General features: G+C 44.0%; 2 protein-coding genes, 1 long non-coding RNA gene and 1 pseudogene across 5 annotated transcripts; 2 read left to right on the top strand and 2 right to left on the bottom strand.

The window, feature by feature from the left end:
• Positions 1-9,420: 9,420 nt before the first annotated feature.
• Positions 9,421-9,883, bottom strand: LOC109940999 (uncharacterized). Its single transcript, XR_002263831.1, has 2 exons — positions 9,736-9,883; positions 9,421-9,513 (listed from the first exon to the last, which is right to left on the bottom strand). It is a non-coding gene; the product is annotated as an uncharacterized lncRNA (long non-coding RNA).
• A 7,597-nt stretch (positions 9,884-17,480) lies between these two features.
• On the top strand, positions 17,481-18,769 carry LOC100276382 (uncharacterized). 3 transcript variants are annotated; one of them, XM_035960462.1, is made up of 3 exons: positions 17,481-17,662; positions 17,795-18,250; positions 18,342-18,769. In XM_035960462.1, the coding sequence occupies exons 1-3, from the start codon at positions 17,580-17,582 to the stop codon at positions 18,553-18,555; spliced, it is 753 nt and encodes a 250-aa protein (XP_035816355.1). In that variant the 5' UTR covers positions 17,481-17,579; the 3' UTR covers positions 18,556-18,769. The 3 variants fall into 3 exon arrangements, with proteins under 3 accessions (XP_035816355.1, XP_008651206.1, NP_001143659.2); XM_008652984.4 differs by having other exon boundaries at positions 17,483-17,599; positions 17,697-18,250; NM_001150187.2 differs by having other exon boundaries at positions 17,568-18,250; positions 18,342-18,762.
• Positions 18,770-20,574: 1,805 nt separating this feature from the next.
• On the bottom strand, positions 20,575-22,632 carry LOC103632073 (40S ribosomal protein S23-like; annotated as a pseudogene).
• Positions 22,633-37,548: 14,916 nt separating this feature from the next.
• LOC100276381 (uncharacterized) lies at positions 37,549-39,267 on the top strand. The gene is made up of 2 exons (NM_001150186.2): positions 37,549-38,170; positions 38,802-39,267. The coding sequence occupies exons 1-2, from the start codon at positions 37,675-37,677 to the stop codon at positions 39,020-39,022; spliced, it is 717 nt and encodes a 238-aa protein (NP_001143658.1). The 5' UTR covers positions 37,549-37,674; the 3' UTR covers positions 39,023-39,267.
• Positions 39,268-72,089: the final 32,822 nt, after the last annotated feature.

Raw genomic sequence — 72,089 nt, forward strand, 5'->3', positions numbered from 1 at the left:
CTTGTCTGACCGCCATCGCAGCAAAATCAACCCAAGGACCTCCCTACACTGACCACTCCCCTACTGCCCTTGCCCCTTTCGGGTAAGGTAGCCCTCCACTAGCTTTCCTAGTTAATCAGCCAAGGGCGTCCCATTAAACCCTTGTGGTAGCACTGTTTTCCCGGGTGGTTCTCCATGTTCCCATTAACATAATGATCTTATCATGAACATAAAATAATGAACAGATAATAACAAGTGTAAAAATGAGTGATGAATATCTCTATACCCAAATCCACATAAAGCAATAGCATGTACTACCCAAAAGTTTAGTAGTGAAACCAGTGGTGAAACAAGGTATAAAGATAGTCAAATCTAGGGTATCCTATTGGGTCCCAGCAAAATTATCCTATGCAGATCATTATGAATAATAAGAACATGAATGGGTAAAAGAAGTGATCAAGGGCACAACTTGCCTTCCACGAGCTCCTGCTCAGCTACTTCAACTTGTTGAACCTCAGGTTCCACAGTGGTTTGCTCGTCTACTCGTATCAACACAATACATACATAGCATAGCATAAATTAACATCACATCAAACATGCAAATAGAATATACAGTAATAAACTAGACATTAAAATATGATCACAGGAACTGGAATCATTAAATTTGGAGTTATAGATTTTAAGATATGAATTTCTGAAGATTTTATGTGCTTAATATAAGATTAAGTGCTAGATAAATTTTAAATCCACTTTCATGTTAAAACAGAGACACTAATGGTTAGACAATAGTATTATAAAAATTTAGGAACTGGAATGGACCAATTTGGAGTTCATATGAATTTTCTACAAATTAAACAAGTTATAGGATTTATTTTCACACTAAAAATCCTTTTTCTAATAAGTTTTCTCTGGTGTTATAATTCTCTGTACTGGGCCTCAATTACAGGAAACTGCAGGGGCTACGGTGTAAGAATTCCACAGACTCAGGGAGTAGTGCCCCCAGGACGGCGGGTTTATATTGAAATTCGCCAGGGCTTCTTTAGCAAAAGCATGAGGCGAAGGGGTACGGTGAGATCTCGACCGCTAGATTCAGAACCGAGGGCCCGGATTAGATCTAGAGATCAAACGAATCGCTATGCGCCCTAGCCACCGGATCAAGATCGCGCGGTCGAGATTACGTTCAACCGAACCGGTACAGGGAGGCCAATCAGAGTCGTCCAATAGGGATCTAATGGCCAGGATCCGACCCACCAAAGGATTACGCGTTGATCTAATCCACACCGTCCGTAAGCGATCCAACGGTGCGGCGACCTTCTACTACCTCCAGGCACGCGCTACGGTGGCGCAGGGCCAACCGCGGTGGTCCATCGCCGGTGTAGACCACCCGGCGCCCTGGAATCCTATGCATCGGCACAGCCTACACAAGTTTTCACGAAGGGTACGGTGTATGCAATAGGGAGTATTTTTACCAGAGACGAGGAATTCCACCCACAGATGCGTCCGCGCCGCGGCAAATTCCAGCTCTGACGAGCAATGTCGGCCACCGCGCACTGCCGCAAACCCACGGTGGTTCGCGCGCGGTTCTCCCCCTTCCCCGACGATCACCCGGCCCCTTGCTTGAAGTCGCAGCGCCGCCAGAACCCGCGACAGCCGTGGTTCTCCCTCTCTCTCTCTCCGCTTTCTCTCTACTGCGGCCGTGTTTGCTGCTGCGGCCAGAGAACCTCCGGCGGCTAGGGTTTTGAAGCCTTTGGTCCCCCGCCGGCTACACCCCCGTTTTATACATGAATCGAGCCGCCAGGTGCGTGAATTTCTCGACTTCCGTTGAGCTCGCCCGCGAACCTCGCGGGGACGACGAGTCCGACCAGCCGACCCCACGCGGAAGCGTCCCAGTGGAAGAGCATCTGCCAGGTGGGCCGCCATGGTCAGCGCAGGGGGAAAATCGGTGATGGTGGGCTGGGCGTGGGGGTGTTAGGGCGAATGGGCTGAATTGGCTTCTCCTGACCCAATTAGCCAAAACCTCCTTTCCCATTTCTTTTATTCTCTTTTCTTTCTATTTTTTTTTGAATTCAAATTTTAATTCAAATCTCTGTTGTGAATTTGCACTTTAGATTGAATATTCAAACCAAAGATTCCAATATGAAATGGCACCTTTATTTACATATTTTCTTCATATTGTATATAGTATTTCCCTTATTGTTTATATCATTTTCAATTTCTAAAGGTAAGTTTGGGTCTTAAATTCCCCATTGGGGCACTAATATATTTTTATTAATATTATTATTATTATTATTTATAGATGCGCAAACACATAAACTCCAACATGATGCATAGATTATTTAGGTGTTCTTGGTTCTAATTGCCCACTTAACTAGTGTTGATCACATGCAATGAATAGTAGAGGCCACAAACAAATGAGTTTATCTCTATCCACTTTTATTACACTTTTGAGTATTACAAGGACTCTTTTTCAATTCCTTTTCTCCTGTTTCTAGCACTTAGACAATATATGTTAGTACTCAAAACAATGTATTAAGTCTAGAAACGTACCTTGTTACATGATTTGCACTTCTTCAATCTTTGGCACATTCAGAACTTAGAGAATGTGTGTTAGGCACTTAATCACCAAAACATTATAGAAATGGCCCAAGGGCACATTTCCCTTTCAATCTCCCCCTTTTTGGTGATTTATGCCAACACTTCACAAAGCAACCAAAATAAGTGCAATATCAATGCAAAAGAGAACCAAATTGTTTTTGACTCTAATTTGTCATATTTGGATCATTATTTGCCACCACTTGGTTTGTTTTTGCAAATCAAATTCATTTTTCTATCTCTAAGTCAAACTCACTTGTTTGGGCACAAAGAGAAATATTCCAATGGAAAAATTGATCGAGTGCCAAAAACTCCCCTTTTTCCCATAATCATAAATTCTCCCTCACAAGAGACAGAATTGTGCAATAAGCATTTTGGTCAAATCAAAATTCTAACTCTAATATTTTCAAAATTCTCAAGTGGTAGCTGATTCATTTGCGTTGGCCTTAATTTCTCCCCCTTTGGCATTAAGCACCAAAACGGGATCATTTTTGGCCCTTTAACCCCATTGCCTCACCAAAAATTGTCAATTAAGAGCAAAAGACAATAAGAGCATAAGAATGAACTTGGAGGTGAGTACACTAATACCGGAGTGCAGTGGAAGTCTTTGCATGGTCCAAGTTCACCTTTCCCTTTCAATGCACCTTTGAGACTACATCAAGTAACTCAAACACAAGGATTAGTCTCAAAGGGTCAAGTTGTAGCACTTCTCCCCCTAAATATGTGCATCATTCATACATGGACTTGTGAGGTCCGGGGATCCCTTGCACAACTTGAGCACCATCAATTAAGCAACAAATTGCATAAATGTATAAGATAACATGATCAAAAGCATAAAACACATGTATGCTATAGATCAATCCAAGTTACGCGAATCTAAGACATTTAGCTCACTACGCAACCTGCAAAACCTTTTCTCATCTAAAGGCTTGGTGAAGATATTGGCTAGCTGGTTCTCGGTGTTAATGTGGTACACCTCGATATCCCCCTTTTGCTGGTGGTCTCTCAGAAAGTGATGCCGGATGTCTATGTGCTTAGTGCGGCTGTGTTCAACAGGATTATCCGCCATGCGGATTGCACTCTCATTATCACATAGGAGTGGGACTTTGCTCAGATTGTAGCCAAAGTCCCGGAGGGTTTGCCTCATCCAAAGTAGTTGCACACAACACTGTCCCGCGGCAACATACTCGGCCTCAGCGGTGGATAGGGCAATGGATGTCTGTTTCTTTGAACTCCAAGACACCAGGGACCTTCCTAGGAATTGGCACGTCTCTGATGTACTCTTCCTATCAACCTTGCATCCAGCATAATCGGAGTCTGAATATCCAATTAAGTCAAAGGTAGACCCCTTTGGATACCAGATCCCGAAGCAAGGCGTAGCAACTAAATATCTAAGAATCCGCTTAACAGCCACAAGGTGACACTCCCTTGGGTCGGATTGAAATCTAGCACACATGCATACGCTAAGCATAATATTCGGTCTACTAGCACATAAATAAAGCAAGGAACCTATCATAGACCGGTATGTCTTTTGATCAACGGACTTACCTCCTTTGTTGAGGTCGACATGTCCGTCGGTTCCCATTGGTGTCTTCATGGGCTTGGTGTCCTTCATCCCAAACCGCTTGAGAAGGTCTTGAGTGTACTTCGTTTGGGAGATGAAGGTGCCGTCCTTGAGTTGCTTCACTTGGAACCCAAGGAAGTAGTTCAACTCGCCTATCGTCGACATCTCAAACTTTTGAGTCATCACCCTGCTAAACTCCTCACAAGACTTTTGATTAGTAGAACCAAATATTATGTCATCGACATAAATTTGGCACACAAAAAGGTCACCATCACAAGTATTAGTGAAAAGAGTGGGATCGGCTTTCCCAACCTTGAAAGCATTAGCAATTAAGAAATCTCTAAGGCATTCATACCATGCTCTTGGGGCTTGCTTAAGTCCATAGAGCGCCTTAGAGAGCTTAAAGACGTGGTCGGGATACCTTTCGTCCTCAAATCCAGGGGGTTGTTCCACGTATACCTCCTCCTTGATCGGCCCGTTGAGGAAAGCGCTCTTCACGTCCATTTGAAATAACCTAAAAGAATGGTGAGCGGCATAGGCTAACAATATTCGAATAGACTCTAGCCTAGCCATAGGAGCAAAAGTCTCCTCGAAATCCAAACCTGCGACTTGGGCATAACCTTTTGCCACAAGTCGAGCCTTGTTTCTTGTCACCACCCCGTGCTCGTCTTGCTTGTTGCGGAACACCCACTTGGTTCCCACAACATTTTGCTTGGGACGAGGCACCAAGCTCCAAACTTCATTCCTCTTGAAGTTGTTGAGCTCTTCCTGCATGGCCAACACCCAGTCCGGATCTTGCAAGGCCTCCTCTACTCTGAAAGGCTCAATAGAAGAGACAAACGAGTAATGCTCACAAAAGTTAGCTAATCTTGAGTGAGTAGTTACTCCCTTGCTTATGTCACCTAGAATCTGGTCAACGGGGTGATTCCATTGGATCGTTGCTCGGACTTGAGTTGGAGGGGCCCGCGGTGCTTCTTCCTCCATAGCCGGTTCTTCTTGTGCCCCCTTGATCACGCACCTCTTCTTGAGGAACCTGTTCATCATCTTGAGTTTTGGGATGCACCATCGTTGAGGAAGAAGGTTGATCTTGCTCTTGTTGTTCCTGTGGTCGCACATCTCCAATCGCCATGGTGCGTATTGCGGCCGTTGGAACGTCATCTTCATCTACATCATAAAGATCAACTTGCTCTCTTGGAGAGCCATTAGTCTCATCAAATACAACGTCGCTAGAGACTTCAACCAAACCCGTTGATTTGTTGAAGACTCTATACGCCCTTGTATTTGAGTCATACCCTAGTAAAAACCCTTCTACTGCCTTGGGAGCAAATTTAGAATTTCTACCTTTCTTCACTAGAATGTAACATTTGCTCCCAAATACACGAAAGTATGAGACGTTGGGTTTGTTACCGGTAAGAACTTCATACGAGGTCTTCTTGAGGAGGCGATGAAGGTAGAGCCGATTTATGGCGTGGCAAGCTGTGTTCACAGCTTCCGACCAAAACCGCTCAGGCGTCTTGAATTCACCAAGCATCGTCCTCGCCATGTCGATAAGCGTCCTGTTCTTCCTCTCTACCACACCATTTTGCTGTGGTGTGTAGGGAGCGGAGAATTCGTGCTTGATGCCTTCCTCCTCAAGATAGTCCTCCACTTGTAGATTCTTGAACTCAGACCCGTTGTCGCTTCTTATCTTTTTCACCTTGAGCTCAAATTCGTTTTGAGCCCTCCTTAGAAAGCGCTTTAGGGTCCCTTGGGTTTCTGATTTATCCTGCAAAAAGAACACCCAAGTGAAGCAGAAAAAATCATCAACAATTACTAGACCATACTTACTTCCCCCGATGCTAAGGTAGGCGACGGGTCCGAAGAGGTCCATATGTAGTAGCTCCAGTGGTCTTGATGTTGTCATCACATTCTTATTGTGATGAGTGCTTCCCACCTGTTTCCCTCCCTGGCAAGCTGCACAAGGTCTATCTTTCTCAAAACAAACATTTGTTAGTCCTAACACATGTTCTCCCTTTAGAAGTTTGTGAAGGTTCTTCATCCCAACATGTGCTAGACGGTATTGCCACAACCAACCCATACTAGTCTTAGCTATTAAGCATGCATCTAGATCGGCCTCCTCTTTTGAAAAATCAAATAAGTAGAGTTTACCGTCTAATACACCCTTAAACGCTAGTGAACCATCACTCCTTCTAAAGACAGACACATCTACATTGGTAAATAGACAATTATAACCCATGTGGCACAATTGACTTACAGACAGGAGATTATAGCCTAGCGACTCTACTAAAAATACATTGGAAATAGAGTGCTCGCTTGTGATGGCTATTTTTCCCAAACCTTTGACCTTGCCTTGATTCCCATCTCCAAATATGATTGTATCATGGGAATCCTTGTTCTTGACGTAGGAGGTGAACATCTTCTTCTCCCCCGTCATGTGGTTTGTGCATCCGCTGTCGATAATCCAACTTGAGCCCCCGGATACATAAACCTGCAAGGCGAATTCACTACAAGAAACTGGTTAAAGAACGTGGGTGAAAAACCGTCGAACTTAATGTAATAGGCCGTCGAACTTAACATAAGAACGTGGGTTTACCCACGAACATAGCCGACGGCGATTTTTGGACGAACTTAAAGAAGTAAGTTCGACGGCCCCCACGTTCTTAAGGTTAAGAACGTGGGTACCGTCGAACTTAAGGTTAAGAACGTGGGTACCGTCGAACTTAAGGTTAAGAACGTGGGTTTTTAAGTTCGACGGGGGCCGTCGAATTTTTCTTCCATAAGTTCGACGGCACCCACGTTCTTAACCTTAAGTTCGACGGTGCCTCGTGGCCGTCGAACTTATGGGTCGTGCCTAGGTCGGCGAGGGCTGCCCATTAAGTTCGACGGTACCCACGTTCTTAAACTTAAGAACGTGGGTACCCACGTTCTTAACTCTTTTCCAGAAAAAAATAAAAAATACCGAAATGAAAAATAGACACACATAATATCACATGCAACACAGAATATCAGATACAATACAGATTTCAAACACATTGATATATGTTCATATCACAAATTCACACAAGTCCAAATATATAAGTTCACAAATTCACATAAGTCCAAATACATAAGTTCACAAATTCACACAAGTTCACATCCATAGTTCACATTTTTAGTTCACAAGTTCAAACACACAAGTTCAAACATTAGCTCCATCGCTCTCGATCAGGACATCGGATTGTTGTTCGTAGCTCCACCACTAGAATTGAGACATCTGTCCGCAAATTCATCATGAGGGGGAGGAGTCACTTGATGAGAGCCAGAATCCTACAAAATAAACCAAAATTCTCATAAATATACAGCTCGCATTAAATCACATGTACACAAAGATATAGGAAAACATGATAAACACAAAATGTGGCTTCCATATTTGTGCATGAACATGTACATGAGAGTGAAAATAGACCGAAATTGCTATACCTTGTATGTACTTTGTGTAGTAGGACCTGTTTTGTATTTTACATTTGATAAAACATCACCAATAGAAAGAGACGAAAGGGCAGATAAAGGAAAAGACCTTGCACTTGACAGCTAGGAAAGATGGTTTCATGGAAGTTCCTCGTTCATTCACAAGTTCCTCTCCTAGTGGCCTCAGTGGGCTGTTATGGCATTGCTCTTCCTTTTCTATTTATTTTGTCACATTTGTGCAACTATAGATCTGTTGATATGTAGTTATAGTGTATAAACACTTATCACATTTGATCTACATTGAGACATCCTAGGTGCTAATAGATGGCTTAGCGCCTAGCTCCTTTTTGAACCTTTCTAGCAACCAAAGGAACTATCCTACAAATGCTATAAGTGAAGCCCCATCAGCAGTAGTAAGTAAAGCATGTTGGCAATATATAAGAACAAGGTTTTAAAGTAGACAAGTCAACTTGGTCAAAGTTAGAGAAGCTTTATATAACACAAACCTAAAGTTAATGAAATGATATGTCACAATTTCTACAGGATCCAGGTTGTATTGGTTCAAACAAAGTTCATGGTTAAAGTTCAGAATGTTTGACAAGCAACCGATACCAGAACTATAAAACGTGTTGTTAAACTTAGAAACAGTAGGAGTATAGTAGTGCATTCTGGAACACCGTACCTTCCAAAAGGATTCAAAGATCTTTGGAGGGTCGAAAAGAATCGCGGCTGCTATCAGCCCTGGGTAGTGTTTCTGAATGATGTTCATCGATTGACGTGACTGTGCCAACGGAGTACTTGACAGTGTCCATCCACGGAAGTCAGTTATCCAAACAACACTTTCTTGCCCGTTTTCTGAGCCTGCGGTACAGCTCTCCAAGGTGTAAACTAGTAGTTTCACCTGCTCCTTCGCTGAAATTTGGCTCTGCTCGAACATACTTTAAGATCAGCAAAATGCCAAAAATATATGTGATGGGCGGAGAGGTAAAAACTACTGTACTATTCATTACTGGACCTTGGTATGGTCACCGAAATGTCAATATTGGATCCAGGCACTGGAATACAGATCCCATAAGCAGCATTTTCCTGATGTTTGGGTCCAGTGGGAGAGTACATGCTGAAAGTGGATTGACCCATCTCATCCCTCATTGTCCCAGGAACCTAACACAACTATTTTCTCAATGGGTAGCTAACTGGCTCACCTCATATTAGCTGGTGGTCTGTCAAAAATTTCGCGTTGATTCACAGTTGGCATAGAACCATGCAAAGGAAGAACAAGAAATCTATTAGGACTACCAAGGAAATTATTCCCTTTAATCTTGTCCAGAAGCTTCAAAATTTCATCCCAGCCAATAAGGAACGCAAGGATTGCACCTTCTGCTTCATAGTGACAAATATACTCAATTGTACTTTCCACCTAAAATGTCAACATAGAGGTGTTAGCAGCAACTATTTTTCCTGGGTATGGTTAGCAGTGTATTAAGTTCAAATAATAGTTTTGGTGCACAAATGTGACAGCCATGCAGTTAACTAATGTAACAAGGATCAACATGAAATAAATAAAACTCAGAACAAAAAAATACTGTTTAGGTATTAGCACAAGACAGTATTTGGATGGAACTTATGGACATGGTGCTACGGTAGCACCATACTATAATGTATTATCTCAGAGCAAGACTGGATGAAATGACAAAACAGGAAATCAGAAATGTATCCTCCATGATGAAGAGAAGGGACGTCTATGGTTCTCTAATGAATCATTTACAAAAACATGACTTCCAGCTACTTGAGGAATTAATGTATGCATTTCAATTATACAAAAAATGCACAGTACTTACAAGGCTCAAATCTAGTTCAGCAGCAGACCAAGCTTCAAGGGACTGCCTTGTTGAACTGCTGTAATTTCCATACTCCTTAGTAATGTCAATGTCCTGGAAAAAAATGAGCAACCGAAATGCACTTTGTGTGAAAACTAAAGCAAAATGATTTCTGAAACAATTGTTTTCACAGTTTAGATTTTTTTATCTATCTGTACTTGCAGCTGAAGTGCTTAATCAGTGTGACACAATGCATATATAGAAGTACACAGCTAGACTAATCCATGCTCATTAGTGCTAAATTAAGGGGAAAAGAAGTTGAAAAACGAAGTTTACCTCAAAAACATCAGACAGTGGATCGCTCTTAACTGATGAAAACCTCTTTCTCCTTGAACTACCTGCAAAATTATCACGTTCGGAATTGATCCTGTAACATGTCTTTTCTAGAACATCTTCCAGAAATAACTCAGCAACAGGAAAAGTGAACCCCTGCTCAGAACACCTCAATGTAAATATATAACATACAGACACAATCAATCAGAAGTTCAATTTGATGTTGTTCATGAAACATTACAGTACCAGGATGTGCATCACTGGAGCATCTCCAAAGTACTTGGAAAATAGTTCAGCATTTATAGTTGCACTCATCAGTACAAGGCGAAGATCTGGACGTCTTGGTAGAAGGTCACGTAGTATTATAATGAGAAAATCTTCATTCATGCCGCGTTCATGAATTTCATCAACTAGTAAATGACTCACCCCCAATTAAGTCAGGCTCTTGAACCTGCAATTTATATACTATTTCAGTAAATTCAAAACGCAACTAAAATGGAAGCATTCAAGCATACAAAAAATAAACAATCGGTTGCATTAAATTGCATCAGCAAGTGTTAAGGTAGGTTGAAGTGAGCAAAATATGTCAACAAGGTTGGCTAAAAAGGAGGATACTGCTCCAAGCTGTAGGCTTTTGATGGTAAGGCATAGCTCTTGCAAAGGAGTCCTGAGAATTTCAGGTAACTAAAACTGTGGCATTGCATCGTGAATGATCTTTGGATAGAGCCGATAGCAAAAACCTGGCTGAACGCGGCCTGCACGACCTCTCCTCTGTGAATAAAATAAAGAGAGAACTGCATCTATTAATGGACTTTTCATGTCTGCAAAGAGCCTAGTTACATATTGTCAGCAGTAACATACCTGAGATGCAAAGAGAACTACACTTGGAAAACACCAGTCTGCTGGTCCTAGCTGCGATAGCATTGAACTGGCATGAGATGCAAAGCTTGACCTGATGCCGGTCCATTCCAACCATCGACTGTTAAAAGATCCTGATGGCGACACAGCAAACTTGCTTGACCTGGTGCAAGTCTCTGGGCCCTACATTCGGTTGAGCAGAGAATGACACAATCCTGTGAATTAAAATTCACCACCAGAGAGTACTCTTTATTAATTTAGCTGAATAGCTTCCTGTGACTCGACTCGATCCATCGATATTGCAGAGAAGAGCAGGCCTCGTCTGTCTAGCTGATGTGATGAACATGCATCAACCTTGCTTTCTACAGTATCTCCTCCTCATCCTCGTGCCTCTGCTGCTGTCCGCCTATGCTTATGATAGATCAGGTGAGTTCACCTTCGATGGTTTCTCTGGCAACGATCTAATAACCATGGATGCTGCAGCTTCTGTCACCAATGGCCTCTTGAGCCTCACTAGCGGGCAGAAGGAATTGAGAGGTCACCTGGCGGAGAGGGAGGTCGGCTGTGTCTCCCTGGCCGACGGCGGTGCAGAAGCCAGAGAAGCGAGGGCGGCGAGCGGGGAGGCGCACCCGAGCCTTGAGCGCGGCGATCTCGGCGAGCGCGTTGCTCTGCAGCTGGATCGGGCCGCGATACCTCCCTTCCCCGCAGACGACGCTCACGTCCCGCTCCAGCACCAGCACCTCGAACCCCTTCCGCCTGGCGGCGAGCGCGAAGGCCAGGCCGCCGATGTCGCCGCCGGCCACCAGGATGCGCGCCTTGGGCTCCACCAGGATGAGCCCCGCGCGGGCGGGAGGGAGGCTGGTCCTACGCCTCAGTCGCGGCCGCGGCCGCGGCGTGGACGGGGAGTAAAGCACGATGAGAAGATGGAGCGCTCGGTTGCTGCGGGAGACGGGGTGGAGCTGGCTCGCCGTGCTAGAGTGGGAGGAACGAGAGGAGGGGAGCGAGATCGTCTTTGGCGATGCGGCCCGCTTTGTGCTGAGAACGGTGGAGGAGCGGTGGGTCTGGCGGCGACGCGGCGGCCGCGGTTGGGCGTGACGGGCGCGGTTGGGCACGGGTCTGGCGACGGCTCGGCGGGCGCAGTTGGGCGCGGTGGTGGCGGCGCGCGAGGTGGAGGAGCGGTGGTGGAGGCGTGGCGAGCGCGGTGGCTGGCGGCGGTGCGGTGGAGGATTGCGCGCGGTACGTGCAGTGGGCAAGAAAGAAGAGAGTCGTGTGGGCGGGTTGGGGATTTAGGTTTTTAGGTTAAGTTCGACGGTGTCCATGTGGCCCACGAACTTAATATAAGAACGTGGGTACCCACGTTTCTAATACGATAAGTTCGACGGTTTTAGCTAGGGCGCACGGATTTAAACTAAGAACGTGGGTACCCACGTTTTTCAACAAACCCATGAACTTAACTCAATTAAGAACGTGGGTACCCACGTTCTTAAATTAACCCACGAACATTTGTTAGTTTCTTGTAGTGATTAGGCTTGGGTTTTAGGTACGCAACTCTTGTTGGGTCCTACAAGGTTAGTCACAATAGCTTTTGGTACCCAAATGCAAGCCTTGTCTCCTTTGCATTTGGATCCCAATTTTCTAGCAACCACTTTTTCATTTTTACATGAAAGTACAAACGTAGTGTTGCAAGCATGAAAGACAGTAGTAGGTTTATTACACATTTTCCTAGGAGCATGAGACACAAAATTTCTCCTAGGCCTACCATTACTATGCACGAAAGTAGAGCTAGAAGCAAACATAGCATGTGAATTAAACGCGTCATAACTCCTATTATAATGAGCATTTCTAGAAAATTTCCTATCATTATAAATGAAAGCATGATTCCTTTTATTACTATTTGCCATAGGGGCCTTCCCTTTCTCCTTGTTGGGAATGGGAGCCTTTTGGCTTGTTAAGTTCTTGGTTTCCTTTTGAAAACCAAGTCCATCCTTAATAGAGGGGTGTCTACCCACGGTGTAGGCATCTCTAGCAATTTTTAATTGATCAAAATTAATTTTGCAAGTCTTAAGTTGAGCATTAAGACTTGCCACCTCATCATTTAATTTGGTAATAGACATAAGGTGTTCATCACAAGCATCAACATCAAAATCCTTACATCTATTACAAATAATAACATGCTCTACACATGAACTAGATTTATTTGCTTCTTCTAACTTAACATTTAAATCATCATTAATGCTCTTTAAACTAGACACAGTTTCATGACAAGCAGATAATTCAGAAGACAACATTTCATTCCTTTTAATCTCTAAAGCAAGAGATTTTTGCACAATAACAAATTTATCATGCTCTTCATACAAAATATCCTCTTGCTTTTCTAAGAGTCTATTCTTTTCATTTAAAGCATCAATCAATTCATTGATTTTATCTACTTTAGCTCTATCTAAACCTTTGAATAAGCTTGAGTAGTCTACTTCATCATCACTAGAATCATCATCACTAGAAGTAGTGTATTTAGGGGTATCACGAACACTTACCTTCTTCTCCTTGGCCATGAGGCAAGTGAATCGTTCGTTGGGGAAGAGAGAGGACTTGTTGAAGGCCGAGGCAGCGAGTCCTTCGTCGTCGGAGTCGGAAGAAGAGCAGTCTGAGTCCCATTCCTTTCCGAGGTGTGCCTCGCCCTTTGCCTTTCTGTAGTTGTTTTTCTTCTCCTTCTTCCTGCTCTTTTCTTATTCCTGGTCATTAGCATTATCAGGACAATTTGCTATAAAGTGACCAGTCTTACCGCACTTGAAGCATGAGCGCTTTCCCCTTGTTTTGTTCTTGTTGGGGTACTCCTTGCGTCCTTTAAGAGCGGTCTTGAAGTGCTTGATGATGAGCGCCATTTCATCCTCGTTGAGCCCAGCAGCCTCTACTTCTGCCACCTTGCTAGGTAGCGCCTCCTTGCTGCTTGTTGCCTTGAGCGCAACGGGCTGTGGCTCGTAGATGGGCATTGGGCCATTTAATGCATCGTCCACATATTGAGCCTCCTTCACCATCATACGTCCGCTCACAAACTTCCCAAGAATCTCCTCGGGCGTCATCTTGGTGTACCTGGGATTCTCACGAATAAGGTTGACAAGATGGGGGTCAATTACAGTAAATGACCTTAGCATTAGTCGGACGACGTCGTGGTCCGTCCATCTTGTGCTTCCATAGCTCCTAATCTTGTTGACCAGGGTCTTGAGCCTGTTGTATGTTTGAGTTGGCTCCTCTCCCCTAATCATGGCAAACCTTTCTAGCTCGCCTTCCACCAACTCCATTTTGGTGATCACGGTGGCGTCGTTCCCCTCATGCGATATCTTGAGGGTGTCCCATATTTGCTTGGCGTTGTCCAAGCCGCTCACCTTGTTGTATTCATCCCTGCACAAGGATGCTAGCAAAACAGTGGTAGCTTGTGCATTCTTATGAATTTGCTCATTAATGAATACAGGGTTATCCGTACTATCAAAGTGCATTCCATTTTCAACTATCTCCCAAATACTAGGATGGAGAGAAAATAAGTAACTACACATTTTGTGACTCCAAAAAGAGTAGTCCTCTCCATCAAAGTGTGGAGGTTTACCAAGTGGAATTGAAAGTAAATGAGCATTGGAATTGAATGGAATACGAGAATAATCAAATGAATAATTTGAATAAACCGGTTTCTTTTTAGACGAGTCATAGTCATCGTCGTCTCTTGGTGAAGAAGAAGATTCATCGCAGTCGTAGTAGATGATCTTCTTGATACGCCTCTTCTTATTCCCGTCCTTCTTCTTGTGACTTGAGCCAGAGTCAGTGGGCTGGTTATCTCTTGGCTCGTTGAAGATAGACTCCTTCTACTTATCGTTGACCACCATCCCCTTCCCTTAGGATCCATCTCTTCGGGCGATTAGTCCCTTACGTGAAGAGAATGGCTCTGATACCAATTAAGAGCACCTAGAGGGGGGGGGGGTGAATAGGTGATCCTACAAAATTCAACTCTAAATAGCCACAAAACTTGGTTATAAGTGTTAGAGCGGCTAAGTGGCTTGAAACGATCTCTTGCGAACACAAATAATCACAGAGAGGAGTAATCACAAGAGACATGCGATTTTATCCCGTGGTTCGGCCAAGTGAAACTTGCCTACTTCCACGTTGTGGCGTCCCAATGGACGAGGGTTGCACTCAACCCCTTTCAAGTGATCCAATGATCAACTTGAATACCATGGCTTTTCTTTGCTTATCTCTTTTTCCCGTTTGCGAGGAATCTCGACAAATTGGAGTCTCTCACCCTTACAACAAAGATAACAATGAAAGCACAAGAGTAAGATTGGGAAGCAACACACACAAATCCGCAGCAACACACATGCACACAAGCTAAGACTTGAGCTCAAAATGAAGCACAATGAGTTCACAACTTAGAACGGAGCTCAAATCACTAACACAATCGATCAAGTGCGCTGAGACGGAGTGTGGGAGATTTTGAATGCTTAGTGAATGCTTGGGTGACTCCTCCATATAGCCCCAAGGCAGCTAGGAGCCATTGGAGACCAACAAGGAAGGCTAAGATTGCCTTCTGTCTGGTGACGCACCAGACAATCCGGTGCGCCCCCGGACAGTCACTGTAGACAGTCCGGTGCGGATCTCCTTCCTATTTTGGCGCTGTCGATCGTTGCAGATTCGTGGCAGTTGGCACACCGGATAGTGTCCGGTGCACACCGGACAGTCCGGTGCCCCCTGCCGACCGTTGGAGCGAGCCACGCGTCGCCCGCGGATTGCGCGGTCGACCGTTGCACAGTCGACCGTTGGCTCACCGGACAGTCCGATGAAGTTTAGTCGTACGTCGCTGATCCTTATCCCGAGAGTGACGACTTCGCCGTGGACGACTCACCGGACAGTCCGGTGCATCACCGGATAATCCGGTGAATTATAGCCGTACGCCACCGTCGAGTCCCGAGAGCGGCCAGTTCACCTTGACCTCGCCTAGCGCACCGAACATTGTCCGGTGCACCACCGGACAGTCCGGTGCACCCAGACCGAGCAGGAGTTGGCTGTACTTTTCCAATTCCTTTTCTCCTATTTCTAGCACTTAGACAATATATGTTAGTACTCAAAACAATGTATTAAGTCTAGAAACGTACCTTGTTACATGATTTGTACTTCTTCAATCTTTGGCACATTCAGAACTTAGAGAATGTGTGTTGGGAACTTAATCACCAAAACATTATAGAAATGGCCCAAGGGCATCCCTTTCAATGATGCCCTGGAGCTCGACGGTGATGGTTCCGTGGAGCCAGAAGAGGACCACGGAGTCCATCAAGGACCAGGCTGGGGATGGCGGGGTGGCGACATCGTCGAGGACGTGGTCGTCGAGGGCGTAGCGCCGCAAGGTGAGGAGGACCTGCCCCCTCCAGCGAGGGTAATGGGAGGACACCGGGTCCAGAATGACAGACACGAGGGACCAGATATTCTATAGTCTGACCGCCTGGGCGTGGAGAGCGGCGATGTGGTCAGCATCGAGTCCAGAGGCATGGGGAGCCTCTGGGGTGGGCGGGGGTGTCTCTTGGTCGACTGGAGGAGGGCCGATGGCGAGACGCTGCGTAGTGGCCATCTGGGCGATCAGTGTGGCGGCCAGGGCGCGCTCCTGTTCTAGTGCGCGGGACGTGGCGCGCTCGCGCTCCTGAGAGGTGGCCAGGGCAGCCTGGATAGCCGCGATGGCCGATGACATGGTGGAGTCGGTGGAGAGCGGCGTGGAAGCCCAGGTGGCATCGGCAACGAGCGGACGAGTGGTGGAGAACCCAGAGGGCGGCTGCCTCGGGAGGCGGGTCGGTGATAGGAGACCGGTAAGGGCGCCTGTACACGCCGGGTAGTTTGGTAGGCCAAGCCCGAAGGGGACAAGGTCGGCGGCGCGTGCGCTGGCCGCAGCAGTGGCGCTAGGCGAGGAGAGGCCAGCGGCCAGGGGCGCGGCCAGGCGCTCGTCAACGTCGGTGGTGGCTGCGCCAGCAGGGGGTAGACCTGCAACAGCGCCAGTAGGGGCTAGACCCGCGACAGCGCTAGCAGGGGCCAGTCCTGCGACTGCTCTGGCGTGGGCGGCCGCGTCAGGCACACCGGTGCCGACGTTCTACAGAGCAGCAGCGTGACGGTGGTCCATGGCCGGGTGGAGAAGGGCCGACGTGGAGGAGGCAGGCCGACGCGGAGGAGGAGGCAGGCCGGCGCGGAGCTGGAGGAAGACGAGCGAACCGGCGGTGGGGGAGGAGGCAGGCCGGCGCGGAGCTGGAGGAAGACGAGCGAACCGGCGGTGGGGGAGGAGGCAGGCCGGCGCGGAGCTGGAGGAAGACCGGCGCTGGGGGCGGACCAGCGGCTGAGGAGGAGGCACGCCGCCGCGTGGGGCGGACCGGCAGGACCTGCGGGTGGGGGCGCGTCTGCGCGGTGGATCCGGCAGCGTGCAGGACCGGCAGGAAGGCACGTGCGTGGCCAGGTGGGAGGAGGGAGGCGGCCGGTGTAGGGAAGGGAGGAGAGGGTGCCGCGGTGGCTCCAGGGGCGGCGGCGGCTCCAGGGGTGGTGCGGCGGCGGCTCCAGGGATGGCGGCGGCTAGGAGAAGGGTCGGTTGGGGAGAGAGAGAGGGAGGAAACCTAATTTGGCTCTGGTACCATATTGGAATAGTAAACTCTAACCCTAACATGGGTTAGGTGATGTATTAATAGACTGAGTAAACTAGGTCAGGCCTATTACAGAGGGGTGAGATAGTAATTACACGGAGAAAACTCCAAACCCTAAATGGGTATTCTAACAACATCCTTATGACTTTGTTTAGATGTTCATCGCTTAAAGTGTGTTGGTCGAATCGATATGTCACCAAATAATCCTATATATACACATGTACTGTGATGGATACAAGTGGCCTCGTGTGGCCGAAAGAAGAGCTCCCGTTTGTTTCCTCGCGCGCTTACGTTGTCGGCGGAGCATGACCAAGTGTCCGTGATAAGCCCCGGATGAGCCCCCGATGGCCAAGGTCTCGCCTCCTCCTCGGGATCATCATGTCGTCGTTGGTCCCTCGAGAGCGGCAAATTAATAAGTAAATGAGCAACTTTTTCTCGCGTGTGGTCCAGACTCCCGTCTTCTTCCTCGACCGCTAACCTTACCGGTCCCCAAATGTCGCCTCTCGTGCTGCTGCTCCTCGCGCACCTACTCGCCACGGCCACTGCAGCGGGAGCAGCGCGGACCAGGGACGACGGGCCTCCTGCTCCGTCGTCGTCGTCCCCGCGGGTGCCGGCGACGACGCCGCCGTGGCCGGACCAGTTCCACGCGGTGGTGGTGACGAACCTGAGCGCGCGCGGCGGCGGGCTGCAGCTGATCGACCTGTACTACGACTGGCCGCGAGGGCGCGACCTGAACATCGTCCGCGACCAGCTGTCCGGCGAGCGGCGCTGGAGCTGGAACGTGGAGTGGAGCAACGGCACCGCCTTCCTGTTCGACTCCGCGTCCTGCCGCACCTTCCAGTTCGCCGTGGGCCTCCTGCCGCCCGACTGGAAGGCCCGCGGCGCCGCCTACCTGGGGCGCGACCGCGTCGACGGCTTCGACTGCCACGTCTGGTCCAACTTCGTCTTCGCCCGCTACTACGAGGACGTCGCCACCGGACGCCCCGTCAGCTGGAACTTCAATGGTATGTACGGATGTACCTGGCTGCTATGAATTGATGCAGCAGCAGAGCAGTGATGCATGGTTTCTGCATGCGGCTCTTGTCTTCTTCCCAGGGCTGCAGCGGCATGTGCTGAGCTTCGAGGCGGGGGCAGTGCTGCAGGACTCCTCCAAGTGGCAGGCGCCGGCTTACTGCTTCACCAACACCAATGGCAGCAGTGCCGACGCCGCCGCTTCGTCTTCCTGAGATCACGTCGCTGGGCCTCCGGAGTCCGGGCTCCACCTGCAGCTGGACGCTGCATGTCATTTGGCAGTCGGCTCTCATCTTGATGGTTGACTCAGGAGAGCCTTTTACTATTAGTCAGTACCGATTCTCGCGTCGCGTGGGCTAGAATCCGTGCGATGCCACGGAACATAAATTGACGAGCCTTCAATAGCGCGACGGACGACGTGAGTATAATGGTGGGATTGTTTAGTGGTGCTATTAAGAATCAACTCAATAATCATAATACATATTGAATCCTGTCATTTTTATTGAAAGAGATCCAAGAAATTCCAACACACGTTTAAGCATCGTCTCGGATGTTTATCTTTCAAACGTCTGACAAGAAAAAATGATGTTCTGTTAACAATTAATCAAGGCATGAGAATTTGTGAAGCACCAAAAAGATTAAGTTTGGCAACAATACACACACATAATTACACCATCGTATCAAGAAAAAACAAACCAGATGCATCAGTAATCCCTATTAACAAAAACTACATCTGGATGACGATATGGACATTTCACAAGATAAGCTAACCTCATCAGAAAGTCAGAATATTTTGAAGGCCTTACCTTCTCCGTGCTGCCACCTGTACTATATTTTCTATGGATCTGTATGGAAGGACACTTGGTCAGAAAATCAACATAGTTTGTGAAGAAAGGAGAATGTTTCCGCCAAACTGACCTTCATATGGAAATAATAATGTCGTGTAACAGAACTGTCAATGTTAACAAAAAGGTACAGCTCAGAATCAACAGCTCTGTTGCTAGCAGAACTTTAACTTTGACAACAGAGCCTTGGGCAGTTTACACTGTAATAGAACTGTCAATGTTAACAAAAAGGTACAGCGCAGTCCCACGCTCGCGTCGCTCCCACGCGGGGCGACACGGGCGGCTCCCAAGCCCGCCGCCGCTTTCCCTCTCTTCCTCTCTCCTGCCACGCCGCCGCCGGAGCTGGCCGCCGGCATGGCCGTCTGGCCGGCAGGGAGGGTGGCGGCGAGGCTCTCTTCTTCGCGTTGGTGGCGCGCTCCGCAGCAGGCCGGCAAGACATCCCTCGTGCGGCTGCGTAGAGTTGTCTGGATGGCTACTGCGGCTGTGGCGGCGCCGGCTGGTGCCCGCGCAAGTGCAGGGGACGGCGGCTGGGGTCGCTGGCCCGTGGCCCAGGCGGTCGGCTCCGGTGCTCGGGGGCTAGATCTGGACCCTGTCGACCGGATCTGCCTCAACAGCTGGCAGTTGGTGCGGTGGCGGTTGCGGTGGCGGCCGGTGGCGGTTGCGGTGGCGGCAGTTGGTTGGGGCTTGTGCAGGCGGCGACTCCGCCACCATGGCCTCCTTGTGGGTTCGGCGAGGCCTTGTTTTGAGCTACGGTCGTTAGATCTGGCTCCCTGGTGGTGGTGTGTGGCAACAACAAGTGGGCAGCAGTGGCCCTGACGGCTACTACGGGGTTTGTGCGTCAGAGCGGCAGAGGTAGCTTGCTTTTGTTCTGGGGCCTCGCTTGGCATTGTGCTGGGGTTTTCTTGGGCGAAAGCCTTGGCGACGGTGACGCCCCTGGGCGCCGCTTCCCCTGTTGAGGGCGTCGTGCTTCCCAGCACTGTCTTACATGGGCGAAATCCCCGTCCATTTCGGACCGGCGACGGTGGCGTCCTCGACGTCACTCCCTTCCTGAAGGCGTCGCTACTGCTGGCGGGAGCAGGACAGAGGTTCAAAGTTTTGGAAGTCTCGCTGGTGAAGAATCGGAGCTGTCTTGAGCGGGGTGTCTCGTGCTTGGCAACGACGGCGCGCCGCATTCTTCCTCCTCTTGGGTCGATGTTTGTAGTCGTCGTCGTTTTTCATTTAGCCTTGTGCTGCCTATCTTGGGGAGTCGGAGCTGCTCGTCACTTATGTTGAGCTCGGCAACGATGACTCATGATGTGTATTGTGTGGGGGGTTGCTGTTGTCTGGGTTGTTTGTATTCCCTGTGTAGGTTTTGGGTCCGGTTTCCCTTAAAACTGGATCAATTCATTTCTTCTTAATTGAGAGGCAGAGCTCCTGCCATTACGTTCAAAAAAAACAAAAAGGTACAGCTCAGAATTAACAGCTCTATTGCTAGCAGAACTTTAACTTTGACAACAGAGCCTTGGGCAGTTTACACCATTTTTGACTACCGAAAGTGATCTAAGACCTTGGCTTCTTCTCCTTGAAGAGTGCAAGCAGCGACACACCAGAAACCTTAACAACCTTGAACCTGACACCAGGAATGTCTCCCACAGCATGACCCTTACGAGTTACGACCAAATCCAGCAATCAACACCTCATCCTACAGCAAGAGAGATGGTTAGCTTTTTCATTACATAGATCTTGACAATCATTACAAGGTGAATTGGTCAACAGACATACATTCTCCTCGATGTAGTTTAGGCAACCATCATTCGGCACAAAGGCAACAATCTTCTTTCCATTCTTCACCAGCTAAACACGGACACACTTACGGATGGCCGAATTTGGCTGCTTGGCCTCAATACCACTACACAATGGAAACAAACACACCTTAGCCCAAGAACATGAAGTACAACATAACAAAAGCACAAATCATTCCCATATCTGGCATACATTTTCTCCAGAATGATGCCCTTAGCGTGAGATGATCCAGCAAAAGGTTTTTCCACTCATTGCCCAAGTGGCTTTTTTGTATGCTTTGTTAGCCCACCTCTGGTTCCTACGATGGGTCTTGAGCTTGCGCCCAACTCCCATACCACGTGTCTTCCTGTGATGTGAATTCAAGATCGATATGTTAACTCACATAAATCGCAGGCTCTGCAAAACCCTAAACAACGTGGTAGCAGAAGGCCATATGTCTCACTACAGATAAAGGCAAACAAAAAAGAAAAATATAGATTGCGGCAAAGTATACAATATAATCCTCTTTCAAATATAAAATATAGCAGTATTCCACAACTAAATGGCCACATGATCAACAAATTTCATATTTTAACCATCCATGTTCCAATCCATACAAGCTTTAGACATTTCTGTTTGATTCTCACTTCATTGGCGGACTTGTGGCACGAAGCTGTATTTGTACCAAAGTCATTCGGTAAGGTTATTGCAATCTCTCTCCTTTCAACTGCAGAGGCTGGCTCAAGATCCCAACTACGCCGTAGCTAGGGCTGCATCAAGAGCCATTAATGAACTCAAGAAGCAGTGGGAACTTGAAGAAGGTGACAGTCTGAGGTTTGTGATGAATCAGAATCTGGCCTCCGGGGATACTGATGATGACAATTCAGTAGCAGATGATGCCTCATGAGTCGTAAACAAGAAGAAAGATTCCAGTTTCAGTGGCAATGGATCAAAGCATAAGGAATCACCATGGGCAGCACATAAGCATTCCCATTTTACTTTTAGGACTCAAAATCAGATAAATGTGTTCTGGAACTTGGGTAAATGGGGGAATTCTGAAAACAGTGTAAATAGAAGTCTGCTCCCTTTGGATATTGTTCATGCATGAAGCAAAATGTTATATCTGCTGCCATATGTCTCACTACAGATAAAGGCTCTGCATAAATCGCAGGCTCTGCAAAACCCTAAACAACGTGGTAGCAGAAGGCCATATGGCTCACTACAGATAAAGGCAAACAAAAAAGAAAAATATAGATTGCGGCAAAGTATACAATATAATCCTCTTTCAAATATAAAATATAGCAGTATACCTAACCAAAATGCTGCTAATGATATAACCGAAATGCATGCAAAAGTAATATAATGCTGCTAATGATCATTTCAGTACTGATTTCTATAAATGTTTACTAATCGAAACTGTTAGTAAGTGGTATGGTATACTGCTATAATATACAGTGTTTGATAATTATTTTCTGCAAGTTATGTATGCAAAAATTATTTTCTGCAAGTTATGTATACTACACTGCACAGATCATTGCAACAGGACAAGTCATTCGACCCACATACTGGTCAACGCCAGCACACAGTACACCTGTTTAAACCAACAAACATTAACCCTTGCAATTTATTTTGAGAACATGAATCAATTAGACCTCAATTTTTTTCACATATCCTACATTGAGTTAAAGATTATTTCAAACGGGAACAAAGGAAACCGAGCGAAACTTACTATACAAACAGTAGCAACACAAGGGAGCAGAATCGTAGACTGTAAGAATGACAAGCAGAACAACAAAAAGCATCGATATGAAGCATGTGGGCTGATAGGTATTATAGGCATGATAGGTGGAAGAATGACTTGTACAATGCCTCGACCTTTACAGCTGTTTTTAAGCACTAATCAAGTGAATAAGAACAACAAAAACAACTGTTTTTAAGCACATCTAACAGAAGCAAATCAAGTGAATAAGAACAACAAAAACAACTGTTTTTAAGCACATCTAACAGAAGCAGCGATATGAAGCATGTTTATTTTATTTGGGATGAACAATTATATGAACCTTAAATAAGAATGAATGAATAAAGAAATACAAAATAATAAATAAAATTATTTGCCCGTTGATCCTTAACTAAGAATGAGTAGATATGCATGCCTAGACCATCTTTGATAAAGAAATTACAGATCTAGTTTATGGGTGAGCTCTCTCATATCTCCTCACAGTTTGATAGTGTAAGTATCTTGTAGTGGTTCCTATAGTTTATCTGTTTTACTTATCTGTCCTTAAAAGTTCAGACCATCATTATTTTCCTTGTATTAGATGTTTGGCCATGTATGACAGTCAGAATATCATGCTGTACATTCTAGGAATGCTGCTTAGTTATGCAAATTTGCTCAGATATTTTGAAGCTGTAATACAATTCCTACGCCTATAATAATACTTCTGTCAGATGTGCTTTAAAACAGCTGCTTCTGCTCTGTTATTCATGAGTCATCCCAAATAAAGCCCACAATCATGAAGGTGTTGCCGATCTTCTTGAACAACCTGTACAATGCCTCGACCTTGTTCATGCTGACTGCAAGAATGACAAGCAGATGCAACCCAACCAGGCAGGAAAAGGATGACCAAAATCACAAACAAAGTTATTAGTGTGAGCCAAAAAACCAGCAATAATCAAATGCACAGTTTTTTAGGACTCATGTTGAAGCAAGTGCTAGTCAGCAGAATCAAATTGGAATTAACAAGTGAAGACAATGTATACGATATGATGCTCTAGGTGATTACCGAAAAGTATCAAATCATGTATTAAGATAAACATATTACTCACCAAGATAACAGATATGCATGTTTGGAAGTAGTAGATCTGTTTAGACTTGAAACTTTGATCAAATCTGTTTATACTTGAAACTTTGATCAAGTCAAAGTGAAACCGCATTGTACACAAGAAACATAATTGTATTAATTTGTTAAACCATTAATTGAAAATGCGTAGAAAAATAGCAAGCATTACTTCATAGCACAGAACTGTAGATCACTATAAGCAGAAGAACATGCAATAGAACAAAGCATTTTGAAAATAAAACACAATTTAAAGATCTCATGCAGTCCATTCTTCATCAGTGACATATTTCTATCTAGCTGTTAGAAGTATGACTCATGAATTCAAGGGCCACAGTTGGAACAAATTTATGGTTGCAATAGCTTTCCATCTATCAAGGATATTATAATCGATAGAGATGACAATTCAGGCTATCAGATGATATAATAAGAAGGCAAAATAAATTAGCAAGTATTATAAGGAAAAGGAACTATTTATTTATATTCCTAACAAACCATCATGCATCTAAGCTCAAGTAATCTCCTTCTCACTGAAAAGCGAAAAGAAAATATGCAGTATGTTCCTTTTTTCATTATTTCTCTGATTTTCTAAGGTTAGGTTAGAAAAATAAATAACTGAAAAGTTTTGAACAGGGTAAAAATGACCAACCTGAAGTACTTCTAGAAGTTTTTCCTCGGAAACATTCGTAGACCACCTTTTCCCAATCCAAAATGTTGGAAAATAACTATAAGTTTCCAGAAAACCATATTAATTAACAAAAAAAACAACAATAAGATGTAATCATAGCAAAGCTACCAACTTTTCATGCCAATTTTGGTGCCAGCAAGGGCAGAAATAACATATAACTGATGCTTCTTGTCCTGAAATTTAGAATTCAGAAACATTAGCACGACGACAAGTGCTCCAGTCAGAACTATATTACACCAGTTGCCATAGATATACCTTTAAGAGTAATTTTCACTCAAAGCACCTCCTAAATGGCCAACTGAAAGGGAAATAGGCTTACACCTTTTCCTAATTGATTTTGGTGGTTGAATTGCCCAACACAAATAATTGGACTAACTAGTTTGCTCTAGACTATAAGTTTTACAGGTGCCAAATGTTCACAATAAACCAATAAAAAGACCAAGAAAGGGTTCAAACAAAGAGAGCAAAAGACAACCGAAGTGTGCCCTGGTCTGGCGCACCGGACTGTCCAGCGTGCCACCTGACAGTGTCCGGTGCACCAGAGAACTCAACTCCGAACAACTCACCTTCGAGAATTCTAGGAAGCTGCTCCGCTATAATTCACCGGACTGTCCGGTGTGCCAGCGGAGTAACGGCTACTACAGCGCCAACGGTCGCCTGCAACAGCATTAAATGCGCTACAGTGCGCGCAGAAGTCAGGCACGAGCCAGAAGGCGCACCGGACAGTCTATAGGACCTGTCCGGTGCACCACCGGACTGTCCGGTGGCCCAGAAGACAGAAGCTCCAACGGTCGAACCCTAACGGTCGGGTGACGTGGCTGGCGCACCGGACAGTGTCCGATGGTGCACCGGACTGTCCGGTGCGCCATGCGACAGCAGCCTCCACCAAACGACTAGTTTGGTGGTTGGGGCTATAAATACCCCAACCACCCACCATTCATTGCATCCAAGTTTTCAGACTTCATACACCTTACAAGAGCTATAGCATTCAATACAAGACACAACCAAAGAGATCAAATTCTCTCCCAAGTCCAAAGATCATTCCAATCAAATAGTGACTAGTGAGAGAGAGACTTGTGTTCATTTGAGCTCTTGCACTTGGATTGATTTTCTTCTTCTTTCTTGATTTCAACTCAATTGTAACCAAGACAAGAGACACCAATTGTGTGGTGGTCCTTGTGGGGACTTAGTGTCCTGTTTGATTGAGAAGAGAAGCTCACTCGGTCTAAGTGACCGTTTGAGAGAGGGAAAGGGTTGAAAGAGACACAGTCTTTGTGACCACCTCAATGGGGAGTAGGTTTGCAAGAACCGAACCTTGGTAAAACAAATCACCATGTCATTCGCCTTATTTGCTTGTGATTTGTTTTCGCCCTCTCTTTCGGACTCGTTTATATTTCTAACGCTAACCCCGGCTTGTAGTTGTGCTTAAAGTCTGTAAATTTCAGATTCGCCCTATTCACCCCCCCTCTAGGCGACTTTCAATTGGTATCGGAGCCCGGTGCTTCATTAGAGCCTAACCGCTCGAAGTGATGTCGGGAGCATCCGCCAAGAGGGAGATCAGGACCGGCGACAAGTCCGCAAGCTCGGGGAGAACGCACTCAAGGGAGTCCGCCCACAAGCACAAGGAGGAATCATCTTCCTCCATCAAGTCCCAATGAAAGGGTGACAAGAAGAAGAAGATGAAGAAGGTGGTCTACTACGAGACCGACTCTTTGTCACCCTCCACCTCCGGCTCGAAATCGGCATCCGCATCTTCTAAGCGCCATGAGCGCAAGAAGTATAGTAAGATGCCCCTTCGCTATCCTCGCATTTCAAAACGCACTCCATTACTTTCCGTTGCATTAGGCAAACCACCTATGCTAGAAGGTGAAGATTATTCTATGTGGAGTGATAAAATGAGGCATCACCTAACCTCACTCCACAAAAGCATATGGGATATTGTTGAGTATGGAGCGCAGGTACCAAAGAAGGGAGAAAAGGATTACGACTCGGAGGAGGTCGAACAAATCCAACACTTCAACTCCCAAGCCACTACTATACTCCTCGCCTCTCTAAGTCGAGAGGAGTATAATAAGGTGCAAGGGTTGAAGAACGCAAAGGAAATTTGGGACGTGCTCAAGACCGTGCACGAAGGAGACGAGGTGACCAAGATCACCAAGCGGGAGACGATCGAGGGGGAGCTCGGTCGCTTCATGCTTTACCAAGGGGAGGAGCCACAAGTGATGTACAACCGGCTCAAGACCTTGGTGAACCAAGTGCGCAACCTCGGGAGCACAAAATGGGATGACCATGAAATGGTCAAGGTTATTCTTAGATCACTCGTTTTCCTTAACCCTATGCAAGTTCAATTAATTCATGGTGATCCTAGATACACACTAATGTCTCCCGAGGAAGTAATAGGAAAATTTGTGAGCTTTGAGTTGATAATCAAAGGCTCCAAGAAAATCATCGAGCAAGGCGCCTCCTCCACACCCGATGTACAACCCGTTGCATTCAAGGCAACGGAGGAGAAGAAAGAAGACTCTACACCTAGTAGGGTCCCGATCGACGCCTCCAAGCTCGACAACGAGGAAATGACGCTCATCATCAAGAGCTTTCGCCAAATCCTCAAGCAAAGGAGGGGGAAGGACTACAAGTCTCGCTCCAAGAAAGTTTGCTACAAGTGTGGTAAGCCCAGTCATTTTATCGCTAAATGTCCTTTGTCTAGTGATAGTGACAGGGATAACGACAAGAGGGGGAAGAAGAAGGAGAAGAAGAGATACTATAAGAAGAAGGGCGGCGATGCCCATGTTTGCCGGGAATGGGACTCCGACGAGAGCTCCATCGACTCCTCCTCCGACGAGGACGCCGCAAACATCGCCATCACCAAAGGCCTTCTCTTCCCCAACGTCGGCCACAAATGCCTCATGGCAAAGGACGACAAAAGGAAGAAGGTAAAATCAAAATCCTCCACTAAGTATGAAACTTCTAGAGATGAGGATAATTCTAGTGATGATGAGGATAATTTGCTCATCCTTTTTGCCAACTTAAACATGCAACAAAAGGAAAAATTAAATGAATTAATTAGTGCTATTCATGAGAAGGATGAACTCTTGGATAGCCAAGAGGACTTCCTAAGTAAGGAAAACAAAAAGCATGTTAAAGTTAAAAATGCTTATGCTCTAGAGTTAGAAAATGTGAAAAATTATCTAGTGAGCTAAGCACTTGCCATGATGTTATTTCCAACCTTAGAAATGAAAATGCCAAACTAATTGCTAAGGTTGAGAAGTCAAATATTTGTGATGATTCAATTGTCAATCTTAGAAATGATAATGCTAGTTCAATTGCTAAGATTGAAAAATTAAATGCCTCTCTTGCTAGCCTTAGAAATGAGAATGAGAAATTAATTGCTAAGGCTAAGGAATTAAATGTTTGCAATGTTTCCATTTCCAATCTTAGAGATGAAAATGCCATATTACATGCTAAGATTGTTGAATTAAATTCTTGCAAACCCTCTACATCTACCATTGAGCATGTTACTATTTGCACTAAATGTAGAGATGTTAACATTGACGCTATCCATGATCACATTGCTATGATTAAACAACAAAATGATCATATAGCAAAATTAGATGCTAAAATTGCCGAGCATGAGTTAGAAAATGAAAATTTTAAATTTGCTCGTAGTATGCTCTATAGTGGGAGATGCCCTGGCATTAAGGATGGCATTGGCTTCCAACAGGGAGGCAATGTCAAACTCAATGCCCCTCCTAAAAGATTATCTAACTTTGTTAAGGGCAAGGCTCCCATGCCTCAGAATAACGAGGGTTACATTTTGTACCCTGCCGGTTATCCTGAGCACAAAATTAGGAGAATTCACTATAGGAAGTCTCACTCTGGCCCTAATCATGATTTTATGTACAAGAGTGAGGCATCTAGTTCTAGGCAATCTACTCATGCTAAATTGCCTAAGAAGAAAACTCCTATTGCATCAAATGATCATAACATTTCATTCAAGACTTTTGATGCATCTTATGTGCTAACTAACAAATCAGGCAAAGTAGTTGCCAAATATGCTGGGGGCAAACACAACGGGTCAAAGACTTGTGTTTGGGTACCCAAGGTGCTTGTTTCTAATGTCAAAGGACCCAGGATCGTTTGGGTACCTAAGAACAAGGCCTAAAATTGTTTTGTAGGTTTATGCATCCGGGGGCTCAAGTTGGATCATCGATAGCGAGTGCACAAACCATATGACAGGGGAGAATATGTTCTCCTCCTATGAGAAAAACCAAGATCCCCAACGAGCTATCACATTCGGGGATGGAAATCAAGGTTTGGTCAAAGGATTGGGTAAAATTGCTATATCTCCTGACCATTCTATTTCTAATGTTTTTCTTGTAGATTCTTTAGATTATAACTTGCTTTCAGTTTCACAATTATGTAAAATGGGCTACAATTGTCTTTTTACGGATATAGGTGTTACTGTCTTTAGAAGAAGTGATGATTCAGTAGCATTTAAGGGAGTGTTAGAGGGTCAGCTATACTTAGTAGATTTTGATAGAGCTGAACTCGACACTTGCTTAATTGCTAAGACTAACATGGGTTGGCTCTGGCACCGCCGACTAGCCCATATGGGGATGAAGAATCTTCATAAGCTTATAAAGGGAGAGCACATTTTGGGACTAACCAATGTTCATTTTGAGAAAGACAGGGTTTGTAGCGCATGTCAAGCAGGGAAGCAAGGTGGTGTTCATCATCCACACAAGAACATCTTGACACTGTCAGGCCACTGGAGCTACTCCACATGGATCTATTCGGCCCGATAGCTTACATAAGCATCGGCGGGAGTAAGTACTGTCTAGTTATTGTGGATGATTATTCTCGCTTCACTTGGGTGTTCTTTTTGCAAGAAAAATCTCAAACCCAAGAGACCTTAAAGGGATTCTTGAGACGGGCTCAAAATGAGTTCGGATTAAGTATCAAGAAGATAAGAAGCGACAACGGGACGCAGTTCAAGAACTCTCAAATTGAAGGCTTTCTTGAGGAGGAGGGCATCAAGCATGAGTTCTCTTCTCTCTACACGCCACAACAAAATGGTGTAGTGGAGAGGAAGAATAGAACTCTATTGGACATGGCAAGGACCATGCTTGATGAGTACAAGACTTCAGATCGGTTTTGGGCCGAGGCGGTCAACACCGCTTGCTACGCCATCAACCGGTTATATCTTCATCGAATCCTCAAGAAGACATCTTATGAACTCCTAACCGGTAAAAAGCCCAATGTTTCATATTTTAGAGTCTTTGGTAGCAAATGCTTTATTCTTGTTAAAAGAGGTAGAAAATCTAAATTTGCTCCTAAGGCTGTAGAAGGCTTTTTACTTGGTTTTGATTCAAACACAAGGGCATATAGAGTCTTTAACAAGTCCACTGGACTAGTTGAAGTTTCTTGTGACATTGTGTTTGATGAAACTAACAGCTCTCAAGTAAAGCAAGTTGATCTTGATGAGCTAGATGATGAAGAGGCTCCGTGCGTCACTCTAAGGAACATGTCTATTGGGGATGTGTGTCCTAAGGAATCCGAAGAGCCTCCACAAGCACAAGATCAACCATCTTCCCCCATGCAAGCATCCCCACCAACTCAAGATGAGAGTGAGGCTCAAAATGATGAAGGAGAAGATCAAGAAGATGAGCCACCTCAAGAGGAGGGCAATGATCAAGGGGAGATGTTAATAATCAAGACAAGGAAGATGATGATGGTCCAAGACCACCACACCCAAGAGTCCACCAAGCAATACAACGAGATCACCCCGTGAACTCCATCCTCGGCGATATTCATAAGGGGGTAACTACTCGATCTCGTGTTGCTCATTTTTGTGAACATTACTCTTTTGTTTCCTCTATTGAGCCACACAGGGTAGAGGAAGCACTTCAAGATTCGGATTGGGTGCTGGCGATGCAAGAGGAGCTCAACAACTTCACAAGGAATAAGGTATGACATTTAGTTCCACATCCTAACCAAAATGTTGTAGGAACCAAATGGGTCTTCCACAACAAGCAAGATGAGCATGGTGTGGTGACAAGGAACAAAGCCCGACTTGTGGCAAAGGGATATTCACAAGTCGAAGGTTTGGATTTCGGTGAAACCTATGCACCCGTAGCTAGGCTTGAGTCAATTCGTATATTACTTGCCTATGCTACTTACCATGGCTTTAAGCTTTATCAAATGGACGTGAAAAGTGCCTTCCTAAATGGACCAATCAAGGAGGAGGTCTATGTTGAGCAACCTCCCGGCTTTGAAGATAGTGAGTACCCTAACCATGTTTATAAACTCTCTAAGGCGCTTTATAGGCTCAAGCAACCCCAAGAGCATGATATGAATGCCTAAGAGATTTCCTTATCACTAATGGCTTCAAAGTCGGAAAAGCTGATCCTACTCTCTCTACTAAAATACTTGCAAATGATTTGTTTGTATGCCAAATCTATGTTGATGATATCATATTTGGGTCTACTAACGAATCTACATGTGAAGAGTTTAGTAGGATCATGACACAAAAAATTGAGATGTCGATGATGGGGGAGTTGAAGTATTTCTTGGGATTTCAAGTAAAGCAACTCCAAGAGGGCACCTTCATTAGCCAAACGAAGTACATTCAAGACATACTCACAAAGTTTGGGATGAAGGATGCCAAGCCCATCAAGACACCCATGGGAACTAATGGGCATCTCGACCTCGACACAGGAGGTAAATCTGTAGATCAAAAGGTATACCAATCGATGATAGGTTCTTTACTCTATTTATGTGCTTCACGACCGGATATAATGCTTTCCGTATGCATGTGTGCAAGATTCCAAGCCGATCCTAAGGAAGTTCACCTTAGGGCCGTAAAACGAATCTTGAGATATTTAGTTTATACTCCTAAGTTTGGCCTTTGGTACCCTAGGGGATCCACATTTGATTTAATTGGTTATTCTGATGCTGATTGGGCAGGGTGTAAAATTAATAGAAAGAGCACATCAGGGACTTGTCAGTTCTTGGGAAGATCTCTGGTGTCTTGGGCTTCAAAGAAGCAAAATTCTGTCGCTCTTTATACCGCCGAAGCCGAGTACATTGCCGCAGGCCATTGTTGCGCGCAATTGCTTTGGATGAGGCAAACCCTTAGGGACTATGGTTACAAATTAACCAAAGTTCCTCTTCTATGTGATAATGAGAGTGCAATCCGCATAGCGGATAATCCCGTTGAACATAGCCGCACTAAACACATAGCCATTCGGTATCATTTTTTAAGGGATCACCAACAAAAGGGGGATATCAAGATTGCATATGTTAACACCAAAGAACAATTAGCAGATATCTTTACCAAGCCATTAGATGAGCAAACATTTACCAAACTTAGGCATGAGCTAAATATTCTTGATTCTAGGAATTTTGATTGATATTTTGCACACATAGCTCATTGATATACCTTTGATCGTATCTCTTTCATGTGCTATGACTAATGTGTTTGTCAAGTAAATTTCATACCAAGTCATAGATTGAAAGGGAAAAGTAGTCTTCGGCGAAGACAAGGCTTCCACTCCACTCCATCAAATTATTCATCCTTCGTCATCGCTCTGCATCGCTCTCCACTTTGGTATAATCTTCACTCATATGTTATTTACCATGGGGAGAGAAAGTAAGAAGTGCTTATATTTCTCTCACAAGTATCCGTTTTTGGCGATTCATGCCAAAGGGGGAGAAAGTATTAGCCCAAAGCAAAAGGACCGCACCACCACCAATTTCAAAAATTTAGTCTTTCAACTTGTATTTAAAGAAGTGTTTTTCACATTGATTTTCAAATTGGTATACCATCTTCAAAATTAATATCTAAAACCCTCTTGAACACTAAGAGGAGGATTTCATTAAGGGGGAGTTTTGTTTAGTCAAAGGAAAAGCATTTAAAACGGGGGAAGAAAATCTCAAAATCTTGAAAATACTTCTCAAAATCTTACTCATTTACCTTTGACTATTTTGCAAAAGACTTTGAAAAGATTTTCCAAAACATTTGCAAAACAAAACAAGTGGTGCAAGCATGGTCCAAAATTTTAAATTAGAAGAAAGCCATCCATGCATATCTAGTAGAAATAATTATTGGTTTCATTCCAAGCAACCTTTGCACTTACATTATGCAAACTAGTTCAATTCCGCACTTCTATATTTGATTTGGTTTGTGTTGGCATCAATCACCAAAAAGGGGGAGATTGAAAGGGAAATAGGCTTACACCTTTTCCTAATTGATTTTGGTGGTTGAATTGCCCAACACAAATAATTGGACTAACTAGTTTGCTCTAGACTATAAGTTTTACAGGTGCCAAAGGTTCACAATAAACCAATAAAAATACCAAGAAAGGGTTCAAACAAAGAGAGCAAAAGACAACCAAAGTGTGCCCTGGTCTGGCGCACCGGACTGTCCGATGTGCCACCGGACAGTGTCCAGTGCACCAGGGAACTCAACTCCGAACAGCTCACCTTCAGGAATTCTGGGAAGCCGCTCCGCTATAATTCACTGGACTGTCCGGTGCACCACCGGACTGTCTGGTGTGCCAGCGGAGTAACGGCTACTACAGTGCCAACGGTCGCCTGCAACAACATTAAATGCGCTACAGTGCGCGCAGAAGTCAGGCACGCGCCAGAAGGCGCACCGGACTGTCCGGTGGCCCAGAAGACAGAAGCTCCAACGGTCGAACCTTAACGGTCGGGTGACGTGGCTGGCGCACCGGACAGTGTCCGGTGACGCACCGGATTGTCCGGCGTGCCATGCGACAGCAGCCTCCACCAAACAGCTAGTTTGGTGGTTGGGGCTATAAATACCCCAACCACCCACCATTCATTGCATCCAAGTTTTCAGACTTCATAGACCTTACAAGAGCTATAGCATTCAAGACAAGACACAACCAAAGAGATCAAATTCTCTCCCAAGTCCAAAGATCATTCCAATCAAATAGTGACTAGTCAGAGAGAGACTTGTATTCATTTGAGCTCTTGCGCTTGAATTGCTTTTCTTCTTCTTTCTTGATTCCAACTCAATTGTAACCAAGACAAGAGACACCAATTGTGTGGTGGTCCTTGTAGGGACTTAGTGTCCCATTTGACTGAGAAGAGAAGCTCACTCGGTCTAAGTGACCGTTTGAGAGAGGGAAAAGGTTGAAAGAGACACGGTCTTTGTGACCACCTCAACGGAGAGTAGGTTTGCAAGAACCGAACCTCGGTAAAACAAATCACCGTGTCATCCGCCTTATTTGCCTGTGATTTGTTTTTGCCCTCTCTTTCGGACTCGTTTATATTTCTAACGCTAACCCCGACTTGTAGTTGTGCTTAAAGTTTGTAAATTTCAGATTCGCCCTATTCACCCCCCCTCTAGGCGACTTTCACCAACACCCAACATGTTTGGCCTACCATAGCCAAAAAGAAAGTAAATCAGTATACTCACGGTAAATCAACGGAGACCACTGCAGAACAAAGTGTGGCGGTCGACTCAATGTTCCTCCACTGTCAACACAACAGGGTGATGTGCCTCTGTACACTCTTAATAGGACTATATATTTACTTTTTAAAAAACTGAATTATTTACTTTATGAGCACCGATAAACAACACACCGTTCTGCAGCTCAGCCCCTCCATGGCATCACAGAGAGCAGCGCCGTCGAGGTTGGTGGAGGCGGGTCCGTTGAGAAAACACGGGGTGGTAATTAATCTGCCGTAAAAAAACACTTGAGGCGAAAGTGTCCAAAGCCAGAGGAGAGAAAGAGAAGACTCGTACTTGGAGGGCAGGTGAAAGGAAGAGGAAAGAGGGCGAGTGCGACTGGAGGCGCAATGCGGTGGAGATCTCCCGCCGTGCTGCGGCTGCAGCTGTGGCTGCTCGCCGTCTCCGCGTCGTCGGCTGCCCTCGGTGTTCTCGCGGCTGATCTTAGCAAAGGTGAGCTCTCTTGCTTGCTTTGCGTCTAGCTGGAGATTCGGCCCTTCATGCTGGAAATCTTGCTAAATGCGGCACATGGCCACCAGGTTCTCGCATTTGTGCTGGTACTGCGCCGTCGGGGTCAGGGTTGGTGGAGGCGCGTCCGTGGATCCCACCCTCACAGAGAGCAGCGCCGTCGAGGGCGAGGGCGAGGGCAGTGGGCGCGCGTGGGAGGGAGCAGTTCACGGTGAGCGGGCGAGAGGAACAGTTCGCGGGGCGGGGAGGGAGCAGTTCGCGGGCAGGGGAGGGAGCAGTTCGCGGTGCCCGCGCGGGATGCGGGGAGGAAGGACGAAGACGCGCGCGGCGGCGGGCATCACAGGAGGGAGCAGTTCGCGGGCGGGGGAGGGAGCAGTTCGCGGTGCCCGCGCACGAGGCGTGCGGGGAGGGAGGAGGAAGACGCGCGCGGCAGCGGACATCACGGGCGAGGGCGTGGTGAGGCTGTGGACGCCCTCAGTCCATCCTTAAGAAATAGTAGAGATTATTACTAGTTACCAATCTCTGTACCAAAAAGACGTAACTACAGGTTACATCTTTAAAAAAATCTGAGAAGCCTCAACACTAGGCAAAACACCCTTAGTCTTTGTTCGGGTACTCTAGTATTGACCTCAATTCACATGCATTGAGGCAGATTATGGTGTAAATTAGTTTAAGTTACGCCTAAATCCACCTCAATACATGTGTATTGGGGTTAATACTAGAGTATCCAAACTAGGTCTTAGGCTTTGTTTGTGTACTCCAGTATTGACCCTAATCCACATGTGTTGAGGTGGATGGGGTGTAAATTAGTTTAAATTACACCTCAATCCACCTCAATACATGTGGATTGAGATCAATACTAGAATACTCAAACTAGGCCTTAAAAATAACTAAATGATGCATATAGAGAGAGAGGTCAGTAAGATTTTTTACAAATTTAAACTTGCAGAATACAAATTAAAACAAGCAGTAGATAACTTAGCCGGTTTGAGAATCGTAGTAGCCGACTTCACAGGATATAACTAACTTAGCTGACTCCAAGAACTGTCTTAGCCAATTTCTTTGAGCCGAGCACAATTAAGCTTGTCAAGAGCTTGTTTTGATTTCTTTCCCCCTCTTCGGTTCGAAGTGTTGTAGGGTGTATTTGGTGCAATGCAACTTGTTTAAGATGTCCAAACAACCACAAACACATACACCCAAGTAGACACAAAATAGTGGCTCCAAATGTGAAATAGATGCAATATAAAATAAAAAATGAACCAAACCAAGAGAGGAGACACAACGATTTGTTTGAGATCTCACCATGCGAGGCATACGTATCTGTTGTGAAAGCCATGAGTAATCCAACAAAGGTCTACTCTAATCGGGTCCAAAAACAACCTCTTTTCACTCTACTAAGATGACATCTTTTCCTTTTTTAGAGGCAAGATGAAGCACTCAGAAACTCGTCGTCGTGCACCACGCCTCATCGACGACCGCTTAGACGTCTAGAAGTAAAGATTCAAAAGTAACAAATAATTGGCACGAACTTGTTGTCACAACAATGTGTTCAAGAGTTGCTCAACTCTATTTTGCTCACACATAATCTCACAATTCTCAAATGCCGCTCTTCAATTCAATGTATGCTACTAAGTGCACTCAAATCCCACAAAGGGTGAATTGGGTTCTCTCATTAGGCTTTGCTAGTGGTATATGGGCATGAGAAAGATTTGACAACCAAACAAAATCCATGGGAAGAGGTATAAATAGGTGAGCTCCAAAACTAGTCATTGGGCTGTCAGCTAGCCAAAATTGTCTTAGCGGACTTGGTTGGTTTGCTTAGCCCATTTTTGAATAGGTCACCATTGGGGCTGCAACAAAAATGACTTACCCCATTTGAAAGTTGTCTTAGTCGGTTCTTCCAGCTTGCATAGCTATGAAACCTTTCTCAAAAGCTTTTCTCTTGATTTTCTCACCTGGATTTGTTTTGAGCACTTCTAGGTTACACATAATACATTATGTTGTATCCCTTTTGATGGCACACCATGCCTAAACTCAAGAAATACAATTTCACAATTAATACCACTTGAGCATGTCATTCTTCGAATAATGTCGCATTTTGTGCTTAGTTTCCTTGAGCTATGACTTTAAGTTTATTGATCCATTTGATCAAGACTTCACTTTTGAACCAAAGTCACTTTTTTGATGATTTGTTCCTTCAAATTAATATGATCCACAAAGCTTGATTAGTGTCTCAATTAAATATAAGTAATTTCTTCTTCAACATAGCTAGGTTCTTCAGCTGCCAAGTCACCGCTTGACCTTCACCTTCGCTTAGAACCTCGAAGACATTTTGTTGCCATCTTCACCATGCCAAGCCATCGGGTCATACCTTGTTTTGAATAAATGATTAAGCTTGTAGTATATCCATTTCATTTGTACTGTTCTCTTCATCAGTATGACATCAATCTTCATTATGATTAATCAAGCTTAACGAGTGAGACCATTCCATATGCAAACTCCCATATCTCATTTATAAATGGTACAGATAAGCTTGCCAAAAATACCTTTTATCAATATGCCTTGGCGTTATTTCACAGTTTGTATATCAATTGTTATATTTGATCCCAAATTCTAACATAAAATACTTGAGACTAAATATATATATAAGTCTCATGAAACACATTATTCCTTTAATCGTGTTGTCATTCGATCTACCGAAACCGAAACCCACTTAGGAGCTAGATGCACTTTGATTAGATTCAAAGGAGGTCATGATAAGCACTACTTCTAGCCATGTCATGCATTCATAGGATGTGCACAACTACATTTCTCGTGATCAAGAAATGTATTAGAAATTTAAAGACTAGAAATAAGTTAAAATACTCTAAATATTTTGCAGCTCTAGAGGAGACCATCCAAACATGTTGTAGCTGAGATGGATTCAGATATTTATTCGGATGTTAATTTTTTGATTTTTTTTGGATTGCGAATAAATAGGATATAAAATATGTTATATAAATTTGTATTTTTTAACATTGAGTTTGTTATGATTTATAAAAAAAAAGAAACCTCAAATTTCTTAAATGATAGATATAATCTTTTTTGATTGTAGGGATCAAATAATGTAAAAAAATTATCCAAAAAATTATTATTGTTTTTATAATATTTCTAACATTATAACGAAAGATTAATACTGAATTATATATATATATTAAAATATTAAATTTGTGGTGATAATTTGGATGTCTGCTTCCAACCCTGTCTAGCTCCCTCGGTCCAGCTTCGACTGGCTCGCAGTGGCAACTGGCAGGTAGGCACACGCGAAGCGATAAGGTCGGTTAAGCCGTAACAGTCGTTGATGTCGCCGCCGCCGTCGTCCCTCGTGGTGCTCCCGCTCCTCCTCCCCCTCCTCCTCGCCGCTGTATCCCACGCTACGGCTAATGCGGCCGGTGCCGGCGCCCCTCCCCCAGTGCCGACGCCGTGGCCGGAGCAGTTCCACGCGGTGGTCTTCACCAATCTCACCGAGAGCGGCGGCCGGCTGCAGCTGATCGACCTGTACTACGACTGGCCCAGGGGCCGCAACCTCAACCTCATCCGGGACCAGCTCTCCAGCGACCCGCTCTACGACGTCGAGTGGACCAACGGCACCTCCTACTTCTTCGACTCCGGGTCCTGCCGCACCATGCGTTTCCCCGTGGGGATCCTGCCGCCTGACTGGCTCGCCGCCGGCGCCGTCTATCTCGGCCGCGAGCACGTCGACGGCTTCGACTGCCACCTGTGGACCAAGGTCGACTTCGTCTGGTACTACGAGGAAGTCGCCACCGGCCGCCCCGTCCGCTGGAATTTCTTCAATGGTAGTATTAGTACTAGCTATATCGTCCGCACATTCAATCTATACTTTCTTTAGACTCATGATGGAGCATCGTGGATTTTTGGCGATTCGCACCCGTCTCGGGTGTTTTGATCTAACCAATGCGTGCGATTTTGTTCTGCAGTTTGTAGGGATGCAGTCTAAATTTCTAGGAACGCTTTCCAGTTTTGTGCTTTCGATGCAGCACTATAATGGTTAATGGCGATTCTACAATTTCGGTGTGCGGGACGGGAGTGCTGTTTGAATTACTCTGAATAGTTTAGCTCACTTCTCCTAATTTTTCTTGCAATAATAGTCGTTTGAAAAAGAAAACTAAAATTCAGGAGCAAACCTCACTCTTTTTTTATCCTGACACTTGGAACTCTGCTTGTTTTTTTTGCAGTCTTAACATTTCTGCATTTCTCCAGTATACAATTACGCGATTTTCTTGTGCACAGATGCAGTCCGGAATTCTCCAATTGCTAAGTTCTTAGCTGGGGAAATATCTGTCCTGCTGCAGTCTCCTTTTTCTGAAACGCGAAAAATCTTATTCCAGTCTCAGTGTCTGCAGGGTAGAAGCGCTCGGTTGATGCAGCAGGGTGATTACTGATGACCTGTGTGTTCTTGTACCTCAGGGATGCAGCAGCATGTGATGAGCTTTGAGGTGGGAGGAGTGCTGGAAGACTCCAAGTGGCAGGCGCCCCCTCGCTGCTTCAGTGGCGGCAATGCCGACACCGCCAACGCGGCTGCGGATGGAGTTCATGGCGAGGAAGCCGGTAGTGTTGATGTGATGGACAGCATGATCAGGTTCGCCGTGGCTCCGGCTGCAGCAGTAGCTGCATCATTTGACCAGTGAGATTTTTGTTTTCCTGATGTTTGGCTGATGAGAGAGTCTCTGCCAACGGTGATCCACGCGTCCTGGTGATTCTGCTACGCTCTGTTGATCACATTGTGCTTTGTATAACCCTGGCTGATTTGTGGTAACACCGACAGTCACTGTACATTTCCTGGTACTGATCCACTGAACTTAACTATCCTGCTGTCATGGAACATGAGGGGCACAAATAGACTTGCGTTTTTGGTTGCATTTCTAAACGCTCATGCTAACTTGTACCATCAGTGATGAACTGATGAATCTATCGTGACATTCATGCTTTGGCACACATTTGGCATTGCACAAATGTACAACTCACTGATACGGAAAACGGACGGCAGCCTGACTGATGAGCAAGAATTTGTGCTCAATCACGTGCTGGATGTTGCTCTAGTGTGCAACTTGTTCTCGCCTGCAATGCAGGTACAGAAATGAACCATATTTTAAAAAAAAACGATACCATGAAAATAAAAGTTAGTTGTATATACGTTAACCATTAAAATTTCATTCATTTGATTATGAATCTAAACACACACACCTCGGTGTGCGTATGGGTCAGGTATGCATGCGTAGATATGATCATTGCTGTTTGCACTTCTATATTAAAAGAAGGAACCTTAGGAGAACACTAGAGCAGGACTGATTGCCCCCAGCCCCAAACATGTATTTTCTGTTCCGTGAAAAGCCTGTCTTTAGGAGGCCCAGTTTAGTAGGAGGCCCAAGGACTTTGGAACATGAAAACAAGGAACGAAAAGGAAAAGGCCGATGCTATGTTCAAGTTCTGTCAATATTGAGACAGATAAAATTGAAATAACATATCCTATGCTACAGATCTTGATGTAAAACCATAGTATGTTTCCTTATTTCCTTTATTGTCAATGGCATCTATACATATGCTAGTATTTTGGTTGGTGATCTTTTTGTCTTGTACGATTGCGTAGAATATGTACCCATTTATCTCGTATTCTTGAAATGTCAAGATCGAGAAAGACGGACCTCTAGCTAACCAACCATGACAGCTAAGGGCTCCTTTGGATCAAAGGATTGTAAAACCATAGGAATAGAAAAAAAATACAGGAATAGGATAGGAATGCAAGTGTAAAACACAGAGATTTTTTGTGAGAAGGGTCCATTGGATAGGCTCGAGGAAAAACGTAGGAATTTTAAAGACGATATGTCAAATCACAATTACTAACATTATTTGCAGGGCCGTAGCCAGGATTTAAATATAGAAGGGACAAATCAAATTGAGCAGGACTGTTGAGAGGTATTTTACATTATTTAAATGGTGATTAGCTAGTAAAATTAGTGGCTCTTATAGAATTAGGAGAGTATTAGGGAGGACATTGCCCTCTATACCCCTCCCTGGCGTCGCCCCTGATTATTTGCAATTGATTATCTGTGCATTAGCTCCAGACCTCGACTCCAAAGTGTGCTACACAGTACCAAATCCTACAGGAACGAGAATCCACCATGAAAAATTCCTCTAATCCATTATTTGTAATTGTTAACACATCTTAATTCTCTCTGGAAAGAATATGGACAAAATACTAAGAATATTTATCAATGTCAAACACTTTTCCTGGTTATTAGTGAGTTTCCCTGCATAACAACAGCAAGTCAACTTGACATACATCGTGCACGTCGGACGTCCACGGAATGACCGCCGCAACCGCAAGCGAGCTTCTGTGATCTCGCCGGCGCGCGCTGATGGCGATGGAGCCGTGTGTGTGGATGGAACCCTCAGGTATAAATATAATTTAATAATATGATAACAATGATGGTTTATTTGTATATGCTTACTTGACTAATAATAACCACTCTTTCAGTCAATTCGATCGTCTACGGTCAAATTGTACTACAGACAAAAATATATTATGCAATGCAATGAAGTTTTCTGTACACCGACCATGGTACAGTCAAACTAACAAAAACAATATATATTTTTTTATAAAAAATAGATAAATTTTACTATTTACTCTCTGTCAATATATGTTAAATCTTAAGTTCTAATCGACTTAATATTAGGATAAATAAAACAAAAAGGAAATTCTACCATTATTTACTCAACTCATATATATGTAGGGGTGGTATATATAGAATTCGAAAGGGAGCTAGGGGGGAGGACTTGATTCAAAAGCACGCACAAGAAAACGTGGTGTGCGTCCGTATACATGTGTTCAAGCGTCAAAACCATGTGCACGGAAAACCATGCACACACGTGAACGAATTAATATAAATGCGTTATCTTTTGTTCCTCAATTAAGCGTCCGTGTTTCACTTGCATGCACATTATTATTAAAATTCGATTACGTACATACATTTCCACCCTTCAATGTCCTAAAAGAATGCCAATTATGTTAGACATCACATGTTGACATGTAGTCTATTATATATCCTTGCATTATTACGGTGATCCATGTAGTACAACTTAATCAACTTTTTTTTTCATCTATTGGGCTGTTTGGATTTTTTTAATTTTTTTTGAAATCTGCTTAATAGACTAGACCATTTGGCTTGAAATATGGTATTATAGATTTTTTTAAAGTTCATATATAAGACCACCATCTCAAATTCATAGCATAAGAGATATAAATGAATTCTATAGATTACAATTAATGCTACGTCATTTTTACTCAACGACTTATATCACACCCTTTGGTTCGTTCTCCAATAGAAAAACACACGCATAAGTATCTCCCTTATAGCTAACAAAAGTGTATAAATATATTGCACATACAACCATACTTGCTTAAATTATCTATAGATAAATTATGATCATTATTCTAATGAATTTTAGTTCCAACGATCCAAACTAAACAGGGCCTAAAAGTAACCATGAATGGTTGTATGGTTGTATGTGCAATATATTTGTACACTTTTTGTTAGCTATATAAGGGAGATACTTATGTGTTGTATTTTTACTCTCTCATCTTATATATCCCTGATCTAAGTGGTACACTTTTGTTAGCTATATATAAGGGAGAATGTGCAATACATTACATTAGTTCTTTGTAGCTTACTTTTTTTCTGTCTATATTCATTCAAATATTGATAATAAACATACATGTAACCTACATTATTTATATATTACTTAATAAATATATAATTAATCTAAAACGAATTATATTTTAGAACGAAGGGAGTATAAAATAAGGAGGTAGACTCGTAGAGAAACTACCAAGAGATAACCTAACGACGAGCACCACGTGACGACGACCATTATAGAAACTTTGAGTCGTCCTGCGTATGAATCCCTGCCACATTCAGATATCGACCGATTCCTGTTCAACCACATGTTGTTTGACATTATTAATCACATAGTAGATCGATATTTGCCAGCTGAAGCATGCACCCAATGACCCAAATGCACGCATGGCACACATCTTCAACAATAGTCAGCTTGTTAGCTCGTATATGTGAACTAAAAAAATAGATAAAAATCAAAATAATCTAACATGTTAGTATAGAAAACACTTGAGCGTAGAACCACAAACATATGAATAATAGAAAAAATGTACGAGCTCAGCCCTTCGTGGAGAGCTAACTTTTTTTAATAACGGAAACTGGTTCCCGCCTCCACGGAACCGTATACAACGTTTTATTACATCGTCATAAGGGACAAATTCTATTATTAAATTTCCACCCATAACTAGCAAAAACCTCCATGGCAATAATCTCTAAGGTACAGCTTACAACCTCGATGTTCTCCTCTATCGTGTCCTCATGCTACAGCAATCACTACCGGAATCTATGGCTTTGCCAAGTGCTCAGCACTGTATCCAAAACCGCAATCAATATGTTCCCCTCAAAACGGTCTACATAAAAAATGCATGAGTAATGTGTTTATTAAACTGAACTGCCATGCCTTGAACCAAATCAATGATTATTTTATTACATTTCATTCAATTAATGTGTTTATTAAAACTGTTTTTCTAATTTAACTGTTACATAGGCTCCAAGTTAATCCTAACAAGATGTATGTAATATTTTAGGCCTCCATGTTAATCCCGATTCCTACCAAGGAAAACTAAAAAGGTACTAACAATTCTGTTGGGGACTTGTTCTCAAGTGCTATGCGTTAAGAACAAGGCAACACAAAATGTTAATGGTTAAAGACCTTCGTCCTTCGAAGCATCATCTCCCTTTAGGATATAATGATCTCCAGACGAAGGTTATGAATGACGTACCTTCATAATCTTCAATTTATAATAATGAAAGTAGAAGCATGTGAAACATAGGAAATAACATGAATAATCATATGACATCTTAGACTATTTTTATTATCTCATCATGAACTAATCATGAATAAAACTGAGTTACATTTATACCTTCGTCTTGGCAGACAATGATAATCCGAGTATGACGTGCGAGTGAATACAAGTCAGCATGAACAGTACGGTGTCACTGTTCATCTATTTATAGGCACAAGACGCAGCCAGTGAGAATTACATTCATGCCCTTGATATTTACTATTAACTTAGAGATAATCTATCGAGGACTAGACAACCTTTTCCCTTTTAAGTCGGTTTCTTTTTCCACCGCTAAGCTGAAGCTTTTCCACGGGTAGCTTCGGCACTGGTTCATCCTTTTCTCGAACCGCGCTCTTCATATCATGTACAACTTTATCCCATGTTCGAAGGTTCCTGTGCATATATTATACTTGGGAAACATGTTAGTCGTGTTTTTGAGTACCTTTAGAAGACGAAGGCCCCCACAAATTCTCATATTATAAATTTGTAAAACCTAACAACGAACCCTAATCATCATATTAATGACAAAAATATTTTATTTTGGTTTCAAAAAAATAGCCATAGCACCCATTGTAAAAAAACAACATAAAATAACACCTCAATATGCAATTTTGCATCGATCTAAATTACACACATAATTATTTGTCGGTGTTTGGATCCGAGGACCTAACCAACTAGTGAAATAATGTTGCGTGCTCCAGACCCAGATGGTGATGCAAGTTGACACAAGTCTTTTATCCTGGTTTGGGCAAGGAGAGACCCTACTTCCAGCAGAGGGGGATGAGACTTATATTACTCGCACCTAAGTGCTTGCAATAAAGATTACAAGCAGAGTGAGAGAGGGAAGGATCCCAAGTCCCTTGGTTGATTGAGGCAAGTGCCAATACCGTGTGGAGGAGAAAACTCGTGAAGTGTTCACCTGCCTCTCCTGAAGTCGTAGGCTATCATATTTATGGGCCTAGGGGGGCTGACTGGAGGACGAGCTCGGGCGAGGCGGAGTTTTGTCCTGAGGGCGAGTTCCGCTTTGGGCGAGACAGAGTTTGTGCCCGATGGCTGGTCTACTCCCCTGTCGTATTACGCTTCCCATCAGGAGTTGGCAGATGGCGTGCATGTACAGTGGTCGCATGCGTAATCACAATTGGTGAATCTTTGACAAGAGTGCGGTCTTGTTGTCCCTGTACACCCGCAGGCTGAGTAGGGTAGGTATGCGCATTGAATGCGGTTATCCCCCGGAGGACTTCAGATGGGTATTGTCCTGTGCTTGTCCTTTTTACCCTAGGTGGGCTCGGGCGAGGCGGAGTTTTGTCCTAAGGGCGAGTTCCGCTTCGGGCGAGACGGAGTTTGCGCCCGAGGGCTGGTCTGCGCCCCTGTTGTATTACGCGTCCACCAGGAGTTGGCAGACGATGTGCGTGTACAGTGGTCGCATGCGTAATCACAATTAGTGAATGTTTGACAAGACTGCGGTCTTGTTGTCCCTGTACACCTGCAGGCCTGAGCAGGGTAGGTATGCGCATTGAATGCGGCAGTCTCCTGGAGGACTTCGGATGGGTCTTGTCCTGTGCTTGTCCTTCTTGCCCGAGGTGGGCTCGGGCAAGGCGGACATCGCTGTACTTGGGTGGGGGGACCTCAGTCAGGACGAAGATTCTCTCGAGCACACGCCCCATCCGAGATCGGGCTCGGGCGAGGCGGAGTTTGGGAAGACCCCTGAGGGGAGTCTCGGGTGAGGTGTGGCTCTTGATCCTTTGACCTCGGGGAACGTACTTTGATGGTGTATGTAGGGTTTAAGCGCGTTTTAGGGGTGTAAGTTAGGTACCCTTAATTTCCATACCTGACATTATTCAAGAGTGATAATTCAACACCCAAAGGGCAAAAACTCATGTTTACGCCATTTTTATAGCTAAGAATGCAACAGGAATTAGAATCCATTCTTTTAGTTAATGCAATAGAATAAAAATTTGTGGCAACTAATGGATAAATTTTGGTGAAAACACATCGCAAAAGCCAATCAGTGTTGATCGGTTCAGATCAGTTCTGACCGAACCGACTAACTAGAGCCATCCATGTGTAATCGACTGGTCTATATCGACTCGACCATTCGACAGATCAGTTAGTATCAACCAGAACACGACTCAGTTTGGTCGAAACCTATCTAACTGACTGGTCGACAGTTCCGCTGACCGGACGGCCAAACCGATCGATGTTAAAACCAACCATCGGGCCACGTCACCGATTATTACTGACCCAGATTGGAACGAGCATAAACAAGCACGAGAGGCCTAGATATGAAGTCCTAACTCTATATCAAGTGTCACACAACTCCTTCGACATTTAGGATATAAAGTCTTTCATCTTTTGATTTGCCTTTTTTTAGCCGTCGCTTCAAGTTTTCATCTGAGGGATTGTTTTCACCGTTGTAACGCAACTCCCTGCATTGTGACCTTACTTACCATTTGCTTTGTAAAATATACGTTAGTCACAAGTAATCTTACGTTGTCATTAATCACTAAAACCAACCAGAGACATATATATGCTTTCAGGCTGGTCTATATCGACTCTACCGTCCAACAGATCAGTCAGTATCAACAAGAACACGACTCAGCATACCTATCTAACTGAGTGGTCGACAGTCCCACTGACCAACTAACCGGTTGGGCCACATCACCGGCCGTTACTGACCCGGATTGGAACGAGCATAATCAAGCATCAGAGCACCTACTACACAAACGGCAAATGATGCCCTCGATCCATGAATGAAAAAAAAAATCAAGCTGATGGATATATACAACGATCCATGAGAGATCAATGTTTAAGTTGTTGTTAGGTCCTACGTGACTGCATTCATTTTCCTAAATTTGTTTCTTTCACAGACGTCTGTTTCAGTTCCCAACATTATTATTGCCACAACTGTTCATATTATAAAGCTGCTGAATATATATAGCCCTATTGGAGTGAGCGTGACAAATGAGTTGCTCCAATAGAAGGTATCTGTACCTTCCTGGTCTTTTGGTCAGAAGCATCCATGGATGCGAGTGAACGAAGCCTGCTCTATCCATTTCAAAAAAAAGAAAAAAAATGTAATTCCTTTTTAGGATGTAAATAGTTTTAGGCTCATCAAATCTATATAAAAGCAGCAATATTTTATAGTTCCTAATAACTATAATCAGAATAATCATAGATATATAATAAACTTCACTAGCGTACTATTTGGAGTCATAATTGTTAACAATATTTTTTTTATAAATTTAATTAGTCAAATTTAAGGATGTTTTGGCTCAATCTAAATCTATTCTGGTATCTTTTGGGATGGAGATAACTCGTACTCCCTCCGCACTTGATGTATGTATTTTATGCATGTGCCTAGATTCATCATCTACATGAATATAGACATAAAAAAAAGAAAGGACTACTTAAAATTGTCTAAAATGGATTGTTTTTTTTGGTTATATTCTCCATTGCAATGGAGGAGTTGATGTACGATGACCAGGCATATATACATCTGTACAGAGAGGAAGTTGAAGATTATATTAGTCGCATGATCACAAAAACATGATTGTATAGCTTGGTGACGGTACAATAATCTTAGGATATATACGCCCGATTGTAGACATTATTAGTTCCATTTCTTTGGCCAAGACAATAATTGGACGTGAGATCTAGCTAGAGAGAGACGGTGTGAGTTTTGGGGGCCGGGGACAGAAGTATATGCTGATGCATGCATGCCAGTCCAGGCGACTGGTGAGACGGTTCTAGAGATGTCAGTAGCGCAAAGAACAAAGGGACAGGAACATGACTACACATGAGTGCTTGTTAAAAAAATCACGTCCAAAACTGGAATCTGCGGAGCAAACTAGAAGCTTTCGATTTTTGATTCCCTCTGCGTCCGCCTTCGATCTCGTGCATGCTGCAATTTGTCTGCTAAGCTAAAAAACAATTGTTTGATTATTGTGGCCTAGGGCCAGGTCGTCATTGATCTTTTGTTTTATGTGTGTCAGGTGTACGTGTGCTCTCCAGAGGTTACGAAGGAGCTAGAGCGAGAGCAACAGAACGATGATTCCTATGTGCGTGAAATACGGGCAAACCGTGACCTCGCTCCTTAACTAATATCTCCGTCACGCACTGAAAATAACTCAAAATATGCCACACCTAAGTTTATATAATATCTTAGCATGTTGAATGGCGAACCAACAGCAATAATACAGTACCGCAGCCACCCATGACAAACTGGTTTCAATTCAAGTTATTTTAAGGGTCTGTTTGGAACGATTTTACACGATACGTGCATAGATTTTACGAGATAATGTAATAGATTTAATAGAAATCCGGCATAGATTTTACACGATCGATGCGTGCCACTAAATGTATATATACATGAATTTATTCGTGTGGATTTTAAATATCAAACCCGGTATACACACACAAATAACGATTTAAATTTTGAATTAAAAAAGATAGTTATCGTGAAGTACTGTACTTGCTACTCCTGACATCATGTTACTTTAGACGCCTTTCCCACATATACAAACATTTTACGATAAAATTGGAAGTTGGAACACGGTTTCTTGGCCGGCGCGTGTTTATCGTGAGATTTCTCGTGCACCCGAGATGTCGCCTCACGAGACATGGCTATTGGCTACCAGCGACAAGTGCGGGCTGCCTGCTATATATCTCATGTTTAGTCTCGGAACTCCATTTTCTCATGATATTTTTATTTTTCTAAGGAAAAATAAACTATTTTCCCTTGAGAAAATGGAAATTTCTTAGAAAATGGGGGTTCTCAAACTAGCCCTTAAATGAGGCTCGAACGAACGGGCGGCGACTGCACGAGGCGCGAGCGGCTATGGGCTACGTGCGTGGCGGTTCGATAAATAGATGGCGGCCCGATCTAGCGAGGGAGGAATCCCTTAGCATTCGGATCCCTCGGTGGCTCGACGAGGAGGTGGCGAACGATCCAGCGAGAATTTACACTATATATTTCACTATTTACACTATATTTGTCACTATTTACGTTTAAAACTAATGTTTTTTAATGCTCAAACTTGAGTGCATCCACCAATGTATCGCATGCCATATTTCCCGCGTGCACAGAGAAAAGGAAATTCTTTGTTTTATGGTGTCTGTTACTGCCATAAAAAATCAAATTCCCCTATCAACTCCTATAATTAAATTTCATAATCAACTTCCCTAATCAAATCTCTTGATTTATGGTGGTCGTATAGACGAGGGGGCTATTGGCTGTGAGTGAATCAACATTTACGCTATATCTAACACTATTTATACTTAAACTTGAGCATTTTTACGATCATGACTACAACACATCAGAGTTATCAACGTCTCATGTTGGCTCGGTATTTACGGTCAAAACTGAGGATTTTTACGCTAAAAACTAAAGATTTTTATGCTCGAACCTTGAGTGTGTTCACCAATATATCGTATGCCATATTTCACGTGTGCATAATGAAAAAGGAATCCTTGATTATGGTGTTTGTAACTGTCATAAATAAATCAAATTCCCTAATCAAATCCCTTGTTTTATGGTGGTTGCATGGACTTGGGGTGTTAGTTGGGAGTGAATCAACATTTATGCTATATCTAACACTATTTATGCTCAAACTTGATAATTTTACGATCATGAATACAACGCATCAAGGTTATCAATGTCTCTCACGCTGACTTGATATTTACATTCAAAGCTGAGGATTTTAACACTCAAAACTGAAGATTATTACGCTCAAACCTGGCGTCCACTAGTTTACACATGCCATATTTTTCACGTGCACAATGGAAAAGGAACCACTTGATTTAAGGTGTCCATGGCTGCTATAAAAAATCAAATTCTCTAATCAACCCCTAATTAAATCCCGTAATCAAATTCCTTGATTTATGGTGGTCACATGGACGTTGGGGTTTTCGTTGAGATTGAATCAACATTTACGCTAAATCTAACACTATTTATGCTGAAATTTGAGAATTTTTTACGATCATGAATACAACACATCAGAGTTATCAACATCTCTAACATTGGCTCGGTATTTACGGTCAAAACTAAGGATTTTTACGCTCAAAACTGAAGATTTTTACGCTCGAACATTGAGTGTGTTCACTAGTATACCACATACATAGAGGTAAGGAACATATGATCCACATACCAGATATTAAACTGATAAGGACAAATATTGCACTTTATTTTAGCCAGAGTTGAAAAGAAGCTTGACCCCCTTTTTATAGATTGCTCGTCCTCTCGTCCTCCTTCAGCTAGCAAGATGGTACTATGTGGGAACACTACGCATTGTGCGGCTTCCTGTCATGTTGTGTTTGGATGGTTTCTCATGCCCCATCCGGCCATCCGTGGGGTAATAACCCACTAGTAGGCGAGAAGCGAAGGAGACGAACAAACTTGTGTGATTCAACTTCCTGTCATGTTGGACTTAGATGATTTCTCATGACCTCGGTGGTAGACAATAAATAGAGGAACAAACTTACGATGACGCACGAAACTGATGCTTTATAGGAGTAGATATACACGCACCGAAACCAAATGATCTAGCCGCCAAAAATTCAAGAGATTTGAACTGTGTGTGGCTATCTCTCTCATATACTAGTATATAGCCCGAACTAACCACTAGTACAAAGAAGCTCTATAGTGACGGTTGTAAACCTATTTCCACTGGCATTTCTTAGAACCGTCGGTGCTAGGGGCCAGTAAAAATCATCATTTTTACAGGCGGGTAACTGAGGATCGCCAGTGAAAATCGATTTCCACTAGCGGTTGAGTTAAGAAAACTGCCAGTGGAAATCGATTTCTACTGGCGATCGACGTAGTAAATCCGCTAGTAAAAATTATTTTTAGAAATATTAAACGGTTTTTAAAAACAAAAAAAAATTATTTAAGGGAGAGGACTTAGCCCACTCCAACCCGATGCGCCCGTCTCCGTTGAAGTTGCGTCATTTTTTGCGCACTACACGGTTGCTATTAGGACTCAAACCGCCGCCCTCACCCTTGCGCATACCCTCCACTACCACTCCGTATATGACATGCTTTGTGTCTAGTTTGTAGTTTTTTGTCCACATATTACAACCATTTGAGTGTAAATAGCTTGTTTGAGATCGTAAACAGATTTAAATAAAAAAGTTGTCAACTATAAAGTTTAAAAACTTTTTAAGTTCTACAACTTTCATTTTGACACTTTTTTCATCCGAGGTAGTTTGCAAAATTTGAATTTTAAATTTGACATACTTAGATTCAATTTTTGAGAACCGAAATGAGTTCAAATAAAAAAGTTGTCAACTACAAAGTTGCATAACTTTTAGAGATCTACAATTTTTATTTTGGTGGTTTTGTCATACGAGGTCGTTTGAAAAACTCGAAAAATTAAGGATAAAAATGATCTGTAGTGGCGGTTACTTAAATAAACCGCCACTAAAAATCGATTTCTACATGCAGTTCCTTAATCGTGAGGGAAGCTTGGCAAGCTAGCAAATGTTGGGTGGGGAGGAGATATCGGCGATCAAGAAACATATAGCCGATTAGGTGTGACTTATGTGCAGAGTGCCTTAGTTCAATAAACTACAGCAGAAAAGTTCATTTCTTCTGGCATCATTTCTTCTGTAATTAGATTAGAATGGAAGCACAAAAATCACTGTGCTAGCATGGTACTGTCACAAATCAGTGTTGTGAATTTCTTTGTACTACGAAGTGGAGTGCTTTAATCCACTCGATTCCCTTGGGGAAGCAGAGGAGAAATCAGGCGGTTTTCTTAAGGAACCACCTGTAAAAATACAATTTCTAGTGACGGTTTTCTTAAGGAACCGCCACTAAAAATAACACATGCGGTTGATAACCGAATCCGTCTGTAAAAATATATCGCACCGCATGCTTTGAGCTTTTTTTCTACTAGTGAACGCTACGATCCTAGGAAGGGGAGGGGTCGACAACGACGATGACAGTTGACAGGGCAAGTGGAAGGGTTGACGGTGACAGCGACGACACGAGTGAGGGGAGTGGGGTGGCAGGGACGTGGAGGAGGGGTGGAGGGGGAGGCTAGAGGGGTTGGGGGAGAGATGATTGATGATCCAAATAATATTGTCTATTGTATTTGAGTGAGGAAGAGAGCTAGAGTTATTAATCTATCCGAACCGTTGATTTTTATGGTGTGTTAAGTCTGGGTGTATTTTGTTTGGTTAATTTAGCGGAGGTTAGTTATAGATGTAGTGTGATTTGGTTTGGTAGGTTTTGCAAAATTTAAATGATGAATTATATATATATATATATATAGTGGTATGTCCACGTGAACAGCGTTTAAAATATCAGCACAGTTGCACACCGAGTAACTGACATACATATCAGCTAGTTCGGTCGAGTGGCTTTCGTTCATGTGTGGCCACGGCAAATGGGAACATGTCAAGCGTCTCGTTGTGCTGGCTAGCTAGCTAGGGCCGGACCGACCGGACAGAACGTCTGGCGGAGGGAGATCGACGCAAGGTTTTTCGGACCTCTCTCACCTGCAAGACCAACACGCTCTGTAATGTAAAAACACCATCGAGTTGTCCGTGTCTCTGCCTGCCGCGCTCGTCAGCTTGCATTGCACTGCACACGTCTTGGCTCTTCTTTCATGTCCAAGTTTCTGCAGGAACGGTTTGGAGCTAGCGAGCTCGCGCGCAAGCATGCATGGAGGAACCACGTGGAAAGCTAACAGTATAGTCACCGCTGACAGCCACCTGGAAAGCATGCATGGAGGAACCACGTGGAAAGCATGCCTGGTCGTTCGTCGAGGAGAGGAAACTGGCCGTCGACAGCCACCGCTGACAGTATAGTCAGTCTTCCACAGTAGTGGCCTGTGAGGAAATCTGAACCACAAGAGGAGCCTCGATAAACCTGGGCCTCATTAAAGCTCTAGAATTTTAGGACGACGCAAATTTTTCCCAACAGATTTTCGAGGGAACCGAGCACGTGAAAATGGTGCTCTGCTATCATTTGATCGTGATCGTTATTTCTGTCCAAATTTCTTTCAAAGGAGTTCAAAATATATAATACTCTCTGAAACACGAAGAAGATAGGTAGGCGTGGTAGGTGTAGCATAGCAAGGTCCAAAAAAGTCCAAATCACTATACTATTGGTTTGGACCTCTGTCCTCCTATAATTTTAGGAGAAGCATCTCTTAAAATTGACCTACCAGATTTTAAGATGGACAAAATCATCACATGTGATGTATAAATGGGATGCCAAGCAATAGGATATATCGGTCATCTCTTTAAGGGGGTGTTTAGCTTTTATGTACTAATTTTTAGTCTCTTCATTTTTTTTTAATTTTAGTTCCTAAATTAAAACTAAAACTCTATTTTATTTTTTGTAGTTGACAATTTAGCGACTAAAATGTAATAAAATAGAGGGACTAAAAATTAGTCTATAGAAACTAAACACCCCCTTATTTGTTCTCTCTATTGATGTCCTCTAAACTATAATAATCAACAAAGAATACAGCCAAGAAGCCATGTCTCCTCCTTTCCCTCAGTATCAAGATTGTCTGTTTCCAATCATTCAATATGTTGATGAGACACCGATGATAATATATAGAAGGTATAGGTTTCTAGCTTCTCTGTCTCAAAGGGATTCTCCATATTTTCACCTAGTCAATAGGCTTTAAACTTGATTTTTTAAAAATATGTTTAGTTCCTATAAACATCATAGATGGTTGGATGCTAATCTGGCTGCTGTTTTTGGATGCATTGTTTGTATCCCAATCTGCCAAAGGGGGATACAATGAGTTTTCAGGAGGACGCTCTTTAGAGGTGTTTCCTCTCACAAGTATCCCAATCTATATTGTTCTGCAAATGAATCCATTAGCAGAATCCATGGATGGATTGAATCGGATGAACAACCTATTTCAAATTCCTTCAAGGATAAAAAACACTAGGCACAAATGTTAGGAACAAAGGTGATCCCTAATAGCACTGGTGGGACCAGGATTATACATGGGGGCCAGCAAAGGTTTTGATATATATGAAATAAGCATAGCTTATCTGTTTAGATTTTTCAAGGTGCACTCGTTGCACTTAGAACCTTCATTGTTATTACTAATTAAATACACATTCTATAAAGTATAAGATAAGATGAAATGTAAGTACACATTTAGTAAAACTTAAATTTTTAGTAAATGTGTCTGGATATGGTAGGTAAATATTGGAGAGAAGTTCTCCATCTGATGGACCCATATAATCAAAACAATTTCTAATTGTTGTTTCAGGACTAAAGAATTAGTATGGTTCGAAGAACTACGACCTTTGTCCCTCGATCTTTCTCAGACTCCTTCGCTAGATTGCTTTGTCTAATCGACTAAGAAAAAAGAGTTGATATCACCGAAGGTGCTAACTGAGAGCACCTAGAGGGGGGGTGAATAGGTGATCCTGTAAAAGCTTAAACTTATAGCCACAAAACTTTGATTAAGCGTTAGCACAGTTTATGCCAAGTGGCTAGAGAGGAGTCAAAAACACAATAACCACAAGAATTCAATCACAGAGATGACACGGTGGTTATCCCGTGGTTCGGCCAAGTACAAAACTTGCCTACTCCACGTTGTGGCGTCCCAACGGACGAGAGTTGCACTCAACTCCTCTCAAGTGATCCAATGATCAACTTGAATACCACGGTGTTCTTGCTTTTCTTTTCTCAATCCCGTTTGCGAGGAATCTCCACAGCTTGGAGCCTCTCGCCCTTACAAAAGATGTTCACAGAGAATCACGGAGCAAGGGAGGGAATGAGCAACGCACACAAGACTTCAAAAGATCAGAGCAACACGCACACAAGCAGCAATAAGAGCTCGCAACACAACTCAAAGAGTACACAACTCCACAAGAGCTCTATATGCTATCACAATGAATCGAATGCGCTAGATCAATGTCTTGGTGCTTAGAAAGGTTGTAGGAATGCTTGGTGTCCTCCTCCATGCGCCTAGGGGTCCCTTTTATAGCCCCAAGGCAGCTAGGAGCCGTTGAGAACAAATCAGGAAGGCCATCCTTGCCTTCTGTCATCGGGCGCACCGGACAGTCCGGTGCACACCGGACAGTGTCCGGTGCCCGATTCCTTTCCTTAAATGACGAAGCCGACCGTTGCAGATCTGGGAGCCGTTGGCGCACCGGACATGTCCGGTGCGCACCGGACATGTCCGGTGCACGTCCGGTGCGCACCGGACAGTCCGGTGCCCCCTTCCGACCGTTGGCTTGGCCACGTGTCGCGCGCAGAATCCGCGGCCGACCGTTGGCCCTGGCGACCGTTGACTCACCGGACAGTCCGGTGCACACCGGACAGTCCGGTGAATTTTAGCCGTACGCCGTCAGCAAATTCCCGAGAGCGGCCTCTTCGGCCGAGGCAGCCTGGCGCACCGGACACTGTCCGGTGCACCACCGGACACTGTCCGGTGCACCACCGGACAGTCCGGTGCCCCAGACCGAAACAGCCTCTTGGCTGTACACAGCCAAGTCTTCTCTTCTCTTCTTCTTTCTGTTTCTAACACTTAGACAAATATATTAGTACACAAAACCAATGTACTAAGGCTTAGAAACATACCTTTACTTGTGATTTGCACTTTGTTCATCCGTGGGCATAGATTCACATTTAAGCACTTGTGTTTGCACTTAATCACCAAAATACTTAGAAATGGCCCAAGGGCACATTTCCCTTTCAATCTCCCCCCTTTTTGGTGATTTATGCCAACACAACATAAAGCAACTAGAACAAGTGCAAAATCACTTCAAATAGAATAAATTTGAGTTTTATTCAATTTTGGCATATATGGATCATCCTTTGCCACCACTTGATTTGTTTTTGCAGATCAAACTCAAATCTCTATCTCTAAGTCAAACACACATGTTGAAGCATAAAGAGAGTCATTCCAAAAGAGATTGATCAAAGATTTCAAAAACTCCCCCTATTTCCCATAGTCAAAACTTCTCCCCACAAGAAGCCAACTTTTGACGAAAGAGACAATGCAAGAGTTTTGAATAAACCAAAAGCTCTATTCTACTATTTTCAAAATCTCTCAAGTGGTAGCTGATCCATTTTTCACTTTTCACTTTGGCCTTTATTTTCTCCCCCTTTGGCATCAAGCACCAAAACGGGATCAACTTTGGCCCTTTAACCCCATTGCCTCACCAAAATCTTCAATTAAGAGCAAATGGCAATAAGAGTTTATGAGATGAACTTGGAATAAGTTACCCTCTCATCGGAGTGCAGTGGAAGTCTTTCATGGTCCAAGTCCACCTTTTCCCTTTCAATTTTCCTTCGAGACTAAATCAAGTAACTCAAGCATATGGTTAGTCTCAAAGGGTCAAGTTGTAACACATCTCCCCCTAAACATGTGCATCACTTTGCAACGGACTTGTGAGGTCCAGGGAGTGTTTGTACAACTTGAGCACCATAATAAGCAACAAAATGCAGAATGAACATGATCAAAGGCATAGACACATGTATGCTACAATTCAATCCAAGTTCCGCGAATCTAAGACATTTAGCTCACTACGCAGCCTGCAAAAGGTCTTCTCATCTAGAGGCTTGGTAAAGATATCGGCTAGCTGGTTCTCGGTGCTAACATGAAACACTTCGATATCTCCCTTTTGTTGGTGGTCTCTCAAAAAGTGATGCCGGATGTCTATGTGCTTTGTGCGGCTGTGCTCAACAGGATTCTCCGCCATGCGGATAGCACTCTCATTATCACATAGGAGTGGGACTTTGCTCAGATTGTAGCCAAAGTCCCTGAGGGTTTGCCTCATCCAAAGTAGTTGCGCGCAACACTGTCCTGCGGCAACATACTCGGCCTCAGCGGTGGATAGAGCAACGGAGGTTTGTTTCTTAGAATGCCATGACACCAGGGACCTTCCTAAGAATTGGCACGTCCCCGATGTACTCTTCCTATCGACCTTACATCCAGCATAATCGGAGTCTGAATATCCAATCAAGTCAAAGGTAGACCCCTTTGGATACCAGAGCCCGAAGCAAGGCGTAGCAACTAAATATCTAAGAATTCGCTTCACCGCCACTAAGTGACACTCCTTAGGATCGGATTGAAATCTAGCACACATGCATACGCTAAGCATAATATCCGGTCTACTAGCACATAAGTAAAGTAATGACCCTATCATTGACCAGTATGCTTTTTGATCAACGGACTTACCTCCTTTGTTGAGGTCGGTGTGTCCGTCGGTTCCCATCGGAGTCTTTGCGGGCTTGGCGTCCTTCATCCCAAACCGCTTCAGCAGATCTTGTGTGTACTTCGTTTGAGAGATGAAGGTGCCGTCCTTGAGTTGCTTCACTTGGAACCCAAGGAAGTAGTTCAACTCGCCCATCATTGACATCTCGAATTTCTGCGTCATCACCCTGCTAAACTCTTCACAAGACTTTTTATTAGTAGAACCAAATATTATGTCATCAACATAAATTTGGCACACAAACAAATCACCATCACATGTCTTAGTGAAAAGAGTTGGATCGGCTTTCCCAACCTTGAAAGCATTAGCAATCAAGAAATCTCTAAGGCATTCATACCATGCTCTTGGGGCTTGCTTAAGTCCATAGAGCGCCTTAGAGAGCTTACACACGTGGTCGGGGTACCGTTCATCCTCGAAGCCAGGGGGTTGCTCCACGTACACCTCCTCCTTTATTGGCCCGTTGAGGAAAGCGCTCTTCACATCCATTTGGAACAACCTGAAAGAATGGTGAGCGGCATATGCTAGCAAGATACGAATTGATTCTAGCCTAGCCACAGGAGCAAAAGTCTCCTCAAAGTCCAAACCTGCGACTTGGGCATAACCTTTTGCCACAAGTCGAGCTTTGTTTCTCGTCACCACCCCGTGCTCGTCCTGTTTGTTGCGAAATACCCACTTGGTTCCCACAACATTTTGCTTGGGACGAGGCACCAGCGTCCAAACTTCATTGCGCTTGAAGTTGTTAAGTTCCTCCTGCATGGCCAACACCCAATCCGGATCTAGCAAGGCCTCCTCTACCCTGAAAGGCTCAATAGAAGAGACAAAGGAGTAATGTTCACAAAAATTAACTAATCGAGACCGAGTAGTTACTCCCTTGCTAATGTCACCCAAAATTTGGTCGACGGGATGATCCCTTTGAATCATCGCTCGAACTTGGGTAGGAGGTGTCGGTTCCGCTTCTTCCTCCATAACATGATCATCTTGTGCTCCCCCTTGATCACATGCCTCCTGTTGATGAACCTGTTCATCGTCTTGAGTTGGGGGATGCACTGTTGTTGAGGAAGAAGGTTGATCTCGTTCAACTTGTTCATGTGGCCGAACTTCTCCAATCGCCATGGTTCGTATAGCGGCCGTCGGAACATCTTCTTCATCTACATCATCACAATCAACAACTTGCTCTCTTGGAGAGCCATTAGTCTCATCAAATACAACGTCGCTAGAGACTTCAACCAAACCCGATGATTTGTTGAAGACTCTATACGCCTTTGTATTTGAGTCATAACCTAACAAAAACCCTTCTACAGCTTTGGGAGCAAACTTAGAATTTCTACCTTTCTTCACTAGAATGTAGCACTTGCTCCCAAATACACGAAAGTAAGATACATTGGGTTTGTTACCGGTTAGTAGCTCATACGACGTCTTCTTGAGGAGGCGATGAAGATAGACCCTGTTGATGGCGTGGCAAGCCGTGTTCACGGCTTCCGTCCAAAAGCACTCGGGGGTCTTGAACTCTCCTAGCATCGTCCTCGCCATATCGATGAGCGTCCTGTTCTTCCTCTCTACCACACCATTTTGCTGTGGTGTGTAGGGAGCGGAGAACTCATGCTTGATCCCTTCTTCTTCAAGGAATTCCTCCACTTGAAGATTCTTGAACTCGGACCCGTTGTCGCTCCTTATCTTCTTCACTTTGAGCTCAAACTCATTTTGAGCTCTCCTGAGGAAGCGCTTGAGGGTCCCTTGGGTTTCAGACTTATCCTGCAAAAAGAACACCCAAGTGAAGCGGGAAAAGTCATCAACAATAACCAGACCATACTTACTTCCTCCTATGCTCAGATAGGCGACGGGTCCGAAGAGATCCATATGCAACAGCTCCAGAGGTCTTGAAGTGGTCATCACATTCTTGCTGTGATGCGCTCCTCCCACCTGTTTACCTGCTTGACAAGCTGCACAAGGTCTATCTTTTTCGAATTGCACGTTAGTCAAACCTATCACGTGTTCTCCCTTTAGAAGCTTGTGAAGGTTCTTCATCCCCACATGTGCTAAGCGGCGATGCCACAGCCAGCCCATGCTAGTCTTAGCTATTAAGCATGCATCTAGACCGGCCTCTTCTTTTGCAAAATCAACTAAATAAAGTTTGCCGTCTAGTACACCCTTAAAAGCTAGTGAACCATCACTTCTTCTAAAGACAGACACATCTACATTTGTAAATAGACAGTTATACCCCATGTTGCATAATTGACTAACTGATAGCAAATTATATCCCAAAGACTCAACTAAAAACACATTAGAAATTGAGTGCTCATTAGAAATTGCAATTTTACCTAACCCTTTTACCTTGCCTTGATTCCCATCACCGAATATAATTGAATCTTGGGAATCCTTATTCTTGACGTAGGAGGTGAACATCTTCTTCTCCCCCGTCATATGGTTTGTGCATCCGCTATCAATAATCCAGCTTGAACCCCCGGATGCATAAACCTGCAAGGCAAATTTAGGCTTGGGACTTAGGTACCCAACTCTTGTTGGGTCCTACAAGGTTAGTGCAAATATCCTTAGGGACCCAAATGCAAGTTTTGTCTCCCTTGCATTTTGCCCCTAACTTCCTAGCAACAATTTTCTTATCCTTTCTACAAATGGCAAAAGAAGCATTTAAAGCACAATAAATTGTAGAAGGTTCATTTACTACTTTCCTAGGAGCATTATGAACTACATTTCTCCTAGGCATTTGATGTATATTTTTCCTAGGCATATTTCTATTATGCACATAAGAAGAACTAGAAGCAACCATGACATGAGCATCAAAATCATCATAAGCATTATAACCCCTATAAGCACTTCTAGTTTGTCTTCTATCATGATACAAAAAAGCATGGTTCTTTTTAGTGCTACTAGCCATAGGAGCCTTCCCTTTCTCCTTGGCGAAGATAGGAGCCTTATGGCTTGTCAAGTTCTTGACTTCTCTCTTGAAGCCAAGCCCATCCTTAATTGAGGGGTGTCTACCAACCGTGTAGGCATCCCTAGCAAATTTTAGTTTATCAAAATTACTCTTGCTGGTCTTAAGTTGAGCATTAAGACTAGCTAATTCATCATTCAATTTTGAAATAGAAACTAAGTGTTCGCTACAAGCATTAATATCAATATCCTTACACCTAGTGCAAATTTCAACATATTCAACACAAGAGTTGGATTTATTTGCTTCTACTAGTTTAGCATTTAAATCATCGTTTATGCTCTTTAAGTTAGAAATAGAATCATGGCATGTTGACACTTCACAAGCAAGCATTTCATTCCTCTTAATTTCTAATGTAAGGGATTTTTGAGCCTCTACAAACTTATCATGTTCTTCATACAACAAATCCTCTTGCTTTTCTAAAAGTATATTCTTTTCATTCAAGGCATCAATTAATTCATTAATTTTGTCTATCTTAGATCTATCTAAGCCCTTGAACAAACATGAATAATCTACTTCATCCTCATCACTAGATTCGTCCTCACTTGAAGAAGCACTGGTAGAGTTGCGAGTACATACCTTCTTCTCCCTTGCCATAAGGCATGTGTGACGCTCGTTGGGGAAGAGGATTGATTTGTTGAAGACGGTGGCGGCGAGTCCTTCATTGTCGGAGTCGGAAGAGGAGCAATCCGAGTCCCACTCCTTGCCTAGATGCGCCTCGCCCTTTGCCTTCTTGTAATGCTTCTTCTTTTCCCTCTTGTTTCCCTTTTCCTGGTCACTATCATTATCGGGGCAGTTAGCGATAAAATGACCAATCTTACCGCACTTGAAGCATGAGCGCTTCCCCTTCGTCTTGGTCTTGCTTGGCTGCCCCTTGTGACCCTTTAGCACCATCTTGAAACGTTTTATGATGAGAGCCATCTCTTCATCATTAAGTCCGACCGCCTCAATTTGTGCCACCTTGCTAGGTAGCACCTCCTTGCTTCTTGTTGCTTTGAGAGCAAAAGGTTGTGGTTCGTTGATCGGTCCATTCAAGGCGTCGTCCACGTACCTTGCCTCCTTGATCATCATTCGCCCGCTGACGAATTTTCCTAAGACTTCTTCGGGCGACATTTTGGTGTACCTGGGATTCTCACGAATATTATTCACCAAATGAGGATCAAGAACGGTAAAGGACCTTAGCATTAGTCGGACGACATCGTGGTCCGTCCATCGCGTGCTTCCGTAGCTCCTTATTTTGTTGATAAGGGTCTTGAGCCGGTTGTATGTTTGAGTTGGCTCCTCGCCCCTTATCATCGCGAACCGTCCAAGCTCGCCCTCCACCAACTCCATTTTGGTGAGCAAGGTAGCGTCATTTCCCTCATGAGAGATCTTGAGGGTATCCCAGATTTGCTTGGCGTTATCCAAGCCACTCACTTTGTTATATTCATCCCTGCACAATGAAGCTAGAAGAACAATAGTAGCTTGTGCATTCTTATGGATTTGCTCATTAATGAATATAGGACTATCCGAACTATTAAAGTGCATTCCACTATCTACAATCTCCCATATACTAGGATGGAGAGAGAATAGGTGACTACGCATTTTGTGGCTCCAAAATCCGTAGTCCTCGCCATCAAAGTGTGGGGGCTTGCCGAGTGGAATGGAAAGCAAATGTGAATTTGAACTTTGCGGAATACGAGAGTAGTCAAAGGAAAAGTTAGAATTAACCGGTTTCCTTTGCTCGTAGTCGTTGTGGTCGTCGTCCTTTTGGGAAGAAGAGGATTCGTCGCTGTCGTAGTAGACGATCTCCTTGATGCGCCTTGTCTTCTTCTTCTTCCCATCTTTACGTCTGTGGCCCGAGCCAGAGTCGTTGGATTTGTCATCTTTTGGCTCGTTGACGAAGGACTCCTTTTCCTTGTCGTTGATCACGATTCCCTTCCCCTTAGGATCCATCTCTTCTGGCGGTTAGTCCCTTTCTTGAAGAGAACGGCTCCGATACCAATTGAGAGCACCTAGAGGGGGGGGGGTGAATAGGTGATCCTGTAAAAGCTTAAACTTATAGCCACAAAACTTTGATTAAGCGTTAGCACAGTTTATGCCAAGTGGCTAGAGAGGAGTCAAAAACACAATAACCACAAGAATTCAATCACAGAGATGACACGGTGGTTATCCCGTGGTTCGGCCAAGTACAAAACTTGCCTACTCCACGTTGTGGCGTCCCAACGGACGAGAGTTGCACTCAACTCCTCTCAAGTGATCCAATGATCAACTTGAATACCACGGTGTTCTTGCTTTTCTTTTCTCAATCCCGTTTGCGAGGAATCTCCACAGCTTGGAGCCTCTCGCCCTTACAAAAGATGTTCACAGAGAATCACGGAGCAAGGGAGGGAATGAGCAACGCACACAAGACTTCAAAAGATCAGAGCAACACGCACACAAGCAGCAATAAGAGCTCGCAACACAACTCAAAGAGTACACAACTCCACAAGAGCTCTATATGCTATCACAATGAATCGAATGCGCTAGATCAATGTCTTGGTGCTTAGAAAGGTTGTAGGAATGCTTGGTGTCCTCCTCCATGCGCCTAGGGGTCCCTTTTATAGCCCCAAGGCAGCTAGGAGCCGTTGAGAACAAATCAGGAAGGCCATCCTTGCCTTCTGTCATCGGGCGCACCGGACAGTCCGGTGCACACCGGACAGTGTCCGGTGCCCGATTCCTTTCCTTAAATGACGAAGCCGACCGTTGCAGATCTGGGAGCCGTTGGCGCACCGGACATGTCCGGTGCACGCCGGACAGTCCGGTGCCCCCTTCCGACCGTTGGCTTGGCCACGTGTCGCGCGCAGAATCCGCGGCCGACCGTTGGCCCTGGCGACCGTTGACTCACCGGACAGTCCGGTGCACACCGGACAGTCCGGTGAATTTTAGCCGTACGCCGTCAGCAAATTCCCGAGAGCGGCCTCTTCGGCCGAGGCAGCCTGGCGCACCGGACACTGTCCGGTGCACCACCGGACACTGTCCGGTGCACCACCGGACAGTCCGGTGCCCCAGACCGAAACAGCCTCTTGGCTGTACATAGCCAAGTCTTCTCTTCTCTTCTTCTTTCTGTTTCTAACACTTAGACAAATATATTAGTACACAAAACCAATGTACTAAGGCTTAGAAACATACCTTTACTTGTGATTTGCACTTTGTTCATCCGTGGGCATAGATTCACATTTAAGCACTTGTGTTTGCACTTAATCACCAAAATACTTAGAAATGGCCCAAGGGCACATTTCCCTTTCACTAACAAGTGAAGCTTCAATGACAATAGGTGTGTGGAAGCTTTTGTCTAAGAATGGTGTCCAAAACAAACCTCGATCGAGAGAAGGCATGCATGACAGGTCAATTTGTGAAAAGACGGAAATGTACACACTTGAATGTGAAGTGTTTCTATATAAAATAGAAAAGGAAAAATGTAATTGCATATGAGTTTGTATAGGAACTTAACCCTATAAATAGGTGAATAGTGTGATTGCCAGAACGATGGTTATTCATGAAATTTGTAATCGACATGATCTCGAGTTAACAAAGAGCATTCAAAGGTATAATTCTATTTCCCAAGCTCTTCCCACTATTTCATACATGCATTTCTCTATTCATTCATTTATATTAGGCTCATACTTTGTTTGATGTCAAATGGTTTTCCTTCAATCATTACTGACCTCTAAGGTTGGTGTCTCACATAAGAATAATGAAATGAGAAGAATTGAGAATTACTTATTTTTCATCCATCGGTTTGTAGAAAGGGTAAAAGACCCTTACACGACCTTCCCTCTAAAATAGGGGAGCTACAATTTAATCATGTTGCCCTATTGTTGTTCTTTCATAATTTCAAAAGGTGCCCAATATTTGGTGCCCATCGTAGGGTGCAACCATCAATAACCATGATCATGCCTCCATAACTAGAAAGAATAGTCAACATAATAGATTGCATCAACAATACCAAAGAGGAGGAGTACCATGATTAAGGCAAGAGGTAAATTGAGTATTCCATCCTCTAGTGACACAGTGATTTTATCCCGTGGTTCGGCCAATGCCTACTCCACGTTGTGGTGACCTCCTTCGGTCAAGGGTTGTACTCAACCTCTCTCAAGTGATTCAAATATCAAACTTGAGTACCATAGTTTTCTTCCTTTTCTCAAGTATTCCCTTTGTGAGGAATCTCCACAAGTTAGAGTCTCTCACCTTTACAAAATTGATCACAAGTAAAACACCAGAGTAAGGGAGGGAATAGAAACACACACACGAGGCAAACTTGCAGCAACTCATGCACATAAAACAAGAGAGAAGAGCACAAAGACAACACAACAGAGTTACAGTTCAAAACAAGTGCCCAAATCTCAATCTACTAAAGCAAATGCGCGAATTCGATGTCTTAGCGTTGTTGGATGTTCAAGCATAGCTTGGTGTCGAGTTCCATGCGCCTAGGGGTCTCTTTTATAGCCCCAAGAGACCTAGGGGCCATTGGAGCTCCATTTGGAAGGCCCTGGTTGCCTTCTGTCCGCGGGTGCACCGGACTGTCCGGTGCACATCGAATAGTGAACAGTGTGTGGCTGGGTGCGGGCGGAGAATCCCCTGATTGGCTTCTTTCCTGTTCTAGAGGGCATCGGACACCAGACTGTCCGGTGTGGGGGCACCAGACTGTCCGGTACACCACTAGTCGTTGGCTGCTGGCTCACCGGACAGTCCATGCCTCACGCAGACCGTTCGGTGAATTATAGCCGACGCAGGCTGAAAACCTGAGAGCAACGAGTTGGCTGGACCGTGCACCGGACTGTCCGGTGCCTCCAGTCCAGCACACTTTCTCTTTTTCTTCCTTTGTTTTCTTTTACTTCTTTTGGACCTGACTTTATAAAGTCCTTGGCACTTAGTCAAAAGTGATTAGCACATAAACACATTTTACTAAGTGTCTAGAGCTTACCTTTTCACTTGGTCCATCCAGATTTGCATTATGTCCTTTTCGGAGTTTAATTTGCTTCATATACCTTTGCTTATACACTATGTTAGTTCAAACATAATGTGTTGTGTATCTAATCACCAAAACAATATAGAAATGGCCCAAGGACACATTTCCCTTTCAATTTTAAGATCATCATCTTCTTCATTCCCAATGTTTGCATCTTGTTGTCCACTCTTGATAGGTGAACAATAAAATGCCTTGACCTTCTCAATTTCCTTCGTGATCTGCTCAGAAATTGCCTTGGTACTACCAGATGGTTTGACTAAATCCATATTTCTATTGTTTATCACCACAAATACCTCTGCCACACCACCCTTAGTAATGCATTCAGACATGTATAGCCAAGTATTATCATCAGCAAGCCTTCTCAATCCACTACTTAACTCTACTTCAAGAAATAAAGAGTGAAAATCCACAATAGTTTGTTCAATCAGAGCAACTTGATCCAACAAATAACCCTTCAGTTCTAGCAAGCTCAACTTGTCCCTCTCTATGTGAGACATTGCAACAAAGCCACCAACATAGTTCAAGGAATGCCCATCAAACTCAAATTCGCCTCCAAAATGGAATCTAACAGGAATAGAGTCTAGTAGATCCATAGCCCTGTCAATAGAATGAATAGAGTTCATGAAAATCGTATCCGCGAAAACCCTAATTTGTGATGCAAAAACTTCATATTTCTACCAAAAGCGTATCACCCTTATTTGTGCCTCAAAAACCCTATCTGTGAGAAACATACCACAAAAACTTTAGATTTCTACCAATGTATGGATGGGGGAACACACCTGGTTGATGTTGTAGTCCCTGATCAACCCCTCTGTCCTACGATCGCCACATTGATTGATTTGTTGCACTTGCCTAGGATGAAGGAGCAATGAGGGAAAAGAACGGAGACTACAAGGCACCCTCGCTCGATGAAAAGAAAGGTAAGGCATGGAAAGTGATAGAGAGAAGATTCGAGGGGGATCTGCACTATTTATTTTGCAGCCACATCATAGCATCCACCTGTCAAAAACACTATTGAAAACCACTCCACGTCAGCTAAAGTTGCCGACAGAGTGCTTAAAGGTGAGATTTAATGTGGTTTATTGTTTCGGAGGGGTTAAACAAAAAAATTGTTTAGGGGTTTATCCAGACAACCTTAATAGGTGGAGGGAGTAAAATGGAGTTTTTCCTAAATAATATATCTAGGTGTGAAAATAAGGTTTTGTTAGGTGTGTTGATATGTCTACCATAAAATAGTTATGTTTTACCATAAAATAGTTATGTAACCTAGGTTCCAATCCTATCACTATCCTACCAAACTAATCTAGGAAGGTAAAGCACACAACCAAGGTATACATTACAAATGCAAAAAGGTAAAATGTGGTAGAGATAAAAACCATTATCGATAGCTCCAGTATTTTTATCGAGGTATCGAGAAGCTCCATGCTTCCACACAGTCCTCATTAGAGCCTCTCGCAAGAATATCCTTGCAAGGGCCAAGCTCTCGGTCGTATAACTCCATGGATAACCCCTAGGCTTTCCCCATGTGTAAGTGGGTCTTTGATATGGCCTCTCTTAGACTGCTCCCCAATGTGTTCATTATCAAGCTTTTGTCCAAACCTCAGTAGGCCATGTTCCCTACAATAAATGGGGTAGCCACACCACAAACATAGTCGGTGTAGTCTCACAAGTCTACAAGTCCTTCCTAGTATAATAATGGTGTGCGCAAGCACCGAGCGGTAAGAGGTATGGTAACCTCACTAAACACTAGGTCCAAACCTAGACAAGCACTAAAGTAGTGGTCTGACTGAACTAACCACTTTGCAAAGCATATCGAGTAAATCACTAACCACTTTGGTGGCTAGAGCAACTAGAGACGAGCCTCAACTCATATAAATCTTCCACTCCTAACCGTTCATTTGGCTGGTTAAGGGGGTATATATAGCCCTTGCTCCAGATATAGTCGTTGCAACCTGTATGGCTTTCTATACATCCATAAGATCATCCAATAGAGGTCATCAAAGCAGTCCAATGCATGAGCGCCAGTTAGCCATTGAGATGACCATCGTTGACCATTGGGCTCTTCTATGGCGCATTGTGTAATGCCTACCGCTGGACCAGCGTGATGCCCAATTTCCCTCTCTAAAACCTCTCTTATGCCATCGAATGGAGATAGTATGGCCCGATGCTGCATTACTGGCTCAGTCCAATGCATGCTCCTCTATGAACACCAACAGTGTATAGTTCGATGCCTGTCCTTCCGGCGGTCTGATGCTTTTTGGACGCCTTTCTACTCTTCGGCGGCCTATGGTCTGATGTCGGATCCGGTTCGACGCTCAGTGTGGTACCTATTTGACATGTTTCTTTGCGATCTTTTTGACCTCTGTTTTTCTTTTAGGTCTTCAACTTAGTTTCTAACATCTTGCTTGAGGTGTTGATCATTCGGATTGCCACTTTGTCCAAGTCTAAATCCACTTCATGTCCTATTGAACTACATAAAAATACTGCTATCAAACAATGTTTGTTCAAATTGTTATGTTGATCATGTCTAAAACTAAACTTAAGATTATAGGGTCCACTTTTTTTTACAATATTACCGGTGCTGGCTCACGGTTTGAACCAGCAGTGGTAACTGTTTTGTAGGAAAAAATTCATATTTTTTCATATGACATTGGATTAAGACAATCTTTACATCAATAATTCTGTTTCATAGTTTTTTTAAAATTTTAGATGGTTTATAAGTGCAAACACTCAAATATAATTTCTCGGACCAAAGTTGGCATGATCAACAATGTCAAATGAAGACAAAGCGAACATGAAATTTGTAGCACACTCGGTGAGGATCTACAACTTCGCAGTTAGTAACTTTTCAATTGAGATTGTTTTGACTCTTTAAATGTATGATATAAGATTGTAAAAATGCGTGGCTAAAGAAATAGCGTTAGGTATGTAGTCACATGTGGTGTGATTCAATTGGTAGGTGCGTTTGCAAAGGTAGCTATTGGTCTGCGCTACGCGTGCATGTGTATATATATAGCTACGTACTAACGCGGAACGCAACAGCAGGCTCGTTGCCACGTTATACAAGAGCATCCCATCCATGCCTTGTCGTGGCGAGCAGGTGATGATGATGAGCGTCGTCACACGGACACTTCCGTTCATACATACTAATCAGTTGTCCGTGCGTTGCGACGGCATACAACAATACCCACGTAAACTATCCATCAAAAAATTTCAAGTTTTTTTATTGATTATCTCCGCTCTCGGTATAATATATTTTTTGATTTGGCTAACTGATGTTATTGTTTACTCCATGCAAATATGTCTTGGTACAACACGGTCAATAAAGTGAGCGATTAGAAGAGAGTTCACAACGATTAACTGAATGAACATAGATTATAAAATGACATAATTCCATCATACAGAGACCAAATAAGAGAAAGTTTGTGAGATCAAGTTTATAAAATAAGTCCAATATAGTCAAACTTATAAAAAAGATAGATCAAAATATGGAGTGGTTGCTAAAGTCAGGCATCAATAAAAACTAGATGCGCTCCATATAAATTACGCTACTTCGTAGCAATTACTAACGTTTAAAACCAACAAATAACCTTTCAATTTGCTGTTAGTGTGACAAATCATTGCTGCTCTAACCAATTCAGCAACTTTAAACACCATGTAGTCTATTGCGCCAACGTGGTCTTAGAAACGACCTAATGCTTGCAAGAGCAAAGAACGTCGTGCCGTGCTTGGGCTGTAGCCTCGACCCGTAGTGCTGGTCCGGCCCGACACGATTATTTTTTATTTTACAAAAAAATGTATATACCTATATATAATTTATATTCAATATTAAAAATATCTTAACGTGACGTTCTACTGGCTAGACAGTTTCATCCAATGTCTCCCGCCCTTCTTCCATTGGGGCATGAATGGGTTCGAACCTCACCTCTTGCACCATTTTTTAACATTTTAAGCTGATTTAATTAAATGAATCGACGGGCTAACAGGCTGGCCCGACACATTTAGCAGGCCGACATGACGTGCATGTGCCATAGTTGTGGCCCGCGTGCATCTAGCCCATGTCGGGCGTCGTTACGCTGATTTAATTAAATGGATCGAGGGACTAACGGGCTGGCCCAATACAGTTAGCAGGCCGGCATAACGTGTCTATGTCATAGTTGTGATCCGCGTGCATTTAGCCCATGTCGGACGTCGTTTGGTATCTATAAACGTGCAGCGGATTAATTTGAAATAACTGTGAGGGGTTATTTGTAAAAAAATAACGCATGACGACCGTTGAAACTTGTGCTTTAAGTATAGTATAGATATACCGCAAACTAAGCTGCCGTCGGTGCTAAGACTATGCTTACATATAGATGGGATATATAAAGTTAACACTATCTTGTTCTATTGATTACCGTACGGGTTCGTAAAATAGAGTTAGTTTGAAGTAAAAGACGAGAACAAAAAGATCTGAAACTTTAGCGTAAAGATCTGAATTTACAGCGACGGATATATATGCTGAATGCAGTGCCGCCGCGCGCGGCCGCTTGAGTCACTATATGTTTCCTTGGTTCTTTTTTTATTTATCACCGTTTAGTTTAAAATTAAATTAGTGAGTCATAAATATTCAAATGCACAGTTGTTCCGAGATGATGTGTATATATATGTCGCACTCACACGTGATTCACGCGTTGATCCGCCAAGATAACGTGACCCGTCTGGCTGCCCACAAGCAAGTAATAAAGCACATGATCTTTAAACTTCATTACATACATTTTGAACGGAACTAGTACTCTTGATACATTACCACACACAGCTGCTTTGCCGCTGAAAAATATTTGACGAAGTCTTTACCGAGTGCCATTACCGAAAACGAGCGCTTTGCCGAGTGCTTAAAACACTCGGCAAATACTTTGTCGAGTGTCGCACTCGGCAAAGAAGGCTCGGCACACAGTGCATCGGCAAAGCCCTCTTTGCCGAGTACTTTTTCTCGGGCACTCGGCAGTGTCAGGGAGCATTCGGCAAAGAAAAGCAGCCGTTACGGCGACGGGTGACGGAAACGGCGTCTTTGCCGAGTGTCCCGGGTGACACTTGGCAAAGGAGTTACCTTTGCCGAGTGTCTGCCCGGCAGCACTCGACAAAGAACCCGCCAGGGAGGGTCCCCATGTCAGATTCTTTGCCGAGTGCTACGTGCGGCGCTCGGCAAAGCGTGCCTCTTTGCCGAGTGCCAGCGACATTATACTCGACAAAGTACCTATACCGGTGCCCAGGTCTTGGTTCTTTGCCGAGTGCTATGGCCCTGACACTCGGCAAAGAACCTCTTTGCCGAGTGTAACACTCGGCAAAGTGACCAGTAGGCATCTTTTTTAATTGTTTTTTATATTCCATCCACACAAACAAAAGATATCATATATATATATATATATATATATCACATATATACATCACATATATCATCACAAACATAAATATCCATCACAAACATAAATAGCCAACACAAACATAAGTGTTCAACACAAGTATCCAACACAAACATAAGTCTCATACGTCTCAAGCTCTGACATAAGTATCAAACACAAACATAAGTATTCTACACAAGTTCTGATGTCTAAACACTGAAAACATAACACTCATGGAGGTGGGCGGTTCGACTGGTGCTGCGTTGGGCTGAACCCTTCCGGAGGGTTGTTGGATGCCGCCCCAGATTGGCCCTGCACAGAGAAGAGATTGCATGTGTTATACCAGATGCATTACCAACATCCAACTACAATTTTGATACTCACAGAAGTATGGAAGAGAGCAGGGTCAACTAGAGGGAACAATGGAGGTGGCGGAGCGATGCCCTATGCGGCGCCAAGGCTCTGCATGTACTAGAACATCTCCGCCATCCTCTGATGATCTGCCAGGCGAGCCGCCTCCCGCTCCGCCTCCCGCTCCACCATAATCCTCGCCTCCATATCGTGACGTTGCCTCCTCTCTTCTTCTAGTTGAGTCTGTAATATTACAAGCCAACGTTATAGTAACTCACAGAGAAGGTATATAACTCAAGGAAGGACGAGTTACAGAAGCACTAACCTCGAGTTGCTGTATGCGAAGCTGTGAGCTGTCGTGCCGAGGTCGTATGGCTGGACTCGAGCCCGTGCTCCTTGCTCTCACCTGAGACAGAGTGGGAGTGGAGGACGAGTCGATTGCCCCGTCGACAATCCAGTACCGCCCATGTCTCTTGCCTCCTCCGACCCTCATGAGCACATAGGGGTCGATCGGCTCGGTGCTCGGATCATAATCTGGGTCATGGACCTCCTGCGCCATGGCGGTGTAGTCATGGAGGTGGCTGTAGACGGCGGGGTTGGTGTAGGCCTCGGGCCCGTCATCCGGGTTGTAGGTGACATCGGACGTCGCCTTACCCTTATGGGCCATAGCATAGGCCGAGAAGGTGGAGCAAGGCCGGCCACCATGTGATGCCGACTGCAAGAAAACCAACGAGATAGTTAGAAATAATATCTAATCCAGTGCTATATACCTAAATAAAAAAGAGGGCGTAGCCATGCTTCGGCATATTGGCCCAGGCTCCGGCTGCCATGGTGGTGGGAGGGACCTTGCATCATCATACGCCGTTCCCGGCTAGCGTTGTGCGCCTGGTCCCACTCAGTCAAACACCACCTATCCACCATCTGCTCCCAGCACAGAGGATGTGCGACGCACCAATGTGGAATCATCTACAAAGTAAACACGTAAAGTGCATATCAGAAGATAAAATAAAATTCATGCATGGAGTACTGGTACCAAACATGCATGACTTTACCTGCAGGTACTGGTTCCTGGTCAACGACATGGTTCGGGCTTGAGTTTTGGTCACCCTCTCCCCAAGGACGGAGCCGTGGTAGGTGACGATGGTCTGGATTCGGGCCTCATAGTGCATGTTGTTGCCGTCGGCTGCCGGTGGTGCAGCTCGGTGGCGATCGACAACGCAGACGACGCACTAAGGGACGCACGCCGTCGCCCACGATTTCTCTCACGCGAAAATAGCGGATCTCAACGGAACGCAGGAGAGTTGTGGTGCCAAAACGTTGCACCGTTTTCGTTGTACTCTTTGCTATTTATTCTTGGTGTTTACAGGCCTGAGACCCACGATCACCCGCCACACGCGCTCGCGCTGCGACGCGCCCGCCTGACGCGCGGGAACGCTCTTCATGCGCGACGTGGTGGTGACCACACTCGCCTCACCGTGAACGCAGCACGGTTCAGGCTGAACACCACTCATGCAGCTATCTAATTTGTGGAATACAAATATGCATCACTAAAACAAGTAACTAATAATGCAATGCATGATCTTGCACGGGATTAGTTCAATATTTCACCCCCTAATCCCGCTGCAAATCTACCACTCCAAGCTGCTGTCTCAACTCAATGAACCTGACCTTCCCAAGCGCCTTCGTCAGTATATCAGCAAGTTGATTCTGCGTGCTCACATGATTAATGTCTATCTTCCCTTCTTCAACACAGTCTCTAACAAAATGATACCTTGTGTCTATATGTTTGCTCCGTTCATGATGAACCAGATTCTTACTCAAGGCAATAGCAGACTTGTTATCAACTAGGAGATTCACCTTTGGAGTTTTTATCCCTAGCAGCTCTCCAATTAACCGGTTGAGCCAAACACCCTGACAGGCAGCCCCTGCA

This window comes from Zea mays, chromosome 7, assembly GCF_902167145.1.
Source record: "Zea mays cultivar B73 chromosome 7, Zm-B73-REFERENCE-NAM-5.0, whole genome shotgun sequence".
Classification (NCBI taxonomy): domain Eukaryota; kingdom Viridiplantae; phylum Streptophyta; class Magnoliopsida; order Poales; family Poaceae; genus Zea; species Zea mays.

What these genes read in the sequence shown, in the direction of transcription:
- LOC100276381 (NM_001150186.2), top strand. Translation starts at nt 37,675, where the DNA reads ATGTCGCCGCCGCCGTCGTCCCTCGTGGTGCTCCCGCTCCTCCTCCCC. An exon ending in CCGCTGGAATTTCTTCAATG is followed by an intron (nt 38,171 to 38,801) that starts GTAGTATTAGTA and finishes CTTGTACCTCAG; the next exon opens with GGATGCAGCAGCATGTGATG.
- LOC100276382 (XM_035960462.1), top strand. Translation starts at nt 17,580, where the DNA reads ATGAGCCCCCGATGGCCAAGGTCTCGCCTCCTCCTCGGGATCATCATG. An exon ending in CGAGAGCGGCAAATTAATAA is followed by an intron (nt 17,663 to 17,794) that starts GTAAATGAGCAA and finishes CGGCCACTGCAG; the next exon opens with CGGGAGCAGCGCGGACCAGG. An exon ending in CGTCAGCTGGAACTTCAATG is followed by an intron (nt 18,251 to 18,341) that starts GTATGTACGGAT and finishes TCTTCTTCCCAG; the next exon opens with GGCTGCAGCGGCATGTGCTG.